The sequence below is a fragment of the Thalia democratica genome, chromosome 8, assembly GCF_965202585.1.
Source record: "Thalia democratica chromosome 8, ktThaDemo2.hap1.1, whole genome shotgun sequence".
Taxonomy (NCBI): domain Eukaryota; kingdom Metazoa; phylum Chordata; class Thaliacea; order Salpida; family Salpidae; genus Thalia; species Thalia democratica.
Window position 1 is genome coordinate 51877634 of NC_139172.1, and position 72089 is coordinate 51949722.

General features: G+C 23.9%; 1 protein-coding gene across 1 annotated transcript; it reads right to left on the reverse strand.

The window, feature by feature from the left end:
* Positions 1-12382: 12382 nt before the first annotated feature.
* LOC145841950 (transducin-like enhancer protein 3) lies at positions 12383-27279 on the reverse strand. The gene is made up of 18 exons (XM_082949262.1): positions 27221-27279; positions 26801-26904; positions 26556-26619; positions 26403-26447; positions 26230-26292; positions 25419-25484; positions 24873-25221; positions 24611-24672; positions 20755-20889; positions 19113-19204; positions 18936-19039; positions 18444-18693; positions 17987-18194; positions 16113-16304; positions 15878-16005; positions 15480-15668; positions 12865-13045; positions 12383-12517 (listed from the first exon to the last, which is right to left on the reverse strand). The coding sequence occupies exons 1-18, from the start codon at positions 27245-27247 to the stop codon at positions 12407-12409; spliced, it is 2370 nt and encodes a 789-aa protein (XP_082805388.1). The 5' UTR covers positions 27248-27279; the 3' UTR covers positions 12383-12406.
* Between the last annotated feature and the right edge of the window lie 44810 nt (positions 27280-72089).

Genomic DNA, 72089 nt, shown 5'->3' on the forward strand with positions numbered 1-72089 from the left:
ATAGCTACTTTAACATCAATTGCATGAGTTTAAAAACCTGAAAAAATTCAAAATTTTTATTTTACAATCAGTAAATAAAAGTTTTTGTAGTAAAGTATTTTAAAATCTTAAATAAATATACTAAATTTAACAAACCCAGTAAATGAAATTGACTTATTATAGTTTACACTACAGAAAAACGTACGTATAATTAAAATAAGTTGTCCTGTACAAGCAAAGTAGCTTGTTAAAAAAATTAAACCCATACGAGGAGTAACTTAGTTCACTACAACACTATAAAAGAATAGTTTTTGAAAAAACTTCTATATTTTTATCGTTACGTCACTTCTGCTTAAAACGTGCATAAATTAATCTTTAATACTGTGATAGTTAATTGACTTATCTATATTTCAAAAATGCTATAAATTCAATTCTAAATAATAAAGTACGGCTTCCGTGTTTTTACTGTTAAAAGAGTTGAACTAAAATTAATTAGTACGTTTATACACTTTTAAAATAAAATTTTGATATTTTAGTTTACTTTGTGAATATTAATTTGATTTAATGTAACTAAAACTGATTTTGACTATTTTTGATAAATGTAAAGCTTACGTCCCTCAAAAAACCGACTTAAAAACAAAAAAAAAATACAAAAAAAAGTTTTATTTAAGAGTACGTTACGTAAAGAACTAACAATAATAAATTTCGCCTAATAAAATAAATGCTTCAACTTTTTGATTACTAAAATAATTCAGTCAAATAACAGTTTGTTTCGATTGAACAAAGCAAACGAGTTAGTCAATTAAAACCAAATTCATAAAGTCATAAAGTTAGTCAAGTTAGTTTATAAAAAAATATATCTTTTTATTAAAAGCACTAAAATGTTTAAATAATTGCAACTTATTAACTTATATATTTTTTTTAATAGTAGTTTTACAGAAAATGGGTTAAAAGGCTTTCATTGGCATAATGTAATTTTTAATGAAACAAACATACAAAAAAAATCCGTTTGTATTTGAAGTAAATATTTTTTTTCAGATATATATAATTGAACAACATATATTTTTTAATGACAACTTTAGTGCTTTAGCGTCTAAAAAGACGAATGTGAAAATTTTAATATATAACTTAAAAAATTACATATTTTTATTTTTTTTTAGATGTAGAAAAAAAGTTTATCTTTTATAAATAAAAAAAAAACTTCGTATTTTTGTACTTACACATATTTATGGTTTTAACAACAAAAATTCAAACTAAATGGCAAACAAATATTGTTTAATTTTTTTATTTTTGTAGCTTTTTCTAAGCTTAATCTAGTGGTTTTAACTAATTAACTAGGTTTATTAATTTATTAAGCTAATTTACAAAATAGAAAACTTTAAAATATTTTTATTTTAAAACATGCTAAACTTAATCTTTTAAACCTTATAATTAAACGCATTAAAGATTAGTAATAATTAGTATAAATTAAATAAAAGAAACAACAATTAAAACTTTAAACTTTAATCTTATGATATGTAGATTTCGCTGTACAGTTAGTCAAATTCTCATTATGATTTATTACACATCAAGTTTTATAAACAAAGTAAATTAAATTGGTTTGTCAGAAAGTAGATTCTTTTATTAATACATCTACAAAATACTTATAATTGTTCTATACAAGCAAATTAACTTATTTAAAACTAAATTCGAATATTAAATTGTGCGAAATTATAATCATAATCAGCAACAACAACTTTTAAATTTAAATTAAAATAAACTCTCGTAAGTTTCATTATTACGTTATTGTTGCTATATAGTGCAATTATACAATTTCTTTAACATATTAGTGTTAATGTATAATATTTATTTTTAACTATATTTTGTAAGTGCAATATATTAAACTAATCTTAAAGAGAGTATTACTTTCGAGTAGTTATTAAATAATGCTTCTAGCAATATAAACTAGTTTTCTCAATATGTTTATAAAGTTTTTAAGTTTTATTTCACTATCTTATAAACATTGAGAAAATAATGTTTTGAATGAAATGTGTTTAATAAAGGCTATAAAATACTTAAAGTTGAAAACACAAATTATTTGATCTTTAAAAACATCGATACAGTAATCGAAAAAATAGTGTTTTTCAAAGCTTATATATATTTACTTTATTGTTTACTATTTATTTACTAAAAAAGATTGTGAGATAAAATACCTTTATAATACTGTAGTAATGTCATAATTTTTGATAGTGATAAATTTAATATTTAAAAACATAATCCTAAAAATTGTGTTTAGAATTTAAACAAAATTAACAAGACGTAAAAGAATCTTTTTATAAATCTTAAAAAAAAAAAAACTTTAGAAAGACTAATTTTCGGTTTTATAAATAAATAAAGTAACCTAACAAAAATTCAACGTTTTTAGTTTTTTGTTGCATTGATTAAAACTAGTTTATTAAACTTTAATAATTTATGCTAGTTCCTTAGCTAGTTGACTAATATACTAAGCTGTTTATATGAATTTTTCAATTTTTCAAAACTTATCGTTACCATATTTTTGAGTATATAAATATAAAAAAAAAACTAAGGTGCTTCTTAGAGTTATAATTTTGTATTGTTTACGATGAAACGTAATAAGAATTAAGCACATTCCAAAGTAAACAATTAATAAAAATTATAAGTTCTCATTCTACGAAACCTTAATACATGTATGTTACTATATAGCTTCTAGAAAAAAAAGCTAGTTTTTAAAACAAGCTTTGAAAAATATAAATATTAAAATTGTAATGCATAAAATAAGATCAAAGTATATGTTGTGTTTCAAAATGGTTAAAAATGGTAAATTTTGTAGGTGCTGTGGAGTGCGTATTGACGTAACAATAAAAACGTGCTATCTAAGACTATACTGTGTGAGTATAAGAACATGAACACTCAATTTTTAGTGTATTTTGTTTCCTCTAGGATTAGGCTTCCCTAAAGAGTAATAACTACAGTGTATTTGCAATTAAAATATACTACTATTTTTGAAAATACTATTACTATTTTTGCAAAAGTGCTGTATAACTATTTTCATTAAAAAAATTTAAAGATTGTGGTTTTAAATATAAAATACTTTAAGAAACTTAAAACAAAGTTGCTTCTAATACACAAATATATTGTTGTATATTCTTTGTTTTGTTTGATAATTATTTTCGTTAGCAATAACTTAAAGTTTATTTAGGTCAATTTAAAACGTTACTTGCAAATAGATAGTTATATAAAACTAATTAGCTACTTCTTAAAGCCGTTTCAGTATTTTTATTTAAGAGTTGAAAAAAATAACAAAAAGAGTTCGTACTTGTAAAGACTTTTGATACCTCTCTATCTTTAAAATTTTTTAGTCATTAGGACTTTTTGTTGTCACATTAACCTCCAAAGTGATGTGCTTTCAAAATTAAGAACTGGTAAGGTCAGTAACGCCACGTTTTTATATAAAAATTCACGCAAGAAAAATCACCTGTTTTATTTTCTGTTACATCACTACACAGCTCAAAGAATAATTTATAAAAATGACTATTTTAAATGTTATTTTTATAACAGTTTGTTATAAATATTTCTAGAAACAAATTTTTTTTTTTAACTTATAACTATTAAATACAGCAAACCTAAATCTTACTCAAATAATACAATAATTTTAAATTAACACTTGAAATTAATTAGTTAGTGGTGAAGTGAAAAATAAAGATTTAGGTTTATTTTAAGAATGTTTTATGAGAAAACTTCTCGGAGGGTGCCAAATCAATCTTTTTTAGATGGAGCCTTATGAAAAAAAAAACGGAAAACCCTGGTTTAGATTTTAATTGTAGCAATTATATATTTTTAGCTAACCCTCTGCAACATTTTTTATAGTTTAGTTGTTATTTTATATTCATTTAATATTTTAATAATACCATTAAAACTGAATAAACATAAAATCTAAAAGTACGGTGTCAAAAGACTTCTAAATAAAAATGCAAAACTTTTTAACTGACAAGTTTTTCATTTTGAGCATTATTAAATTTAATTTTTTTTTTACTCTAATTAAATGGGTTTGCATCAGGTTGTTTTCAAAAGACCTAAAATTTTTATTGAAATTCGAAAAAAACCGTTAAATATTTTAAGATCATTAATAATGTAAGGAGCTAAAACAATTTAAATTTATAAATTAAAAACTTTTTATAAAACTTTCTGTTGTAAATATTTTAAAATTTTAAACAAATATACTAAGTTTATTCAACCCAGTAAATGAAATTGACTTATACATTAAAATTTGAAACTTATGTATAACTAGAATTTGTTAATTTATACAAGCAAAATAGCTTGTTGAAAATAAAAAAGTAACTCACTACACGAAATAGTGTAGTATACAACAAGAGTATAAGTGTTATTTTAAGAATAAATTCATATGTTTTTATCGATACGCCACTATCGCTTTAAAACGTGCATATATTATTTCATCTATAAACCTGTGATACTTAATGCATTTTTCTATATTTTTTGAATGCTACAAATGTTGCATACGTCTTCCGTGTTTTTATTATTAGTTTTAAGAGTTAAATTTAAATTATTTAGTACGTTTATACGATTTTGAAATATAATTTCGCTACTTTAGTTTACTTTTAAAATATTTATTTCGCATTTTTATCTTAAATAAATAGTTTTCACTTTTAAATTAGATACTTTTATAACAACTTAAATATTTTTTTCTTGTTAGATATAATAAAAATATCTTTCATTTGAACTTCGTTTGGTTTTTTATCGAAAAGGCTTAACTCTCTAAAGATACTAATACAAGGTTATAACAGATATTTTTTTAACATTAAATTTTTTTTAAAGCAATTTATAAGTAAACGATAAAGTAAAGAAAAAAAATCCTTACTTTTAAGAAATTACTTAATGGTTTTATATCTTAAAAAAATTTAGCAAAGCTCAACCAGAATAACACTTACTACAAGCTACTCATGTAAAAAATCTCAAATGACTAATTTAATGATAAAAAGCTTTTAAAATTAATCCATTTCGATACTAGTATGAGTAAAAATAACTCTTTTATGTATAAAATAATTTCTTTAAATCTTTAAATAAACTTTTTTATTACGTTAACTTAGTCATTTATTTTTTAAATCATATTGCTGTTGAAGTATTAAGACTTGTATTATTCTTTATAAAAATTTTAATAAAACCAAAAATTTTATTACCTCGTAAATGACAAAAGTTGCGATTTTTGGTGTGAGATAATCTAAAACAAGCTTTTAAATATAAATACTACAAAAGTCTCTTTTGTACTAATAAATTTGATTCGTGCATCAAGTTGTAATTTCGGCACTAAAATATACTTTTTACTTTTTACTTTGGTTACATGCTTTGTTCATACTCAAAAACATTGTTTGATTTGGAGACAATGAATCTTCACAAGTTACCCACAAATTTCAATAAATAACTAATTTACTTTTAATTTTATACCATTAAAAAATGTTATTTTCAATAATACTTCCTGTCTAATAATTTGTATTTATGTAAAATTTTTAAACAACTAAGTTACAAATATATAATTTCTTTAGTGACTAAAAAACCATGAAAATGTTATAAACCATTATTACATATATGTTTTGCATGACCTTTTACCTTTAACATAGAACTAACAAAATTCTAGATCGATTCAATAACCTTAAATATTCCAAAACACTCAAGTCTTTCAAAAGTGAAGTTAAGAAAAATTATACGATTGTTATGCATAATATATTTTTATATAGTTTATGTTTCAGATATATTATATTTACTTAACACACCTTAATTTTGTATAAACAAATGCATACTTTTTTGACTCTAAACTAATGCATTAGGGATAAACCATTTTTCAGTTATAATGTTAATAAACTCTAGTAATTTAAGTTGGCTTATTCATTATATACTTATAAAATCGTACAAACCAAGTTTTTAAATATTTTTATATGATTTAAGCTGTTTAGCTCTACAAATTACAACGTCTTCAGATGAAGGTTACCTCTGGTTACGAAAAACCAAGAATTATATATTCTTAAAATTAAAGAAAATTAAATTGCATAATTTTCATTACGTCATTACTTCTCTCAAATGCATTCGATATCATAGAAAATAACATTTTCTATGATAGTTGCGAAAAAAACACGTTTAAGCTTAAATTATAACAAGTTTATAGCTGCTTTTCACAAATTTTTTTTTCTCGTTTTTAGTATAAATTACACTAAATAAAAACCTTGAAAGTTTAAGATGTAAAACGATAAAATTTCTTTTCTTGTTGTAAACTTCATGAAACCATTTTAATCAATTTTCATTGATGTCTAGTTTGCGTTTATAAGACTTTTTGTAAGAAATAGTTTAAACATTTGTTTTAAACATCTTTTATTCGGATTTGTTTATTATTTAATGCTTACACTGACTACCCTTTTCAAAAATAAAAACATTTCTCGTCTAACAATGTTTTTTTTAAGAGTGATCGATTTAACAACTACACTTTGAAACCTTAAGCTACTTGCTTAAAAATTTTTATAATTTACAATAAGTTGTTATTTAATTCAATAAGTGAATGTTCGTTAATCTAAAATAGGCTTATCACAATAGTAACTATATAGTCTTTGTATCAACTAAACCATGTTCGTTCGAGAATGTACAAAAAACTAATAATAATAACTAACAAAATGTGCTCTGCAATAATACTTATCAGTGCTTATTAAGTTCTGCTTAAATTTATTTGTTATCAATATGTTAAAATAGAAATAAACACATAATTAAAAAGTTAAGTTAAGCATTGAAAGTTAAATTTGTTTAATGTATTTTTATTGTTTCTAAAATAAACAAAAGACGTTAAAGTTAAACAAATTTAATGGTTAATTAGACTTGGCATGATAAACTGTCATGTTGATTGAAAAAGAGCAAAAAATAAATTTATCAGCTCATGTAGTTAGGTTCAAAAAAATTTATATAGCACGAATTAAAATGTAATCATTCTTTTTACTTTACAATTACTTTTTAAAATTTATCTTTTAGCTTATTATTGAAGGTAAAAGGCGGGTTTAAATAAACCTTAAAATAATTTGGATGCGATTTCGCGCTCAAAATTACTCAAATACAAAATAGTTTGAAAGTTTGTAGAAAAAATTGTGCAATAAGTCTGCAGTTTTGTTTGTTACGTCATTTTGCAGCTCGAGTGCAAAAAGAAAAGCAATTTTTATCACAAGCGGAAACTTGTTCAAAAGTCCGATTAGTTTTCGTTTTTAACGCACAATTTACTTTAAAGTTGTTTAAAGTTTATTTTAAGATATAATTAAGAAAAGTTTTCGACTGTTCTAAATTTTACTTAAAATAGGATAACTATTTAAGGAAATAAGTTAAATATAAAACCAATTAATGTAATTTCACACTTTCGATTTATTTGAAATATTATGTCATTACTTATCATAGTTACTTTATATTTATAATATTAATAAAGATATATTATACTGTAACAAATTTATGTGACTAAATACATGTTTAAATTTTTAGAAGCATAAAATTTAGGTGCTGTTCTAGTTTAAAACTGGAAAATTTAAAATGTTGTATATATTTTTATATTTGATACTAAAACTACGTCATATGTTTTTAAACTCGTAACTAATTATTAGTAAGCTAAGTAAAATACATATGAATTATTTTAATCCTTATTGTTTTTAGGCATCAAGTTTTAGATAAAACATAAAAGGGTGTCTTAAAGGAAAAAGTTTATTTTGAAAACTTTCAATTAAAAAAATATAAACTTTTAATTATTTCAATCAATAACTTAAAATTGAAGTAATTATAAACTATAAACGATCAAAAATAAAATATGAAGTTACTGACTGAAAACAATTAACATTTTAATATATTTCAGAAAGTAATAGTTTGCTTTGAATACATGAACCTTTATAGGGAATTAACAAAAATAGTTTTATTGAAAACGAATACAATTGTCATTTTCACGCATTATTACCTAATGAACTGTATTTTTATAATATATATTATTTATTACTAGTAATTTTTCGCTTCAAAGACCAGTGAACCTTGAATTCATATATGTGCACCTACAGCTTTTAACTATTAAAATAAAACTAAGAAAATTCTTAATCGACTTATAATTGTATATCTTTTCAAAACATTCAATACATAGCATTAAAACTCAAAAAATAAATCATTTTGTTGAAAAAATATATTTTCTACAACAGTTATGTAATGCTCGGATTTATTTACATTACACATCTGCTAAACATACTTTCTCTAAGTTTACGTATAAGAGACAGTGTACTTTTCCAGCTATATAAATATAAGTTGTGTAAATTGGATTAACTATTTAAATGAAAACAAAATTGGTTTAAATTAAAACTAAGTTCATTTATTTATAGCTTAGATGTTTTTTAAGCTGTATAGCTCTATAAATAAGAAAACACATTCTTCTGGTGTGCACAAAGTTCATTAAGACCAAAGTAGCAAATACTTAAAGGCTAAATAATAAGCAGTATATATTTTCTTAAGTTACTAAAGCTCTCAAATGTAGTTAAGTTTTTTCTTAAGTAAAACAAACTCTTGTTTAGTATTTACTAAAAATAACGGTAAAGCTTATTTAAGGATAATTAATGCAGTTGTTTCGATATGTTTTTCAATATAAATATTTATCGATACAACTTTGAATAGATTACCATATTTTTTATTTTCGTGTGAGCTAATTATCATTTGTATGACTGTTAGTAATTAAACAAAAAAAAATTTAAGTATTTTGCAAAACAGTAGTTATGATTTAAATTTTGTCCTTTTATTTAACACATATAATTTTTAACAAGAATTAGCTAGACATAATAGTTTAAGTAAACTTTTTTACATTGAATTTCTTATTTTTTTCGTGAAATAAAACATTATGCCTACAATATAATTTTAGACTCCCACAACTTTATATAAGTAGAAATATTTATAAAAACTGCTTGGTCTAGAATGATTTTGTTAAATATCTAATAATGTTACTGTAATAATAAATGCTTAAAGCTCAACATAACTTATTGTTATTCAACATACTACTTCTAAATATACCAAAATAAATAAAAACTGATCAGAACAACTACAAAATTTCATTCTATTAACTTTTAAAAACATTTTGCACTATTATAAACACCGCACATTTATAAGTTTAAAAACTAAAAAGTATTTTTTTTTTCTTAAATATCTTGAAAACTCAATTAATCTAGAACTTGTATTACCTTTTCTTTGGTTCATTTCAGTTTTAGTAAACCATTTAATATTTGTAATTTAAAAAATTTTCTAAAACTTTTAAAGTTAAATAGTATTCGTTAATCAAAAAATGATCCAACAAATTGTCAAATATAGATAAGTTAGGAAAAATAACTACTATAATAAGTTTTTATTATTTTGTTAATCTCTACTGGTATTGTTTTTCGAAATTGTTAAGGCTTAAAATAAACCTAGAACAAAAAACCCAATGCATTTTATTCTAAGTGTTTATAAAATAGTTGGGAAACTAATAAATACAAAGAAATATTAAAGTTATCTGTGAAATGTTATAATACGGCACAATGCAATCCAGGTTTTTTTTTTTAATTTTATCAACGTTAATGGTTCATTACAACTAATAAGTATATAAAAGATATTGCTTAAAAACAAAAAAAAACAATTAAATTTAAACAATATAATGTTTATTATCAACAAATTTAAGCAAAAAAAGCAACAATAAGTTAAAAAGTTATAATTTTAGGTTATAACAATTTTACAACTACTATATCTAGATGTAAGTTCATATTTCAAATATAGCTAACTTTTGCTTAAGTATGCCTTTTAAAAACAGCATATATATTTTTGGTATATGGTTTTCTAAATTTGTTCCCTTTATAAAAAGTTTGGGCGTTAAGAGGACAAATGATATTTAGGAATCAAAAAAGGGTACTAGCTTTTAAGCAATAAAGGTTTCGATTGTTTTTAAAATTTCTGCTAAGTGAGTGAATATGAAAAATGAATCATTTAAAAAATTTAAATAAACATTAAAACTATATTACAAAAACTTCCTATCTGACCAAAATATTTTATGACGTCATTAATGCCAAAAAATTAGGTTAATGGTGTGATATAAGCAAACAGTAATTTCCTCTTAAAAGAAAAGAAAAAAAGAAATTTCAAAGGCCCAAAAGTCTGTTTTCTTTTAATAATTTTAAATTGTCTTTGGAGATTGTAATGTTTGCTTTTAAATTATAACATTTTTCAATATATACTAAAATTATCAAACAAAGTCTTATTGTTACACAACTACGTTACTAACAGTTGAAATATACAATAAACTAAATTACAATATTGAACAACAAAAATTAAAACTGCATAACAAAAACTCTCTATCTCACCAAAAACGTTCAATACGTCATAAATCTTCAAAAGCTACAGTTTTAGGTGTTAAAAAGGAAACAAAATTTTCCTCTTAAAAGAAATCAAATTTTAAACCACAAACGTATGTTCTTACAACAAAAGCCTCACTTGCCCTTTAAAACTCAAAAGATTGGTTTTAAAAAGAAAATATAATGTTTTCAAAATATACATAGTATTGGTGTTTTTTATTTACATTGAGACAAAAGATGTTAACTTTTTTTTTTCCAACCGAATGCATCATTGTTCGTTAAACATCAAATAAATAAAATAATTAAAACAATTACTTTTTATACTTTCTCCTTACTAGCACTTAACAATATTTCTACCAATTATGACTTTTGTATGATTTTACCTCCCAAGTAGTAAGTTATATATATGTACGACTCAAATTACAGGTAACTACTTACTTCCGTAATAATTGAACCTTATTAGATACTATAGAAACAAACCACATTTGTTTAACCTTTAATTTAGAAACTGTAATATTTCATTAGAGCGGGGGTCGGCAGCCTTTTGCAGCTCGCGGGTAAACTTTTCTAGGAAAAATGCTCGAGGACCGCTTTTATTTATATAAACTTCTAGTAATCAGCATAATAATATTATTTAGGATTCTTATTGTAAATATTTATTACTTTTTCTGTCATATATTTTTAGCTGAAAGAGCTCGCGGGCCGCAGTTTGCCGACCTCTGAACTAGAATAAAAAGTATGCTAGTAAATTCTTTTTCAATATGTATAACATTAGGTTCAATAGTAATTAAAAGCAAAGTTTTTAAATCAATAAATTTGAAATGAAAACTAGTCAAACTATTTCACTTTAGTTTTAGATTGTTGTAAATTAGTTTTTATCAAAAGAAGATTATATTTTAGGTTTAGATTGCAACAATGTTGAATTTTTAATAAAATTGCTTACTAAAATATTTCTTACCTATCACTATTTTTATAGGTATAAATACTATAGCATAAAAAGTAATTTTTATATTTAACTTGATTTAATTAACGGATTGAAATACCTCTTAAATCTTATTTACTATTCTGCTTAATATGTTATCTAAGAAATAAAACTAAAAACTAGCCTTTATAATTAGGCCAAGTAAAGTAGATAGTTTCATTTTCTACATAGCTGATTAACCATAAGACTTAAAAGGTTGTTTCTGATCTTTATAAGAGTTTTATTTGATTAATTGCTTATTTTTACAGCTAAATAGGTTTTATTTTAAAACTACAATTTTTAACTAGACTTTTTTTACTGTAAGTAGCATACTATTCTATGTTTAAAATAGTTATTTGCATATTCTTATATTAAAACTAACAGAGTTGTAAATATAAAATTATAAACTTTAATTTAGTTTAACAACTTTGTAACTTTATTTTTCATAAAAACAATTAGCCAGTTTTACGATATAAAGTTTTATTTTAAATAAACATATGATTTATTATTGTAACAGCTTATATAATATATAAATCAAGTAAGTGTAGTAAAATACAAAAAAAAAATAAACGACTAAACTTAATACTAATTTCAATAAGATTTGCTACTAAAAAAATAATCAAAATGTTGTTGATCATATTATTAAAACACTAAATAAAAAATCTCAATTCATTTATATTTAAATGATTAAAAAAGAAAACTAGAAAAAAAACAGAAAATTAACTAGAGTTAAATAATTTTTATTTTTAAACTCCTACTTAAAAAAACTTAAGTAAGTAATTAATTATAGAATGTAGTTAATGTAATGTAAAACATCAAAAAAAAACTTAAAAATCATTTAAGTGGATGTTGGTATTAAAAGGTTTCATAACAAAAAATAAAATTCAAGTCAAAATTCAAAGTGTCGATAGCCTAACTGAAATGTCCTTTTTCTTAAGAAATATAATAAATCGTATAAATCAAGTAATTTGATAATCAACAGTTTTCTTCCAAACATGATTCCGAAAAAAAATCTTATAGATATTATCTAACTTCAAGCAACTCATCTTCAATATAAAATTAATAGGTCTCGAATTTTATGTTATTGTTTTCATTTGTAAGTACATTTATAAACAGTTGCTTTTTTATCTCCTGAACCAGTTGCTATGTATTTATCATCTTTTGAAATATCACAACACAACACTGATGAGCTTTCTTTTAACTGGTACAAAATAGAATAAATAACTACTTAAAGTGATATAATTAATCAATTTTTTTTTATTACAGTGAAATATAAAAGAATAATTTTAATAGTTTCTAAATTAATTACAAAATAAATTAAAAAACATACTTGTGATTAAGGTTCTTTAAGAGAAAATAAATAAAACAAACTAATTTGCAATTTATTATAACCATACAAAACAATGAAAATAATTAAAATGAGCTTTAATTTTTTTGCGACACATTTAATGTAACTTTTCATTTATTTACTGACAAAGTTCATGAAGTAGTTTTAAAAAAAACATTTGTTTATTAATAAAATTAAATAATAAATACAAATAAACGTACATTGAAAATATTTGCACCATAAGGACTTTTCCAACCATTAATCGTATTATCTTTTCCAGTTGATATAAACCAATCATTAAAATGTGAATATTTAAGTGAAAGTACGCAATTTTCATGATATTTTATTTGATACTTTTCATTATTATCTTCATTGTACACCTCTATACTGCTGTTTTCCATACTATAAATGATAATTAATATGTATATGTTTTTTTTTTTTAAATTTAAAGTAATTCAAGTTTAGAAATAATGAAAAAATTATAAAATATTAGTTCAAAGTAGTTTATATGAAGTTTTACATTATGTATGAAAAATATGTAACAAATAAAAGACCATGAAATATGTCAGTTGAAGGCTATTTAGAAAATAAAGACAACATTACAACTTTCAAAACTATATTTAAACAAAAGTCTAGTAAAACTTTGTTGTAAAGTATTTTGTTTGTAAAAATTTAGTACCCAACTGTAATTAAAACTAAATTGATTTAATAATTAAAAAAAGTTCGTTTTAGCACAGAACCATAATTCTCTATCTACATTAGTTTTAATTTAACTTTTTAAAAAGTTAAAGTATAAAAGTTGTATTATTCTACTTAAATGGTTCCAGTTACTAATAAAAGTTTGAAACAAAAATTGCAAAAGTGACTAAAAACTGTTATTGAAAAATTTTTGTTAAAATGCATCCTAACACTTTACTCGGTAATAAACAAAATCAAACTAGGTTTTTTCGAAAACCTTTAAAAAAAGAGATGAGAAGAATAAAAACATATGTGACTTTTAAATAGCTTTAAAGTTTATAGATAGAAGTCACGCGCGAAAAATCTACATGCAAGTTTTTAGTCACAATGCAGTGTAGAAACAAATATAAAATATATTTAAAATTATTACTAGTTTCTTTAGTCTAATTAAGATTCTTTTCAAGTAAACAAAATCTTTTTTTTTTCAAACAGCTATAAACTATTTTTTTGAACTTAAATTAAACAGTATTGAAAGCTTTTGTTATGGAAATATTTGTTTTTTTCATAGTTAAATTTAAATATATAACATCATTTTTCCTATTGTGAATAATGTAAAACTTAAGAAAAAAATAGTTTATGTATTTTAATATAATAAAGAAAGTATGTTTTAAATCAAAAAATATTGAGTTTTTTGTTACAAGTTAGCTGTAAAACATAAATCTTCAAAAAGAACTTGAAGTAAAGTTTCAATTTGCATTAAACGAGTTACAAATGTTTAAAAATGCTATTTATCAATGCTGTAAAACATAAATAACAAGGTAGTTAAACAGTAATGATAGATTATAATTATACTTATTATAAAAAAGTCAATAGTGTATTGTTACTAGTTCGTAATTTAAGAGTTATTAATAAAAGTAAAAAATTGCATAAAATCAAATTACTTAAAAGTTTGTAAAGATTTAAAAAAAAAAAAAAACGTTTTTATTTGAAAAAATTCAAACTTTTTGAAAAAAAATTGAGTTTTTAATAATGTACTAACATACTAAATTCTTGAAAACGTAATTAAAACGGGAACGGGTCAGAAAAGCACGGGTGACACTTTAGCACAGATTGAAACTTTAGCACAGAGTTAAAACTAAAACAAAAGTAAATTTAAAAACTTTATTAACTTGTTTTGTTATTTAGTTTTAGATATATAATAAAAAATAAACTTCATCGCAAGATCAACAACAACGACGGCATCTGAGACAATCCTACGACCGGTTTCGTCCTAGTTAGGACTCATCAGGCAGGAATAGTCGCGAGAAACCGCTGTTGTGATCTAGTCGTAGGATTATCTCGGATGCTGTTGTTGTTGATCTTGCGGTGAAGTTCATTGTTTATTATTGATGGCATAAAACATCTCAACTTTGTTTAAGTTGGCCAAAATAAATAATTAGTTTAAGAGGAAAATATTTTCATACTTTTACTTAAAATTTTTCGACAAAAAAGTATTTTAATAAAGCTAGCAATAAATACAAGCTCTAGGACTGTTAAAAGTTTTTTAAATGCTTTAAATTGTTTTAATTAGGCTAAACTCTAAGCGTAAAGTTTAAAAAAATTTGAGATATACAATTATTAAAAACTTTCTTATTTCATTTTAACCCCATAGTAAAAACTGTATTTATAATTTTTTTAAGACAGTATTTTTAGAAGTGTTAGAACTAATTTTCACAATTATTTGTTTGTTAAGTTAATAATTCTAGATAATAAAACATTATTTAAAAACAACTTTTTAAAATATTTGTAATAATTATGTGCAAAAATGTCACACCGTGCTAAAGTCAAGCCGTAAAAACGTGTCACTCCTTTCTAAAGTGACGCCGTGCTAAAGTAACACTTTGTGCTAAAGTGTCACTTTGTGCTAAAAAAATGCCGTGCTAAAGTGTCACCCCGTGCTAAAGTGACGCTGTGCTTTTCTGTTACCTACTCAATTAAAACATATGAAATCAAACCATAAAATACCTAACTTTATATTACATCAAGTAGTTTTGCAAATAATAAAAGTACACAAGTAATTTTTAAAAGCAACAAAACTTGTTTTATTTTATTTAACACATAATAACTATCGAAATTAAACAATCAAAACAATTTAACCAACTAAAACGAACAAACTTACCCAACAGCAACCCAGTTATTTTTAGGTGAATACCCCAATGAGAAAACCTGACTATTTAAATTGATGATGGAAGTTTGTTTGTTTTGACGAATATCCCAACATCTGACAGTGTTGTCCAATCCACCAGTGAATAATTTCATTTCACAAATGTCAATACAAGATGCTCCGTCTGTATGTCCTATGAATTGCCTGTTTGGAATACTTTTAATTAGATAAGTTTAATCAGTTTTTGTTTTTTTGAAACTGTTGGGCTAATAACAATAAAAATTTAATGTTTAAAAGTATTACTTAACAAAAAAAATTGTTGGTTTAAATAAGTTTTATAACACATAAAATATCCGTTGGGTACTAAATAGAAACTACATATCTGCTTTACAGCACATTAAAAAAAAACTAACTTTATTAATTTGTGATTATGAATGTCCCACATATTAATGTTACCATCTGAACAACAACTGAAACATATTTTGGAATCCTGAGAAACTGCCAGAGCGTAACAAGCCGCTGAAGGTGATTCCAAATTTGCCTGAAGTTTTAGAATATGCTTCGTAAACTTATTAAATTTTACTTTTTAACATTTATCTTTTATTTCCTCACTACATAATATATAATGTTCAAAAAATACTATCATACTTTTAGTTTAGGTGATCCCCCACAGTTGAGATCCCACACAGATATCAAAGACGATTCACCGCCAATTAAAAGGGATTTTCCCTCATTTATAACTTTGCAGCTTCTTATATAACTTTCGTCATCAAGACAATTAATATGCGTCACTGGTTTTGATATTTCATTGATAGATTCTTGTAGTGAAATATCCCATATCTGTGTAGAAAAAAACCTTAAGTATAAATCTAAATAATTAATGTTTTGATATTGCATTGCTAGAACTTAAACGAAAATAGCAAATAACAAAGTTCTTTATAAAAATTAGCGTTCAATTAAATGAAGAGCAAAATTATTGTTTCTAAGTTCACTTTTATTTATGTGAAAATTTTTTTATAAACATAACTCATCCAAATAACAAAATCAAAAAAAAATATTGTAATTGCAAACAATATCATTCTTTTATCAAAAATGTACAGTTAAAACATTTCAGTTTGAACATAACTTACTTTTTTTCCGGGTAAAAACATATGTTTGTGGTACATTAACCGCAGAAAATAGTAATTACTGTAGATAATCAGTAATTACCGAGACAAGCATTATAATTGATTAATAATGTATAGGCAAGGTTAGTTAATATGACAGGCGAATTATATGGCTGTTAAATAATTTTAATTGATAACCGAAAACATAAATTGCTTGTTTTTTATTTTTTTATTGTGTAGTTTAAATTAAGTTAATACAAGGTTTTGTTTAAACTAGTATTAAATGATTCTTTTGCTTACTTAGGTCACTATTAAAGTTACATGATAGTTTAATGTCAATATTTAAGCTATAGATAACTAAAACAACTAAAAAGAATAAAAAAACATTTTGAAATAAAATAAAAAAACATAAAAAATCAAAATGTACTATATTATTTAGATACTATCACCATTAGATAAATTTAGTTGTAGTGATTAAGATTTTGAAAAAAGATCTCAATAAGAAATTTCAAACAAAATATAGTTTTAACAGGTTCCAGATAAGTTGAAAGTATTGTTTTGGTTGAATCATTTCAGCATAATTTGGTATTGATAATTAAGCACAGTAGTTTAATGTGTTTGAGCTGCTGTCAAATAAATAATTTAAAAAGGCAAGTCAGCATACAAAGAAACATCTGGCCGTAGTAATGTATATACTACTAAATCTAATTTTAGTAGAAAGGCATGCCAGTAATATAATTGATTAATTATTAATTAAGATTAAATAAAGTTTTGTTATTACAAGCACTAAATCTTATAACAACTAACTGCTACAATTAGCTAACATTTTATTATATAGTGTTTAGGGTTAACCATAACATTTAATGTTTATTTATTTTATTTATTGTAGTTCATTAATCATACATAAAGTGGTTGATAATTTTTTTTTAATATTAAGACATATTATTTTAATTTATTTAGCTAAAAATATAAAATTCTACGGCTACACTTGAAGCAAACAAATATAAGAAAACCGTGAATTTTAGTTAAACATTAGTTAAAAGATTAAGGTCTAGGCTCATAACAAATACCAAATACTTATGTAATTCATTAAGAAATTGTAAATTATAAGATTACAAGTTTTACAAGATATAAGAGTTACAAATTTTCACATCGTGTGAAGCTAATTACTTACTTAACAAGTAGTTAGCTTATTAAAATACTTAGGTTGCTTATAACTATACATTTGATCGATTAAAACCTAACTACGGTGAAAACAAGTGAATTTATTTGTTTATAAACACTCTGTTGATTCTAATTATTACAGATAACTTATGTAATTACGTTTTATCGACGAAAACAAAACAATATTAAATTGTCTCAACAGTAGGTAGTTGGGACCCAACAGTAAAAAGTAGAACAGTTTTTTCAACTTACTTTAACGCAACCTTTACCACCAGTGTACACTAGATGTCTCTGTTGTTCATTTGAACCAATAGCAACAGCGCAAACAACTTGGTCATGCTTGAGTGAACACAACTCGTTTACTCTTTCAGGCATTTCATTCATATAATTCGATGGAATTCTCACTCGTTGAGGCGTTATAGAGTTTAATGATGAATAATGGTAACTAGAAGGTTGTGATCTGAGAAAACACTTAAATACTCTTAATATTTCTTAAAAAAGTAATGATAATTTTTATAAGTATTTTAAAATACAATAAAGGATTTATTAGCTTAGCAATTCCATGATTTAAGTCAGTAAAGTAAATAATGTTTATTTGTTATAAGAAACAGCTGGTCAATTTTTCAGGTTTAAAGTATAAGATAACAGTTAAAACAAAACATCAATTAGATAAAAAATAAAAAGTCAAAAAGGTTATTTAATTATATACCTCATATTAGGCATTAAATCATGATGTACAGTTGCTGACTGATTTTTATTCGAAGGTGGAGACGAATAATCGTAAGGGTTACGTAATTGTGACGTCATACTATGATCAACTTGTGACATCATTACAGTAGAAGTAGGTAATTGTGACGTAATAGCAGATTGTGACATTATTTTAGTTTTAGGAGAATATTCTCCTTTACAAATTTGAATTGGTTGTGGTCTTTGAACAACTGGTCTAGTACTAGCTGTTTCTAAAAAAAACTAATTGATAGACTTTCAATTTAAATACTTTGAATTTCTAGGTACTAACCGAGTCACTTAAATATTAAGTCTTACCAAATAATAAAAAAGTAAAACTACTTAGATATTTAGCAGTAGTAGCAGCAGTATTTTGTGAGTAATTAATTAAATTTGTTTCCTTAATCGGGATAAGCACATTTTCTACTCAATATTTTCATATTAAGATTTATATGTTAAGCTTTTTTATATAAACCTGCAGTTTTTTCTAATTTATTAATTGGAGATTCCGCAAACTTTTTGTTATCTTGTAAGTAACCGTTATTATTGATACCTCCATTACTAGGTTCTGTTTTTACCCTGTTGAAAACATATTGATATGACTAATCAATTTGTACTCATTTGAATAAAATTGACAATTTTTACAACTAACCTAAGTGTGCTGACAACATTAACAGAATTATTCAGATTAGAACTTGTTGTCACAATTCCATTGTTTACATGATGACCGTTTGCATGTTGGTACTGTTTAAATAATTGTTCGTAAAACAAAAAGACATATGAAACATTGTTTAGACTACTTCTTATTAGTTTTTCTTGAATGTAAAATCTCTTTAAATCTAATGTTTTTAGTTTTATTATAAATAGTAAGATAATACTGTTCTATCTAACTTGTACATTAGTTTTTAAAGTTTCCAAAACCGATTGTTTTTACTTAGATTAAAATTATTTTATTATTATAAAAAGCTAATATAAAGACACAATGTTTGTAGAATTAATAATTGACAGAAAAAAATGTTGTTATGCACAGATTAAGTAAAAGCTTTAAAAGCACAAGTACTTTAAGAGCTAAAAGAACTTTCATTATGTTTTCAATATATTGAATAACTCAATGTATATTAAACATTTTAGTTTAAAAATGTATAAACAAAACAATAAAGTAAACCAAAAAGAAAAATATTAAAAAAGTATAAAATTTATTGAAACCTTTATAAAACCTAGTAAACAAGATGTACTTTCTAATAAATAATATGTTTTCAATTCGTAATGCATTTGCCGTGAAACTATAAAAAACTATCATTAATTTACTCTTTATACATAAACCAGTACAATAGAAGAAGCCATTAAAGAAGCTAACAATTCAAAATTTATTTCATTCTTGAATCAAAGGCTAAAAAACATTATACATTGTAGCAAGTCTATTTTACTATTCTTATGGCTTTCTAACCAAAACTACAATGTATTTTAAGTAATTTTAAACTTTAAAACATCTTTTAAACTCGTATATCTTTATTTGAAATGTCATTTTAATGGTTTTTAAAGTAAAAAATAATAACTTATAAACTTCATATAATATTTTTTACTTTTCTATCTCAACTTGTCTACATGACAATTTTTTAAACGTAAACACAAAAAAAGTTGTTTAACTGTTCGTGATCGATTTTATGCGGTTCTTTTATGTCAACATATGGTTGTGACGTCATAATTACTGAAAGCGGGATGATGAAAGAAAAATTACACGGAGAAAATTGTTATTGTAAAGCTTGTGAGTAATCTTTTCACACTTACTATTTGTTTTTTTTTTTTTTTCAAACTCTGATCAAAAAATACTTAAAAAAAATTAAAATCTTGATTGTTTTACTAAAAAGTTTTCTACTGTGTTAAATTATAAACAATGTTAAATCATTTTATAAAACACAGTATAAATTAGTAATCTTATTTTTTAACATAAATTTTTTGAAGCATTAACTTAAAGCTCATTATCATAAGTGTTAAACTTTTGTTTTTATACTTTTTGCTTTAGTTGAAATAAAAGTTCTGTAGCATTTGTACCAACTTAGTTTAAAATATATCTAAAATTTTAAAAATTGGGCTGTGAAAACTAGTAAATTAGTACATGTTTACTTTAAATATGATATAATAAAACATAAATAATATTTTAGTACAAAAACATTTGTAAAAAATGTAAAAAGAAATTTTAAGAAATTCTTTCAACCTTTAATATAATAAATAATTAAAGTACATAAATGTACATAACATTGGTTTAATTATTTATAATACTATACATAACATACTTCATTAGAATTTAGTTTCCTTTTTCTGCCATTTAATATTTGATTATGATGATGACTACTGTGATTTCCATTTAATTGTTTTATAGCATTTGTAAGTAATTCTTGATTTCTGCTCCCATTTTTTAGTGTTCCATTCTATAGAAAAAAAAAGATTTGTATTGTTTTATACTAAAAAAAAAGAACTTAAAATCTACCTTAAAATGCAAACATTATAGTTGAATTCAGACTAAAAATTTAATTTTAGTAAGAAAAACTTCTAATAATATGCATCTAACTTTTAAAAAAGTGTCAAATATACATTTGTTTGACTAAAAAATTTAAACATAAGTAACTCATTTTCAAAACAAAAGTTTGTTAATTAATTTCGTTTAGCGCATCTTCAGAATAATATTGCTAAAATTATTAATATTATAGTGTAATTTTAGTTATATACAATGAATTTAAAAAATCTAGCTAAAAATAGTTACGTCATAAATTGTAAAAGTCTATTTAAAAAGTTTAAATTAGAACTGAGTTGTACTAAGCTAATTCAACGTAATTTATAAGTCAAATTTGCTAAAACACAAACCTTTAAAATAGTAGAAGCTTTTTACCTGAAACGAAATTAAATAAAAAGCACATTACAAAATACGACAAAAACGACAACAGTAACAGTACCAAAATCACGCTACTTATAAATTATTTAGTTGTTAAAATCTTTTTGTTTGCAACTTTTCGGCTCGCGAGTTCTAATAAACAACAATTTTAGAACTGAGAGATGGTAGATGTTTCTAGCTCGGGACAGAATTTAAAACCTCCTATCGCAATAGTTCTTGACACAAACAGGGTTGTTGAGGAGGTGCTGATGAATAGAGGACTGTTCACCTTTAGGCTTCACGTCGTCGTTAAAAATAAACCTTTTTAGCTTTTTCGTGACATGCTGCTCTCGCTTGACGTGGAAACGTTGTGATGTTCGACCTACGTAGTCATTTCCGCAAAAAAATTTAAATATGTGTACTACATAACTCGGGACATGGGTAGGTGTGACATCTTTCACAATCCTTTATGTGGGCGGTTGTTGTTGTACACAACACGTAGCGAAACGCTGTAAAAGATGGATTTTATAGCTAATGAAGCCTGCTTAGCCAGTCTTATTGAGTTTTCACTCCGCCTTTCTTACATGGGTGAAAACTCAATAAGATAAGCTAAGCAAGCTTTATTAGCATTAAAAAATATACAAAAAGGATTATATATTTCTAAAATTTTAAAATTGAGTGAGTACATAAAGTTTTTTTGCACATATCACAAATTTTTAAAACTAATTTAGCTAGTATTCTGACATAATGAATTAAAATATAAGTTTGTCCTAAGCTTCAGTACAGTATCTAGGTTTATTTCCTTTAAAAAATTACATTCAATTTTTTTTTCACTCTTTTTATATTAGACTGAATATTTTTCTTTCTTGTGCGTCCTGTTTAAGTGGCTCAGGTTTCGATGCCTGAATCCAACATTGCACAATGAACAATATAATAGTACGATAAGAGATATCAAATGATTAATAAATGTAGTTTGCACATGCAACTTTGATAAACAGATATTGGTTGGTTTCAAAACTTAAAAGTACCATAGTAAGTGATGTTAAAAAATAGAAGCAGTAAAATAACTGTTGCCTGTTCTAAACTTTTAATTAAAATAAAAAAAAGTTTAGTACTAACAACCATATAACTTTCTAGAAATCTAAAACAACAAAAAAAAAGCTTTAAAAAATATATCAAAAATTAAAAATAATATCAGTTATTGTATAAAAACTTCTTATAGTGTTATTTGAAAAACTTGAAAGAGTTTCAAGTAACAGCAATTGAAAAAAGTTGGTTGATGAAACTAGATGTTATCAGAAAAACTGCAAAATGACAGCAGACATTAAACCGTTTTACGCAAAACCACAAGAACAAAATTGTTGCTATTTCTAAGAAAGTGTCAAATACTTGACGTTTTTTTTTTTTTGAAAGCAAACTTTGAACTATTGTGCATATATTTTCTAATGATTTATGTCTTTACGAATTTGTAAACCAAAAGTATATTTCAATTTCAAAGCTATATTACTTAGTGAAATTAAAACAAAAATTATTTCTGTTGGCCTATTTTATTAATTTTGTATAAAAAGCATCAGAAATTTTTTTTATTAAATTCATGTGTAAAAAAAAGCTAAAAGAAAACTTAAAACAACTAAAAAGAATTAAAAATACATTTGAAAATTTTAACAGCAACGTCGCTAAAACTTGAAAAAGTTTCAAGAAGCAACTATTTAAAAACGATTGTTCAAGAAATAACATGTTATCGGTAAAAACCACAAAAAAAGAGTGACATCAAATCGTCTTATGCAAAAGCTCAAAAAAATTCGACATCATGGAAGTCTAATATGTATTTTAGAGAAAGATCACAGTAAAACATTCTTGAGTAAAATTACTGTGAACTATCTCATTAATTTTTTATACGTGCTTTATTTTTGTTACAAACCAATTATCAGCACCTTTTTTTAATAAGAATTGATATTGTGCTAAGGATGAGGTCAACTATTGAATTCTACTGTAAAATAAAATCACTTTTAATAAATATGTTTTATCTTATTCAGAACGATTTTAGACTGATCTCAATTATATATTTTAGACCTGTTAAACAAATTTTAAAAACGCCTGTATGATTACATCTAGAGTTAAATTTTATTTTTAAAATCTTTAGTATCATTCTACAGTATTGTACTTCAATTTATAATCATTTAATTATTACTGTTTTACTTTGATATTTTAAACTTTTATAATAAAAGACAGTTTGTTTTTCATCTTTTTTAATAAAAGTTTTGCGCATTTTGTTCGTTCTAAAAACGTTTGATAAATTTGTTTTACATTTCTGTAATAACTATCATTTTTCTTAAAAATAAAGTAAATATATTATCAACAGAAAAAAATATTTAACTTTTTTTTTGACAACAGCTAAGTTGTATTTATGATTTTTAATTTATACATTATAAAAACTTAATTCTAAAAATTACGGTAGTTTATTTTGATAAAGTATAACTTTAAAAAATACTATCACATAAACAGACTAATACTGTTGTATACATCTATATAAAAGTGTAGTATTTAACGCACAAAATTGCAAATTAAATAGTTAGAAATATAAATTTTTGTCTTATCCGTTGTATATAAATGTTACGGAAAAGTTTTTGAATTCATAATTAGAAGCAACAAAATAAATAGTTTATTGATATATACTTGAATATTTCATTAAACTAAGTTTTGCGTGGACTGGACTAAGAATTAATTATTTTTTGAATAACTATTAAATTTTTCATTTGCAAAAACGCAATTCATTTAAGCAATGCAGTAGATTTAGTAAAAAGAAATCAAGTTCAAATACACTTAAGTAGTTCACAGGAGTTTGTTTACATTTTACCATGCCAAATTTAGCATGTACTTTCCAAATTGTAAATAACAAATTTCGGTATGTGAATGTTAAACCACAAAATTCCAGGGAAAATTGGCAACACATTTTTAAACCCTAATTTTATAAGAACACGAAAACAGTTTTTATAACATAATTATTTTTACATTTTTCTACTTGGTAGCAAACTTTTATATACAATGTTTATTTTATTTCAGCTTCAACTTTAATTTGATAGGTATTAAAATAAACTATATTAGTAGTAAAAACTTCAAAATAACATCCTAGCAAACCAAAATATAGGTTTTTACATTTAACAAATTACTTTGAAAATACACGTTCAATTTGCTTCAAACGTAAAAAAAATACAAAATGATATATACAACATTCACCGACTTTAAATTAAAAGCTCTAGAATTGAAAAGAAATAACGAACTTGTGTTTGATTTTGGTGATTTTCAAGTTTTTTGTGTACTGGCTGAAATGAACCATTTTGACCTAAGAAATAATTAAAGTCTTGTATGTAGTATTTTAACGTTACATTACAAGTAAAGTAGAAATATCTAGTTTAATTTAGTTTGTTTAAAAAATAAATAATTCTAATTGTCACACAGTGTTCATTGTATATTTTGCAAATAAAATAAACATCAATTTTAAAACAAACTTACTATTTTGACTAATTAACTTAAAAAACTTACCTTGTTGATTATTTGATGCTAATTCTTTCTTTATTGGTTGATAACCATTAGTTTGTAATTGAGGAATTTTGGGTTGAGGTAAAGCTTGTATCTGTGAACGAACATGACTACTTGGTAGTTGATTAGGGTTACCTAGCAACTGAGGATTACCTAGCATTTGAGAACTATTTATCAAATGTTGTGGATTACGAAGTAACTGCTGATGTTGTGACAAAGCAAGTTGGAGAGATTGTTGTGCTGAAGCTAAGTTTGGAATTCCTAAACTCTGAGGAAGTCCAGCTAAATTTTGTTGAAGATTTGGAATTCGGGGAACTCCTTGTAGTTGATGTTGTAAACTTGCTTGTTGGCCCTAAAGTTTATTATACTTTTAACTTAGTATGTTTATTAATGTAAAATAGATAAATAATCAGGCAAGTTACTGAATGATTTGATTTATAAAACTTTAACCGTATTCTTTATAAACCTAAATTATTTTCAACATTAACTAGAAATAAGAATTACTTAAACATTAATGGTTTAAAAATGGATTAACCAAAGTTAACTTACAGCTAATAGCTGAGTAACATCAAAGTTTTTAGCTTGTTCCAGAGCAATAGTAGCATGATGTTGTTGCTGTTAAATTATTTTTTACAAAGTATAATGAATACTATACACATTTTATTTTTTTTTTGGTAATTTAGTTATATATTAGTTTAAGATAGTATTATATACATTTGTTTTTCAATTTATGTTGACAAAAAAAATGTTTTAAAAATAGTTTCAGACAATATTTGTAATAAACGGAACTTTTTAAAATTTCAAACTGATCAAGTTACTGTTATATTTATTGAATTAAAAACAAATAAAAAGAATGTCAAATAATACTATAAAAATAATAAATAATAGTGAGTAAAAATTAAATTTTGAAAGTTGGAGCAGTATAAAATAATTTACTTTTAATCTTATAACCAGTTATTGCGTTTTATACTAAAAACTTTCAACTTCAAACAAGTAATAAACAAAAAAAAGTTATAAAAACTTGTATTCATCCAACTCAAATCAACTATTAATGTTGTTAAAAGAAATGTTGATATAAAAAATAAACTACGAGTTGGTGTTTAAAAACATTATTTCTAAATTGACCACAAACAAGCTTTAAATTATTAATTTAAATTAGATATAAATTTCACACCAACAAGTTTTTCGATAAATTGATTTTTAGGGCTTCGCACTAGACACAGTTTGTTGTTTTTAATTTAATACTGAATCATTAAATTACCATATGAACATTTTATCAAAAAGTATATCTAAAACAGTCAAACTTGTCAGTTAAGTAAAATATTTTTCTAAAGCAAAACGATGAAATTAAAGTACTTACCTCAGGGGGTAGAAAAGGTAGAAATCTATAAATTATTTCAATCATTCTTTTTATCATTTCACTCTGTTAGATAAAAAAATGATTGTGATTAGATTGTACACAGTTTTATTATTTTACGATTATAACTTCAAGTTTTTTCCATCATTGCTATAACAATTATTTTAATAACTTACATTTTTATGGACTTCAAGGTTCAGACCATATGACATTTCGTAAAACTGCAAAATATAGTTTATAAAATTAGTTTAATTATTCAATGTTACTTAAAATTTACTATAGCTATTTTATATAAAAACAAAAAACACTGGAAACTCTAATTTTCGCACCATGACATATTGCTTTTGAACTTCAGTTTTATCTGCTACAAGTTTTTCATATTCATTTTTCAATCTAACAAAAACAATTCATATCATAAAAAATCATAAAAACTTATTTTTTATGTTTATAAGGTAAATTTCATTTTAGAATGTCTTTATAAATTTTTAATTTTTTATCAGTCTTAGTATAATGTACTTAACAATATTGTACTTAATAGAGTAATAAAAAACAATTGTTTTAGAGTTTTACTAACGAATGTGATTGGTTATGAAGATTTGTAATTTCTAATTTTATTTTATCACAGTATTCAGAAACATTATTTTCATTTATAATCGGTTTACTAGGAGGGATGGAACTCTGTTTGAAATTTCTTATTTTAAATATAGTTCTAAAAGTGGGTACTGTATTCAAAAATTTTTTCAAACAGTTACTTTTTCAGTTTTGAAACAGTTAATTATGTATAACAAAGTAATATTTGTTTAAAATATTTTATTGTATAAACTAAATTTTATAATTACAAAGTTTAAGTGATACATTTTAATGTTTTTAGTACTTGATTAAATAGTAGAGATATATTTGTAACAAATTAAAATATAACAAATATCTAAAACGAAAGTATTCTTTTTAGAACTAGAAATACTTTGATAATAAAATATCACAAATATAAACTCACATTAGACCTGTTTGTTGGTGGAAACATTCTGTAACTGTTTTATAATGTAAACTATATCTAAAAAATAAATCGATTTAATATATAACATAACTAAATTAAAAACAACTATTTTCAATTAGTTGTGTGATTTCCACCAAAGTAAGCATATCTTAACCAGAATAGGTGAAAATATCAATAAATAATTTCATTTTTTATTTTTTTTAATGCTTCAAAGAGCCAACAGCTAGATGCTGACTTCAAAATATATTTCTTTTAATTAAACATAGCTAACGATATTTGTTCAATAGCCAGGAAGATTTGAAGTATACTTGTGTGCACACTCAACATAATACTGAATAAACATGTGTGCACACTTAATGGTGTACTCAACAAGTTTTGTCCGGTATTTCACTGAAAACTTAAATAGCTTTGTACATACTTATACATGTGCTTAGAAGTTTTGCTTTGTGATAAATTATTGGTTTTTTGCAATTTTATTTTAACTATGATATTTTTTAGAGGCCTTAACTAAAAGAATTATTGCTATAAAAAATTAATTTATTTTTGTAACAATTTTTTTTCTAATAACTACCTAAAATGTTTTATTTTAGTACTAATAACTATGAAAATCAAAGAGTTTAAAAACAAATGGTTTTTAAAATACAGAATTGTTTGTAAAACACAATGCAGGTAAAATTTGAAATAAAAGTTAGAACAAGTAAAGAACCTTACACACAAATAATAACAACTCCTTTAAAAAAAACAATAACGCAACAAAGAACAAACTATACAAAACAAATTGAACAATATGACGCTTTTATAATACTTACGTAAAAATTCAAACTGTAGTAATTTAAAAGAAAAAGAAAAATTTTAGATCTAGTTTTAACCATAGTAAATGTCAATTTACAACTTTGTTTTAGCAGAAATAATTTTCGTTATGTTTAAATACATTATAAATAGTTAGAAAGAGTACTTTTAAAGTTTTAAAAACAAGTTAAATAGTTCTAAAAATGGTTTATAAAAAATTCTGAAAATAAACAGGACAATAAATAAAAATGAAATAAGTTGAACAAGTTTAACTAAGTGCGTATATTCTTTTAATTGAACAAACACAACAAGTCTTTATAAATTTTTATCTTGGGCTAACTTATAAGTAAAAGTAAGTAGATAGATAAAAATGTTTTTAATTTGAGGTAAAAAAAAATTACTTTTTAACTAGTAGAGGTTATTTAAAAAAGCTATATCAAAATAAGTCACTCATCATATACTTTATCACACTGATGTATATCAAGTTAAGCTGGAAACTTAATATTTTATGAAAACAATTTAACTTAAAGATGAGAAAAATTTTGACAACTTCTAAGTTATTTTAAATGAAGCAGAACAGCTTAACAATCAGTTAAAAAAACAACAGTTTGATAAAAATCTAAGGGGCGACAAATCTTAAAAACCAAAACAACAAAATCGTGGCTGCTATCCAGTTTCATTATTACGTCAAAACAGTCTGAAATCGATTAATCAGAAGCAGGGGAAATTCAGCTTTTTTTTTTGTTGGTTGGCGGTTTTCATTTAAATTAATTTTTAGTCGAAACAGCCAAATTTTTAACATAAAAAACTCAAAAGAAATATATTGATACAGTTTTTTGTTTCAAAAAAGAAAAATTTAAAAAGTTTAAAGATCAGCGAAACACATACATACTTAACTAAAATAAAAACAGATTGACACAGCTTTTACTATCTATTCTTTTTAAACACAACAGAATAAAAAAATACTTGTAAATGTAAATTAAAAGACATTTAAATTAGGTTTAGTTATTTAGTTTTTTATTTGAAATGAAATATAACAAGGTTTTATACATGTTTAGTTTAACAAGATTTGCAGATGTTATGTTATGGTTAAACATATACCAACACTTAAAACTAATGTGTTTTTAATACATTTACTACCAAAACTTTCATAAACGTAAAAGAAAATCGTTCAAATATTTACACAAAAACAAATTTTCACAGCCTCCTATGATGTCATAACCATATGTTTACTCTCTGTGAATTTTTTTATATGAACTGAATGTTATAAAGCATGATTCAAAATAATTATGTAGTCTAGGCTTCTTTTTGTTGCTAATCTAGAGAGACTAGATCTTTAAATTATTGAACTTTCGAAGACTAAAAAAACAATTAAAGTAAGAAAGTTGGTTTAGAATAGAACTTATTAGTTTAATCACTATCTAAGAAAAAAAAATTTACAAGTATAGTTTATTCAATATTGTAAAACATGTTAGAAATTTAGTTTAATTCCTTTCTGATTTTTAGTAAGTTTAGCTTAAATATAACAATAAACAAAATTTAAAATTCTAAGTTTCTTTTTTTTTAAACTCAATCTTTAGTTAACTGTCAAAACTAATAATTAATTGAGCTAATGATATCCAAAACAAAAAATAAAAACACTATTGCTAGCAAAAATATAAAAAAAAAATTCTAGACAAAATTTCAAAAAAATACCATCACGCATAGCAAATTCCTTCTGAAATCAACCAACCGAAATAATTTGACAGAAGCAAGTAGTTAAAATGAGAGAGCAGAACAGTAAAAAAGTTTTTGTTAAAAATTGATCTTTATAGTCACCAAGTGTTGAAATATTAGTAATTCTTTTATTTCTATATAAGTATGCGGCTTAAAAGATTATTGTTTGATATTTCCGATTTGTATCGATCTAGGTTGACATGTAGATGAACTTTGTACACTACTTGAACATTTTAATCTTAAGATGATTGGTAATCAATTTTATCATAACGAATTTAGATTTTTTAAGTTTATAAAATTTTAACTTTTAAAGGTTTAACAGTTTTTTTAACACTACCAAACTATTAAAAGTTTAATTAACTTGATAACATTTTTACTTAACTCTTTAATATGAGTTATTTAAAACTTTGGTGTATTTTTATTTTTGAAAAATTCAAAGGTTAAACGTTGAAATACTACATTTTTTATATTCTGTCAAGTAATTAAGTCACATCGGTCTGTAATCGATAAATGAGCAGTAGGGAAACAAAAACTGTAGTAGCAGAAGGGTTTAGAATTCTGCTGTTCTTAATTGGTTTGGTTTTTGTAGTAAAAACAGTCAGAAGTTTTTCTGCTTGCATGTTTAAACATCAAATTGAAATTCAAAAATCACACAAATACTAAAGTATCAGTATGGACTACTGAGTCTATACGTTTAATGTAATCTACAAAAAAAAATCTTAAGAAAAATGTTTGTATTAATTGTTAATAAGTATCATATAGAAACAATTTAACTTTAGACAATAATAATTTGGCAACCTTGAATTCACTGTTAAGAAGAAAAAAAAAGATTAGTTTAAACAACATCAAAGCTAATTTAAAAATAAAATTGTTAACTCATTTAAATAAGGCGAGAAACACCTTGAAATCTTTCCAAATGACACGACGTGGTTAACTTGAATTTTCATTATTACGTAACAACAGTCTGTATTCGATAAATCAGCAGTAGGAAAACAATAATGCGGAATTTTAAAAAAGTTAAGTGAATGTATTTTATTTGCTAAATTCTTTATTTCGCGTAAAACAACAAATAAGATTTTTTGATTTGTCCTAAATATTTTAAAAGTTTAATAATTTTTAAATCAAAACAATAAAAACTTTCAGTTTGATTTTTTTACAAACGATATAAAACTTTGGAAACAATACAAAGTTATTTAAAATGATAAATTATAAATTTATAGAAAATTCTAAGATACATCAAATATAAAATAACATTTAATGTAGATGTTGAACTTAACTTAAAGTATTATACAGATATACATATAAATTATATATCAACTTATATAAGAAACTTATTACATCTAAAATACACGTAGTATTTTTATTGATATTTTTATACTATTAAGTCCATTAACAAAAAAAGTTAAGTTGCTAAAATGCTAGTATATGCTTAATATATAATTATATTAAATCTAGTAATCTGTTCTTAACTATTTTTGCTGAAATACTGAAACAAAACTTCAAATTAATTTTCTCTTATACAAACTAGATAAAAAAAAAACCTTTAAACGTAAATAACCTTTTAAACTATATCATTGCTTATGCAAAATCACAAATAAAAAAAATAATAAACAAGCAATTTTGTATTATTAAAATGATCTTTTTAGTATGAAGCTTTTATAAACTCCATAATTATCTAATTTAAATCAGTTTTTTAAACTGTTTGCATTAAAATTTAATGTTAATAAAAGCACTTTTTTAAATGCAATAAAAGAACACTGTCAATAAAAAAAATTAAAATTGAATAAATTTGATAAATACTGCAAAAAACAGCAATAAACTTAAACCAAAACGAAATAAAAGCAAACTACAATTTGAAACAGTTCTAAAAGCAACTAAGCGAAGTAATTTTCCCACAAGTAAGTTTTTAAAATGAGAGAAACATGTAGAATGAAAGACTTCCGTCATTAATTGCTCTTTATCACCACCAAGTGACAAATAAGCACGTGTCTGCTGAAACATGCAAAAGATTAAAAATTAGATAAAATTTTAATTAACGCGAATTAGATAAAAATTAACTATTTAACAACTATTGATCTACCCTACTTGAACTTTATAAAATGTTTAAAGAGTAAAACTGATAGACATCATAAAAAAAAAACTTTGAATAATTTTGCCAATCGTAAGTCGCATTATCACACTTATGTCAAATTCGAAACTTAATGTATTTTACAAACAGTTCAGCTTGAATCTATCTTGATGATATGGCAACCTTGAATTCACTCCGAGTGAGGCGGAAACAGATTAAGATAATTTAAAACAACAACGCAAATGGTTTAAATTAGGCGAGAAACAACTTAAAAGTCTGCCAAACAGCACTACGCGGTTATCTTATTATTACGTCACAACAGTCTGCAATCGATAACTCAGTGGGAGGGAAGGTACTATCGGAAACTTTAATGCTTTTAGTTTCATATATCTGTTCTAGATAGTTAAAATGTGTGACGTTTATCGATATTAAACTCATAAGTATTGATCATATCTTTGTTAACTAACACAGTAATACATTTGTTTCATTTGATTTAATCAAACTCTAGCTGACAAGGTGGAAAGGTTTTTTTCATTGGTAAAAAATTATGCTTTAAAAAACTAATTATAAATACAAGAAGAAATTATCAAACATACTCTAAACTATTTCAAGTCAAATTTCAAGCCTAATCTTTTACGCAAATAACTTAAATAGGAAGCAGATAAGTAAAATTGACACAAGTAAATTAATGCTAAATGAGGTGAAAACTGATTAAATGTCAGCTATAACAACAAAAGGCGTCTAGATTCGAAGTCAATTTTACGTCACAAAGACTACAATTGATAATTTAACGGTAAGCAAGATAAAAAAAAAATTATTAAGATTTTTAAAACTTTTATGGTAGATAAGGTAAAAGAAAAAGTATGTGTTTCTTAAGTTTTTTATTAGTTTTCTTACTGACTTTGTTTTGCAATCAGAACAGCGAAGATTATTTTCTCAATTGTTACAGTTTAAAATTTTTTTGAAAAGAGTCAATATAAAACATTGAAATCAATAAACTTTACTAGAAAATTAAGAACAAAATATTACAACAACACAAAACATTGTTTTTTATTGAAATGAATAAAAGTTTAAAATTTTTGTTGTAGGTGTAATCAAAACTAGAAATGAAGAACTTTTTTTTCATCTAAAAAATTGTAAGTACGTAAAGATAGAAATACATCTACCAGCTAAAGGAATAATATTAAAAACTGTCAATTATTAAGTCGCATTGTTACATTTATGTCAAACTCAAAACTTAATTTTTTATACAAACACTTCAAACTTATATCTATCTCGATGATATGGCAACCTTGAATTCACTAAAAGTTTGGCGGAAACAGATTAAATTCAGTTGAAACACAAATGGTTTAAATGAGGCGAGAAACAACTTGGAAGTCTGCCAAACAGCACTTCGCGGTTATCTTATTATTACGTCACAACAGTCTGTAATCGATAACTCAGTGGGAGGGAAGGTAAAATCGGAAACTTTAATGCTTTTAAATCTTATTGACTTATTGACGCTTAATTAGTTGTCGAAGTAGCTAAGTTATTAATTAAGTTAAACGATTTTTTTTCTTTTTTTCTTTTTGGCTCAAAATGTTAAATAGGTTCGCTGAACATGTATAAAAAAATAAGTAAATATTAGAACAAGATTTGAATTAGCTAACATTTTTAACAGCCGTTTATATTGTTATAATAAAAATTAAATGCCTAAAACTTATACTTCAAAAAATAAACATATTTACTACCTGTTTGTTTTCTAATGTATGCTTTAAAACTTTACATAAACCTCTAATCGTTAAATTAAACGATCTTGGCTAACATTGTCTTATGTTTAAATACATAGTATCTTTTCACACAACCATGTCAAACCAAAAACAAATATGCAAGATAGTCTTTCAAATATTTGCACAACAGGCATATTTAATCTTAAACTTTAGTATCCTTCTAAGTGGTCAGTACTAGATGTTTACACAAAAAACACTTTCAACTATAGAAGATATTTCACCTCTTTTTACGTATTAACCAAATATTAATAAGTAAAAAAATTTAATGTGCAAACTTCACTTTTATGATTTCATAACTATACGCTTACTTTGAAGTTTTATGAACTTTATCAAATATAATAAGAAAAATACATGCAAAAATGAGTAACAAACTCTATTAAAATATGTCTCCGTTTTAATTAAATCCTTAAATAATTAACTTTTCAAAATCTTTAAAAAAATCTAATTAACTGTAATTTAAATCTTTAAATCAGTTTGGTGTTGTAAAAACTATCAATATTTAGTTTCGAAATAAAAATAGTAACTTTTACTTTATTAAAAAAAAGAGCTCTTCTAAAGCAACTTAGAACATTTAAGAAATACCAAAAAAAACTGTTGTTTACTTAAAAACGATTTTAAACAAATTAAAGAAAATAAAATACAATTAATTTCGTAATGTAATAATAACCAAATACTGTAATAGCAAAACATTAAGAAAAACTAACAAAACTACTTGCTTTGAATAAAAAAAACAATAAAAACTGTGAATAAAATATAATAAAGCAGCATAACGCATAAACATTTTGTTTTATAAAATCAACCAACCGAAATTACTTGACAGAAGCAAGCTGTTAAAATAAGAGAGAAAAACGGTTAAAGAAAATTAAGAAAAAAACTACTCCCTACTACAACCAAGTGTTCACTTTTACTAATTCTCCAATTTTTTACATGTGTGCGACATAGGAGATTAAAGTTTAAAATTTCCGATTTGCTAGTGATTGATCTAGGTTGACATAGAGATGAACTTTTTGCACTAATACTTATGTGTTGATTAAATGAAAGTCTCAATGTGTTTTCTAGAACTTTAAACCAGAATTAGACAGATTCAAATATTGCATTTAAAAGTTTATGATACATGTTAAACTTAACAAAAATGTTTTAAATTACGAATAATAAACAATAATTAATAATTAAAGATTTTTAATGATCTTAGATGTAATATATATTATTGTAATTTTTACTATTCATGTAAAACTAAACATAACTACAGTTGTATATTGTTGTGGTCTAGTTCTAATATTTAAATTATCAATCCATTGATTTAAAGATAATAATCAACGATAATAATAATTAAACATACACATTTTTACTACTCATAATAATAATGTTTATAATAACTTTCAAATCGTTAACATTTGTTTCTCTAGTTGAGGGTTAAAAAAAATCAAAAACTAGGTACATTAGAAAAAATTTTATTTAAACAAACAAAAAAAAAAAACCATATATTATAAAATTCTTAACTTAAGAAAAATATCACATTTAGGTTTGTTATCATTAAGCAACATACCAAGCTTAATCTTTTATGCAAACAACCTAAAAAATTAAACTTATTGATGAAAAATTTCAGTTAATTTCTAATGAGGCAAAAGGTAGCTTTTAAACTTCTGCCAAATAACAACAATGTGGTTAAATTTAAATTTCATTATTACTTCAGAACAGCCTATAATTAATCAGTCAATAATAGGGATGTCAGAATTTAGGGAGGTTATATAAATCTCTCTGTAGTTTAAAAATATTTTGTTTTGATAGTCAAAACCGTCTTAAAACTATTATTTTATTCCACTTAAAAAAAATTTAAACCAAATATCATATTTCAAAGGAAAGAAGTACTAAATAAGAAATATGAAAAAAATAGTATGTTTATTAATTTAGTTTTTGAATTAAAGATAATTTTTATACACTACTGTTCATTTTAAAAGTATAAATTTGTGTTTTACTGTTTATATATTCAAAAAATTTATGATTAAAGTATACAAAACTATCTAAACTTTAAGATTTTAAAAATAAAACACTAATTACTTAAGATATTTAATTTTGCAGCAAAAATCTTAACTATTAAATAGGCATTACTGCATTTTATAAATATATCATCATGTAGTCTTTTAAATTGTACATGTTCTCAGTGCTTTTGTTTAACAAATACCAAACTCAACGAACTTAAGAGCTGTTTAAATATTTACACAACAAACAGAGGTTAGTGTGAAAATTTTACAGACTCTTAAAACGTTTTAAACAAATATTTATTCATTGAGCAAGTATTTAAAGTACAAAATGTTTGTTTACATACTACCACTCCTTGAAAGAGTTTTTTTGTTGTATCATGTTACATACATTATCAACTACATAATGCAGAAACTTAGAGTTATATAAACATTAATGCTGATACAAACTTGTTTCTTACCATAATTTGACGCTTAGTTTGTAAATAAAAATAAAACTATTTTTTATGGAGGAATGACTAGCATACTAGTCTAAAAAACTCAAAAAGTGCTCTTATGCTAAATAGAATTGTTTATATCAACTAAAGTAGGTCAATTTAAAGTTTATATAAAATATAAACCTTTATAAAAACTTCAGTTTTATAATGAACAATGTGAATTATTTGAAGATGATGAAAACAAATTTTTATTATGAAAAAGTATAACCTGCTAAATACTTATTTTTACTCGATTTAAGAAAGCATATTTGAAACCTGATATAAATAGAACTTTAGAAAAAAAATTACACCGGTATTCAAAAAACATAAGCGATATGCTTGTGAAAGCTGTTCTAAAGGAACCGAGCGAAATAAATTATATAAAGTTCAGTTTTTAAATTAGAGAAAAAATTAAAAAAAGTTTCGCGTCATTCGTTGATTTCTATCACCACCAAGTGATGAAATTACACGTGTTAACTAAAATACGATAAAGCGCGCGATTTATTAGTTGTTAAATTAATACTTATTAATATTATTGCTACACATTTGATCTACTTGAACTTTACACAATGTAAAAGCAATGTAATGTTATAAAATTTTGTAAATTTTTTTGTTTGGCTGAGTTTAGTTTTAAATTTAAAGAAAAATTACCTTTCATTTTAGAAATTTTGTATTTAAATAATAAAAAACCATTATTAAATAGTAAACTAATTGTATATTCTTAATCAGTTCTAGTTTATCACAATTGCTTTCAATAAAAAACTACCGTTGAAAAACAACAGTCTTAATATCAAGACAGAGTTAATAATAACTTTATGTAGTTTTAGTTGTTCTATTCTCCATAGATGATGAAGTTCATCGTAGTCTGTAAGATAAAGAGAAACTAGTTAAATTGAAAGTCAAATTAACTCCTTTTTTTGTGAAACTTCTGTACATTATTAACATATTATACTACAACAAACACTTAACAACAGATTCATCAGATAACTATTGCCGTATATTAATAAAAATACCTTAAACTCCTACTAAACTTACACCTCGAAGTAAAAAGTTATTAACAAACCTTATTGCTCATTAACAGATAAACTTAGTTGTCAAACAAACACTAAACTACAAAAAAAAAAAAAAAAACAATCCCGAATGAACTTCAAATAATATAGCCAAAGACTTAACATTTTTGGATACAGTTTCTGTCAAAACACCAAAACTAACTTTGCCAAGATATTTGGCACAGCCTAGCTCTAGAACTTAATTTAAACTTTTTTTTTTAATCATTAACTTTTTGTTTAAAACTTGAAGTTATTTGACTTCGATCTTTATTGTTGTGAATTTAGCCGTTTGAACTTATTGATAGTTTTTATATTGTATTCAACATAGACAACTTTTTATTAAATAACCAGTTACAAAACAAACGTTATTTAATTGTAAAAGTTATTTTTTGTTTGTTGTTATGTTTAAAGCACTATGACTTTATAATAGAACTAAACACAGTTTTTCAATTAATGTTTAAAACTTTCAGCTAATGCTAAACATTCTCTTACGATTTAAGTATTAAACTTATAATTGAACTAATTTTTATTCGCTATTACTCATTTGATGATTGTATTAATCTTTAAATTTTTCAACAAAGTAATTTTATCTTAAAACCTTTATTGTCGAACTAAAGTTTTATTTTAGGACTAGAAGTCCAAAGTTATTACATTTCATGTGTTAGTTTAACGGTAGCTAAACTACAATGATGTCTTACTTTAGGCTTAAACACAGTTATCAAAAGTAAAATTTATCACACTTACTAAAAACAACTTCAAGTCAAACGTCAAACATATTCTCTTACACAAACAACTCAAGTAGGAAGTTAAGTTTTTAAGATAACTAGCTAAATTCAGTTTAAATGATGCATGAAACGGCTTAAACGTCTTCCAAACAAAACACATGACAGCCTTTCAGAACCTTTATTACGTCACAGCAGCTTGTAATCGATAAGTTAGCGGTAGGGAAGGCAAACAGAGGAAAACTTGATTTTAACTTACAGTCGCTTGCAGTTTTTTGAATGAGTTTTTTGAGTAGTTGAAAGAAAAACGTTTAATGTTTTAATTTTATTTTTAAAACATATGATCGTAAGTTTATTATATTTATTAACCTTTTGTGTACTAACCAACACAAAAGTTTTTGAAGATTAGACTATAAGTATTCCAATAAGTATTTTTTTTATCATAATTTAAATTTAAAATACTTTTTATTCTTAAATTTCTGAAATATTTAGCACTTAGTTTAACCACATTAAGTTATCAGGATTTATGTTAGCGGCAGATTTATATCAAATATGTATTTCAAAAACAACATGTTATAACAGCTAAATAAACTATGTATCTACTAGAACAATTAGTTTCTCACAAATTGATTTCTATCAGATATGTGATGCATGGTTTGAGTATGGTGGTTCAAAATAGAAGCATTTTAAAGCCGGTTATTTAAAAATATTTATTGATTTATTGTAGACAAAAAATGTCGTAAACGCTAAAAATGTCAGTTGTCTGCAATACTGGAATTTTATAAATACATTTTACGTAAAATGAAGTTGTAATATTTTTATCTTTAATATAAATTAAAACTACTGTAGCTTTTATTGCGATTTTAAGAATTTAAACTATATTTTAAAACTAAAATCTTTGAAACTATCTCTCTCAAATAATCTTTGATTTTTAAAAGTTTTAACTGTAACATCTATAACATATAGTTTTTAGTTCAATAGTTTATTAGTAAAAAGTAAAAATACTAAAGTGATGTATTACAACAATGTAGCTTAGTGTAACAACATAAAATGGGTAGCTGTCAAATTCGCACTAAGGGACAAAATTGCACAAGGGCAACATATTGCACGAAAACACTATTTCATGATGGGACATTTTTGCACGACTTAATTTTTTCATTGATTTTAATTATTATTGATTTTTTTAGTACTATTTTTTTTTTACTACCACTGTTACCCCTAACCCTCATCCTCGGTCGGTTACTATTTTTTTTTATAATTATTATTTTTTTTTCCTTATAAGTTTTGTCAGTAATTTTTTGTTTTTATTTTCACTATCACTGTTACCCTTAACCCTTATCCTCGGTCAGTAACTTTTTTTTTATTTTTGGTTTTTGATTAATTTGTTTTTTATTTTATATTCTTTTATTTTTTTACTCTCGTACATAAAAGACCCTCTGTGCAAAACTGTAACTCGTGCAATTTTGTGCCCGCGAGCAATTTTGACCGTTCCCGCATAAAAGTAATGTTTAAACAAGTAACACGACAACAATATTAACTTTTTACATAGTTTAAGTGTATATTTTTACTTTTAAAACGTTTAAAAAGTTGTAAACAGCGAATTAGTAAAAATAACAGTTGAACAATAATGTAGCAGCCTAAAAATTTTGATAAGTTTATTTTTAGTTTAAAAACTAGTTTAAGTAATCATTAAATTAAAACTTTATCTTATTAAGTATTTTTGGAAATTGCAAGCATAATTTTAAACAAAGACTCTTAAAAAATTTATAGACTTATAAAAGTTATGGTTTTTTTCTTTTGTTATTCAAAATAGACTGCTTAATGTAAAAAAAAAAAATAACCTAACTTTTTAAGTTTCAAATAGGACTAACACAAATGTGTATTTTTTTTGTTATAAAAACTTTCTTAAACAATGTTATTGGAAAGTTTGTTTTGAAATTTTTTAACCCACGAAAAATCTGCAAATAGTATAAAAGAACACGAGCTTTAATACTCGTTGCAAAAAGTTTCATTGAATACGAGTGGTATGGAGGAAGAATAATTTTAAAAATTAACTAAATGAATTAATTTAGTCAAATGAATTGATTAAGTAAAAATAAAAAATGAGTGAATTGTGTTGTTACGTCACTGAGAAGCGTAGATGACTTAATTTTTTAAAAGGTGAAAATCTCAAATGTTTAGTTCTAACTTGTCAAATATAAAAAAAAATACTACTACAGTTGTTAAAATTAAACACTAAAGTGAAGCTTCACAAAAAATTACTAATATTTCTGATAAATTTTTTAAGACATATGTTTTAGTGCTTATTTTAATTTTTATTACTTCATAACTTTACTTATTGTATAAGTAAGCTATATATCGATTTAGCACCTTTTAAAAAAAATAATATTTATAAACAATCTAAGAATTCCAAAGAACATTTTTTATCATAGATTAGGTTTGCAAATAACCAAAGATTTGAAATAATTAAAATGAAGCAATAAATAATCACTACTAAAAAAGAAACAATATGATTGAAGTAGTTTAAAAGAAAAAAAATAATTTAACTGAGTAAAATTATTTTTTGCAATTTAATAAATTTTTTGTTCTAGGTTATTCAAATTTTATAGGAAACATAAAACAAGCTTAATTAAAAAAAAACACAATTGTTTTTGTGTTAATAAGTAGTTTTTATATAAACATGTAACTGTGATAACGAACTTAAACTCAGCATACAAAACAACAAATGGCGAAAGTTTATCACACACCATAATCATTTATACAAAATTTTATAATTAATTCTTTATTATACAATGTTTTGTTATTAGCAAAATGTTAGGGTTAAAAATATTTAGATAGACCGTAACCTATTTTTGCTTTTAATAAAACATTAAACCATAAAAATATGGTAATAAGTAATTACGAAGACAAGCATAAAAATCGGTTATTTAGGTTAAAGTTAGTTAAAAAGACAGGCGAATTATATGGCTTAAAGATAATCTTCGTATGAACCACTAATTTATAGGTAGGTTGTTAATACTTGCTAAACAAGTATACTAAAGTAGTATTAGAATATTTGTTGCTTTTATTGGTAGTACAAGTCTCGTTTTTATATTAGTAATTACATTTTCATACTACGAAGTAATCTATTAAACTAGTTAGAAGGTTTAATCTAAACGTTTCTAAAGTCTTATATTGCGATGTAATGGTTTTTGATTTTAGTTTTGCAAGCAGTGTTATAGCTTTAAAATAATTTAAAGTACTATTTTTGGAAACAAAAAAAATATAATTTTTTACAAGTTACTTTAAAATTTGAAAGTTAAGAAAACTTTAGTTACTAGAATTTCAAAACCACCTAGTTTAGAGCAAAGGTAATAATAAATATCTTTTAAATATTTTTCTCTTGTAATTGACATTATTTTCTAGGTTCTTCAAGTTTCATTGAAAAAATAAAAAATGTTCAATTTCAAAAACGCAGTTGTTTTATTTGGCAAAAAAGTGTTTTTGGAAAAACAAGTAACTGAGATAACGCACTTAAAATTGGCATACAAAACAACATGTAGTGCTTATAATTTATCAAACACTAAATCTAGTTATGGTCGAAAAGTAGTACAGGCGTTTTAATTAATTATTAATTAGTTCGGCGTCAATAGCGGTGTTTTACCGTAACAAATCCTTTTAGAAACTAATCGATAAGAATAGTAGATTTAGCCTTAAAACTTAAATTCAATAACAATATCTTTTTAAAATGATGGTATGCTTTTTTACTCAGTCCATCAATAATTTATTATGTTAACCACCCTAAACATTAGAATAGACTATTATGTTATATATTTGCTACAACTAGAATAACGGATTAAAGTACTTATTACGTTGTTCTTAGTTAGTTTGTACTAAATCAAAAATATTTTTTTCTTACTACACTTTTTACATAAGTTTGAGGTTTTGTAAAACTTCATTGTTTTAAAAGTAAAAATAATTTTTAAACAATCTAAGATTTCCAGAGAAGATTTTTTATCATAGATTAGATAAAAATTAAAAGGAGGCAATAAATTATTACTACGAGAAAGTAAAAAATATGGTTTAAGTAGTTTGTAAGAAATAAAAAAATATAGTTTTTATACATTGTAAAATTATTTTTTGCCATTCGATAAGTCTTTTTGTTCTAGGTTATTCAAGTTTTATAGGAAATATAAAACACACTTAATTTTTGAAAATCACAGTTGTTTTGGTGGTAATAAGTCGTTTTTATAGAAACATGTAACATAGATAACTAACTTATACTGAGCATACAAAACAACAAATGGCGAAAATTTATCATCCACCATAATTGTTTATACAAAATTTTATAACTAATTATTTATTATACAATGCTATGCTGTTAGCAAAACGTTAGTGTTAAAAGTATTTAGATTACCGTAACCTATTTTTGCTTTTAATAAAACATATGTTTTTGGTAATTTATAAACCACATTATATGATGATCAGTGATAACTGAGACAAGCATGATAATTAATTATTAATGCTTAGGCAAGGTTAATTGTTAAGACAGGCAAATCATAAAGACAATCTTAAAGATAATCTTTTTATGGACCACTAATGTTATAGGTATGATATTAATATTTTCTTCACCAAGTTTATCTTAGTAGTGTTATTGAATTGTTTACTTTTAATTGCTAGTACAAGTATTGTTTTTTATTATTTATTACTTTTTCATACTACAAATTCTTTTTAAAACTAGTTTAAACGTTTTAAAAGTCACTTACAGTGATGTGATAGTTTAACATTTAGTTTTACAGGTAATATTATAATTTTAAGAGAAATTATTTACTATTTTCGCCAACAAAAATAAAAACGTCTTACTACAATTTACATTGAAAAAAGGTTTAGAAAACTTTAATCGATTGAATCTTTTAAAAACACATAGTTTAGAGCAAAGGTTTTATGTTATTTAAATGTTAAAAAAAATTGTAATGCATAAACCAATTTTATTTATTACTTGACAGATAGTAAACAACAACGTGTTTATAACAATTTGAAATACAATTGTTAGTAATTTTTAGATGTATTTAAAACATTTTTCTCTGTAAATTGACTTTGTTTTCTAGATTATTCAAGTTTTATTGGAAATATGACACTAGTTAATTTTTCAAAAACACAGTTGTTTTTTTAACAAATTATATTCTTATTAACTATAAATATATTCTTGTTTACAGTCTTGTAATGTTTACTGGTTTTTGACTAGCAATTTTTGTTCTAGTTAAAACTTTTTTGTTTATTTAATGTTAGCTGAAAGTTAGCCGTTTATGAAACAGATAATAAACTATTCTATATTTTTTAATTTTCTATAAAGTTTTGAAGTTATAAGAATGTATAAAAAAACTTAATAGACATTCAAATTTAATGACATACACTAAACCAAAAGGTTTTATTACGTAATGATAATTACTAATTATTACGTAACTATAAAATTCTATTTATTGTGTAAGTCGGCTAAAAAAGTGAACCAATAGTAATACGATTTCCGAAGGTTAAATTAATACAAATCTGCCTTTTTGAAAATAAATCTGATTTTAGCTTTAAGTTTTATGCTTTTACTAAAATAGTTGTTACGATATTTTTAAAGTTTGAAACAAAATTTTTGCAGCTAACGCATACAGGGTATAAGCAAAAACAATTTGTTTCATCATTTTTGCATATAAATACCTAAAAAGTAGTATGTTGGTAATTATGTGTGATAAAAAGTAGTGAGTGACTTCCGTCAACAATGAATCTCTGTTTGTAATGAGTCTTAGAAACTAAAATATCTAAATTGATAAAGAATAGAAACTTTTTACATAGAAGTTTTTAATATATGACAGCAAAACTAAAAACATTTCTTTTCTACTTTTGTAATGTAAGTTTTGAGTAAGAGCTGTTTTTAAGAAACAATTTTAATATATAAGTATGAATAATCTTAAAAAAAACAGTGTTCGCACAATAACACTTATAAAATAGTAAATATAGTTTTTTGTGTCATGCAAAATTATACGTAACTAATAATACGTCATATAAGCGAAAATCATATAAATATGTTTATATGCATCTTATGTCGTACAAAGTTGAATATTTTTCAATTATCGTATAAGGGATAGTTTGATTGTTTAGTTAAGAGGCAAAAGTTAATGAAATTTCTAAAATTTATTTTTAAGCAGTCATATAAGAAATAAATAATAATTTAAATTTAACCGAATTTCATTATTTATGTTAGTATTAAGTTTTAGTTATTCAGCTCTAAATATTTTGTTTACAATAGTTGTAAATTTGAAGTCATTAAGAAAAGTTCGAGGTTAATAAATCGCTATTTAAACTTGAAACTTCCAGAAAGTTGAGGCAGACTTTATCGTTACTTCGCTACTTATCTAAAATGTTGCTGACTATTTCTTGAACCAAATAAATTAACTTACAAAATTTACCTGAAAACACGTTGAAGCTAACTCTATAGAATAAAAAAAAAATAATACATTTATAAAACAATGTTTTACACGATTTAAATTAAAGTTCACTATTAAATTAAGTATTGATCAACTGCACAATAATTTTCTAAAAAAAAGTTTATAAGCATAGTAATTTCTATAGTAAAAATATTAAAAAGAACTTGTGAAAAATGTAGAAAAAAAGTCTTAAAACTTATATATAAAACTTATTAAAACGCTATATTAATTGCGTGCTTTTTGAGTCTAAATTCTTATGAAGTTAATTCACTTTAAAAATTTTTCCTTATCGAGTTTTTCACCAACATCGTTGCGCATTTGCAATTACGCACCGAATCAGTATATTGAGTAATATCATATACTTTCCTAACTTGTCACTAATTGGGATTCAAAATTTCGTTTAACTTTTTGTATACTAGATAAACATAGTTGAAAAAAGGCAAATTGAGCAGAAAAAATAAACTATAAAGGATAAAGATATTACATTCTTTTTTTTACATTTTTCTTTTTTTGGGTGGCACGCATGCGCCAGTGTCCCTCACCACGCTACGCCCCTGCTACTTACTACAACAACTATTAAGCTCCTTTTTGTAAGCATTATTTACAGTATACAAGCTTTTCAGCTCTACAAAAAATGAGTTGTCTTTCGTTGTATTCAACACGACTTGGTAATTGTGTTAAAGAAGAACAGAAAGATAAGTTGTATCAAAGTTCACTTTTTATCAGCTATTTTTTTATTACGTCACAATTTCATTGAAATGCAGCTGAACTTTTAAAGTTTAATATTAATTTAAAATAACTGATTTTATTTTCATCAGAAGTAAATTTTATTTATTCTTAAAATTTTTAACTATGGTAAACAGTTTTTTGTTTATATCAGTGAAAAAATTAAAATAAATAATAGTTCTGAGGTCGTCATTAAAATCTATCTAAATCTATTAACATTTAGAAATTTTAAGTTAATCGTATGATATAGAGATTCTTGCAAACAAGTTCACTGAGAAATATAATAAAAAATTTTCACAGCACTCGTTCTTATTTAAACAAAAATATGTTTCTGTTGATTAACACACTTCAACGGAGTTATGCAAATCTAAAAGATACTGAAGCAAAAAGTTAAAAAAATATTAGTTAAAACTACTTGTTGGTCAGCACCATTGTTTATTATTTATTAGTAAAATTAGTAGCTAACACTAAAACTCAATCGTCAAAAGTAGCTTAGTTAAGCACTAGTTTTTAAGAAAAGGTCACTGTCATTAAACTTTATATTATTATTTTTAATTAATTTATAATCAGTAAACAATATCTAAATTTTTAAACTTTATAATAGTGTACTAACTAAAATCTTGAGAGATAAAGTACCATTTTAACATTAAAGTAGTGATAATTTTTTTTTCATGAAAGAAAAAGTTATTAAGTACTTAAAGCTTCAAAATATTTTTTAAACTAAACAAAGTAAACTAATTAAACAAACTAGTTTGTAACCAAAACACTTTAAAAACTAAATAATATACACTTATTGAACTGGAAATAAATTTATTTTCAAAAATTTACAAAAATGCGATAACATTGCTTTCGTAGACATATTGTGTATTTTTAATAACAGTAAACTGTGATATAAAACTCCTTACTTCAATTAAACTAACATTATCGTCAGTTCTATAAATATGAGAGAAAAATTTTTGTTATTAAGTTACATTTTTTCACTGTTTTAGACGTAAAGGGATTTTTAGCAAGTTTTTAGTATAAATCAAACTGCAGAAACATAAGTTTTAATTTTTTTATTATAAAATAAATTAAAATAACATACAAATTTTGTTCAGAGTTTTAAATTTTTCTTTGTTTTCATTTAAACTTTTACATTGTACTATATTAGTTTTAACTATTTTTTTTAACTAGTTATTAAATTACTAAGCTTTTTGCATAACGGTAAATGCGAAATTTTTCATATTTTCAAAAGTTTTCCATACCTTGTTGTTGAGTATATCTTAAATAAAAATAAAAAAAAACTAAAATGTTTCTCAGTGTTGTAAGTTATATTGTTTACGATGAAACTTTTTTCTGCTTACCGATAAAAACAAGCACACTAGAAACTAAACAATTAATAAAATTTACAAATTCTTGTTTTACATACGTTAATGCGTATTTGTTACTGTATAGTTTCTTTAAACCTCGCATGTATATTTCAAGCTTAATAAACTTGTCAACTTAAACTGGTTTATTTGGATATACAATTTTATAATAACGGGTGTAGAAAATACTTATCATTGACTTTTACAAGCAAGTAACTTGTCAAAATAAAGTACAAAAGTTCAGAACTTTAGTAATATAAATATCAATAAACCACAACAGACTTGAAGTTCTAGTTTTGAATAAAACTCCTATAAAACTTTTTATTACGTCACTGTTAATCTCAAGCAATGAAAATTGCTTCTATAATAAACCTTTATTTTTTGCATAATAAAACTGATATTAAAATTAAATAAAGATCTCTTTCGTATTTTAAATGAATATTTTTTACTTCTGAGCTAAATGCTTTTTTAAAGTAATTAAATTAATTTTTCCTAAGATGAAAAAAAAAATCAAACTTTTTTATTTAAAAAATATCAATGTGATGTGATTTAAAATTTGTTCAATAACTTTTTATTTTTAAGGCTCAACTCCCTTAAGATCAATAAAATGTTTAAATAAAAAACATTTTTTAATACTAAATTTGTTTAAAAGTAATGCGTTAAGTAAAGCACAAGTTAAAGGAAATTGTGCTCACTTCATATAAGTTACTTAATGTCTTTATAGCTCAATAAATTAAGCCGTTAAACAAACTTTTATGGTTTTTATCTAAATAACCTTAATTATAACTAAAGAAGATTTAACTTTAAAACTATCTTTTATATACTTAAAAAATTATACAATGTCATTGTAATTATGATACTATTCATAACTTATAAATTTATAATTTTTGAGTAAATATTCATACAAACTAATTTAAAACATTTTTAAATGGGCGTAAAATAATACTATTTTAATTTAACAATAATCAAATACAAATTTATACTACCTAGGTTAGTTTTTTTAACAATAAATATTTAATTTAGTAAAAAAAAAAAACTACTTATAAAATATGAAAAAAGGAAGGGTTTATACCAACCTCAAAATAAAACAAAAAGATAAAAAATACTGCCTTAAGTTATTAGTCATTGAAACAGCTTTGAATTTGTAAGTAAAAATATCGTGAGTTATAAGACAACTTTTTTTGTTTACATCGTTATGTAGCTTGAATGATTAAAATATAAAATAAATATCATATCATTAGATATTATTCACGATCATTGTAAGTTAATAAAAAACTAATGAAAAAAATTTTTTATTTGTTAAATATTATTTATGTTTTAATTTATTGTTTTATTTGTTTTTTTATTAGAAGTGATAATCGTGAAGTTATTATACAATCATTTGATGTTTATTTAGATAAATTAATCCTTTATTTGCTAATTTTTTTATTTGCTACATTTTAATTTTAGTAAACCACTTAATTTCGGTAATTTACAACATTTTCTAAAGATTTATTAATTTAATACTACTACATTAATAAAAATAATTCAACAAAATGTCAAACATAGATTATTTAAGAAAAGAAAATCTACTTTGATAAATTTTTATCTCTTTGTTAACCTATACTGGAATTGTTATATGAAAAAGTTAAGGCTTGAAACAAACCTACACAGAAAAACACGAATTGCGTTTTATTCTCAGTATTTATTTAATACTTAGACTTCTTAATTACACTAAAAATTGTGCAAGTTATCAGTAGAATGTTATAGTATAGGGGTGGGCAACGTACGGCCCGCGGGCCGGATCCGGCCCGCGGAGTGAAAACGACCGGCCCCCAAACCATTTTTAAGTTTAAATGGAATCCGGCCCGCGGACAAAATTGATCCGGCCCGCGAGTAGGTGATCCGGCCCGCTAGGCATTTTTAAGATTTATATGGAATCTGAAAAGCCAATGTAATAATTACAGAATTTTTGCAAAACCTCTTTTGAATTGTTTTCACAAAACAAAACTGTTAACAACTTTGACCCTGATAACAGTTTTAAAAATGGCTTTTTATTTTTGTGGTGAAAAAACACCATTTTGTTATGGTATGATATTTTGGTTTAAGTCAGTTAAAACAATCCTTTCTCAAATTACCCCATAAACATTTTTATGCTGTAACAACTCACTTGATGATACAACCTACTATATTCACCTTCATGAAAAATGGACGTGTAAAAAATTGCTGTCCAACGCAGATGTGCAGTGAGTTGATTTTATAAAAGTTAACTTTTTTTTTCACTTAGACATTGACAATTATTTTAAGTTAAAGTGGTTAACTTTACATTTTAGTAAAATATTCCAAGTTGAGATAACAGTTTGCACTCTTTTCTGCTATTTATTTTTAACTACGGACTTTTTAATTAATTAAATGATTAACTTTAGTTATAACCAAATTATAACAATATTTCAAAATAATATCTCATTAATTTCAAGTATGATTTGTTTGAAAATTTATTTGTTTATGTTTGTAGTAACAGTTTACAATCTAGTAAAATTTTGAATAATAGTTGTTAAATTCTAAAAGTAAAGTACAAAAAAGTTTCTTATCTATTAATTTTTTTTTTGAAATAATTTTTCATGTTTTGAGAAAGGTTGACTCACACTAAGACTACTAAATAACTCTGGCTAGTCTAAAATTCTATAAAAGCTCTGCCAACTTAGAATATTATTTATATTTTTATAAATGGCAGGCAAAATTTTATAGTTTGGTTATTATAACTTTCAATTTTATTCTCATTAAGTATTGTATTATTATTTTGATGTTATTAGGTATTTAAGATTGGTAAATGGTTAATTTTTCAAACTTGGATGACATCAAATTTTTATTTGACTTTTCTTTTAAACTCAGACTTATTTTTGTTCAACAAGTTAAATTTTTTCAAAAAGAGCAATCCTATTATAATTTAGAATAAATAAAAAATATTTTTCAAGATGTTTAATATTTATAGATATGTTTTATCTCCTTTAGATTGTAGTATCAGATTAGATATTTAATCTATAATATTAAAAGAACCTTGAACTTGAAAATTTTGGCAAAGTTAATTTTATTGCCAAGAATTTAGTACTTAAAAATAACAAGATAAAACCTTAACAATTTTTACATAAAATGATGAAATTTAGATAAAATAAAAAATGTTGTATATATTTTTTTATATTTTTTAATTTTTAAATATATTTAGTATCTTCATTAATTCTATACTATTAAGCACAATTTTTGACCTTAATTGTAATTTTTTACTAAAAACAAATAGCAAATGTTGTACTTTTAAAATTCAAAAAGTCCTCCATAACCTCAAGATATCTACACAATCAGGAAAGTTGGTGTACTCAGGATATCTTTTTTATAAATTTCAGGATTACTCACGATTATTTAAATTTCAAAAAAAAAACAAGATTTTCTCAGGACCTGTTTAGCTTTATCATTTTGAAAAAGGTTTAGTTTCAATATTTTCTTATATTATCTAAGTTTAACAGTTTTGTAAATAAGTTGATAAAAAAATTTAAATCAAACATATAATTTTGTTGTTCTTAGTAGATTTTTAGATAGATTTTATGTACCATTGAGCAAGCCAAAGTTTGTCAACTTCAAAAGATGACCATAAAACCAGTTGTTTTGTTCGAGACTTCATACATTTGCAGACAAACATTTTCGACCTTAAAAATCATTAAGGATTAGCTAATTTCATACCGAATCAGTATTCCAGTGCACTTGCAGATTTTTCTAAACCGTCATGCAATTTTTAAACAACTCTAATACATTATCAACCTTAAGTGTTTCATCTGCATCATTTAATTTTTTTTCTTTTTTTATGGTAAAACAGTTTATTATATAAAAATTATTTGTTCTTTCGACTCTTTTATACGTGCAAAAATATGTAATGAATCTTTATAAGTTTATTTAAATTAAAATGTAGTAGTTTAACACCGTAATGTAAGTAAACTTCTGAATAATATTATTAATGTAAACTCCAGCCAAGGATTGTCAAAATTAGATAGTTTCGAATAATTAAATTTTTTTTAATTTACAGCTTGAAATGTTAGGCTCGAGTAACTTTTAGTAATAAATTTTTGGTTTAATAAGATTAAGTAGTATTAGTTCGGTTCAGAGTTAAAATCAATATAGAATTAACATAAAATTTCATACTTAATTCAAAATTCTAAAATACTCGATCAATTAGCATCCAGCCGGAACCCAAATCTTTTTTGGAAATAGATTCTATTCGGATCCGGAACCTTGTCTAAAAATAGTATTTTGCCAGATCCGGATAATATTATTAAATAAGGATCCGGATCTATAAAAGGATCCAGCTGGATCCGGTAAATCACTTACTCTAAATGCTCCGGCCCGCTGAGGCTTTTTTTTTTTTGGATCCGGCCCGTCAATTATTTACGTTGCCCACCCCTATTATAGTACGTCACTTTGCAATCCAAGTTTTTTTAAATGTTGTCAGCGTTACTGGTTATTTGCAACTTTTAAATATATAAAATATATTGCTTAAAAGGTATAAAAAACATTTCACATTAAACATTATAGTGTGTTTTATCAACAAATGTAATAAGCAAAAAAAAAGCAATAAGGTAAAAAGTTAAAAGCTTAGATTATAACCAGATTACAACTACTTTCTCTAGATATACGTTCATATTTCAAATCTAGTAATGTTTTCCTTAGATATGCATTTTAAACACGACATATATATTTTTTGTGCTTGGTTTTTAAGCTGGTTCCGCTTTATAAAAAGTTTCGGCTTACAGGGGCCTAAAAAGTCTAAACTGTTTTTGAAAATTTCTGCGAGGTGAGTGACTATGGAAATGAATATAGGAAAGCTTGATTTAATTGGATACACGAAAAGGCTTCTATTTTTGTGCTTTCAGAAAAGTTTATATATTTAAACAACTTTGTTATTTCAAAAAAAAGCTAAATTTCTAATAGCATGTTTTAAACTATTCAAAACTTTAAGTGTCTATTTTTTACTTTGGTTTAACAATAGTTTGTAACCAACTTTAATCTTATAATAAAAACTGTACATTGTTTTATTTTGGTTTTCTTACCATAATTTTTTTAAAATTAAAACTACTTTTAATCTATCTATCGTTTTTTCAATTGTTGTTGGTGATAATCCATTTAATTATTTAAAATAACTTTACATCATTAAAGCAAACTTTGTAATGTTACTTAAAAAACTCAAAATTTTGTTTAAAATAATTAATATCTTAGTTTTAAAACTTATAATTTTAATTTTTTTTACAAAATTAGTATTGTAATACTTTTTTTTTCAATTTAAGTGTTACTATTGATTTTATAAACCACAAAAAGCAATATAACTTTAATAATATTGTATAAACTCCCTTTCTTAAATAGCTAGAAACATGAAAATAAGTTTCTTTCTAGTCTGCAAATTTGCTTTTAGTCATGAATTACTAATATTTATACTCATTTTTATTGAAGAATAAAAATTTAGATAAATTTTTAATTGCTAATCTTTCTTAAAAGGCTTATTCAAGTTTCTAAAATAAGTTATCATGAAACACCATAAGAAACGGTTTACTATCATTTCTAACTCGCTATCATTTCTAACCTGATCATTTCTAACCCGATCACTTCTAACCCGATCATTTCTAACCCGATCACTTCTAACCCAATCACTTCTAACTCGATCACTACTAACCCGATCACTTCTAACCCGATCATTTCTAACCCGATCACTTCTAACTCGATCACTTGTAACCCGATCACTTCTAACCCGATCACTTCTAACCCGATTATTTCTAACCCCATCACTTTTAACCCGATCATTTCTAACCCGATCATTTCTAACCTTATCACTTCTAACCCGATCACTTCTAACCTGATCATTTCTAACCCGATCAATTCTAACCCGATCACTTCTAACCCGCTATCATTTCTAACCCGATCACTTCTAACCCGATCATTTCTAACAAGATCATTTCTAACCCAATCACTTCTAACCCAATTAAACCCGATCATTTCTAACCCGATCATATCTAACCCGAAATTTATTTAGCCGATCTGTATTAATATATTAACTTATTTTTTTTTAAGATAAGGATTTGTTTTAAAAACAAATAAATCTCAACTAAATTGTATTTTTGTGAAGTTTAGTTTATTTTGTTTAAAATAAAACCTAATATTCGGATAGCTTTTGTTGAATTTAATTGTTGATATTAATTGGTTTATTTATTGTTTTGACAATAAGATTTAAAATTGGATTTTTAATTAAGTGTAGTTAATTAGATTTAAAAAGCATTAGGAAAAGTATAAGTCGTTTGTATTCTAAGGATTAAATATTAAGTTTTGATAGTCGTCAATATAACAAATATGATGAGTATCGCAGCGGTTAAAGTCTATTATGTACTTTCTTTTGAAATGATTCTATATGGTTAATATATATTCTAAAGTGTAGAAATCAGATTACCAATTTGCCTCCAAATTCAGGGAGAATTTATATGAAATACAACTTTTTAAAAATATTAACAACAGCGTTTATGAAAATTTAAATAATATGCTTAATAAAATTTAATAATTGTAATTATAATGCTGGTTTCATTTAAAGTTAATATCAATAAATTCTAAGTTCTTTAAACGAAAGTGTATACTGTTTAATACAAAGCCAAAAGTAGAGGTAAAAGGTTTTTTAAATATTCAGAACTTGTCATTTACTTGAACTTTGATTTAATTTCATTTCTTAAATCAACTGGTTAGTTGTATGTAAATATTAACTGTAATTAAGTTATAATTAATCATAATAAACTTAACTATGAAAGTTTAGTGTCGAAAACTTATTATTACACATTTTTCTTTTTCTTTTGAAATAAAATTTATGTAGGGCAAAATAAATTTACATTTTTCATAAAAATTTAAAAGTTTAAAAAAATTTAAAATTGCAAAAACACGATTATTCTCACGATAAATAGTAGATATTTCTATACTAATTTTCTTTATATCTACTGAAAATTGTTGTTTTACAGGTTTTCAAAAACACAAAAACTTTAGATTATTTAGCGATCATTGATATGAAATGTAAGTATAAATTATTAGAGTAAACTATATAACTTGAAAACTTATCACAAAATAACAAAACCATTTTGTATTGTGAAACCTACTATATAGGTTTAAATTTTTAATAAAGAAAAAACTCATCATATTTGTAGAAATTTAGAGCTGCAAAAAACCACCGAGAATAAGTTAATAGACTGCAAGCTGGCTTTACAGTAATGAATAAAAAATAAATATGTTTCGCGTAATAATCGCCTGGAAAAAAAATTGATTAAAAGAAACAAAGAACTTAATGGAGTTTTTATAAAATTCTGCTCCTAATTTTACTTAATTTAAGTATAATTAATTTATTATTCTACATATTTCAAAATGTTTTATTTTTAATACTTATTTTGTTTTTACTTTCGTTATTTCAACTGCTTATAATAAAGTAATTTTAAAGAAATGTTTGTCAATTAACGTACTAATTTAAGTCGCAATTAAAACATGAGCGAGATTTAATTACCCTCGAACTTGTTATACAAATAAACTTGTCTTTTTAAACTATTAGTGTTAAACAATTTTTTTTGCTCTAAAACTAAGTAGGAATTTATTAATGATGTGAAATCTAGACGGTCAATCGACATAACAACTTTTGCGGTTTAGTTATATGACATAACTGTTTTAAAAGCTAGTTTCTATTAAAAACCAGGCTTTTCCACTTAATATAACAAAAGTTTTCAACTTCTCCTAATGTTTGTTTGAACTACATTATCTTAATAGGCCTATGCAAATTGCATAACAATTTGAATAAGTTATTAAGATGAAACTTATTACTATCCTACTATAAAAGGTTAATACATTAGTAAGCAATGATAAAACATTTACGTCAGACTTTCAATATAGTTTTTAAACCGTAATAAAAAAGTGTTTTTATCTGAATATTACAATTGTAAGAGTTTACTTTTTAAAATTTGCTAATGTTAAAACTAATGTAGTCACGTTAATTTCAATAAGATCCAATAAAAATATAATTATCACTGCTTATTATAAAATCTTACAAAGAAGAGTTCAAAAAACTTTAAAGTAAACAATTTAGTAAATTGTATATGATTAACGAAAAACGTTTCTTAAAGTTTATTAAAAAAACAAAAAAAAAATAATAGAAAAAAACTAAAATTATGTGTAGGTAAAAAAATAAAAAAATGAGGTAAAAAAATATATCAAGATTATGTTAAGTTAATACTAAAATTAAAATTTATACTAAATTTACGTAACACATTAAAATCATCATGTTTTAAAGTACTAAAAGTTTAATTTTATTTATTATTATAATAACTTCATTAAGACTAGATTGTTTTGCATGAAATCCAGATAAAAAAATTAAAATGTAACATAAGTAAAATGGGTTAGAAACGATCGGGTTAGAAATGATCGGGTTAGAAGTGATCAGGTTAGAAATGATCGGGTTTAATTGGGTTAGAAATGATCTTGTTAAAAATGATCGGGTTAGAAGTGATCGGGTTAGAAATGATCGGGTTATAAATGATCGGGTTAGAAGTGATTGGGTTAGAAGTGATTGGGTTAGAAGTGATCAGTTTAGAAGTGATCGGGTTAGAAATGATCGGGTTAGAAATGATCGGGTTAGAAGTGATCGGGTTTAAAGTGATCGGGTTAGAAGTGATCGGGTTAGAAATGATAGCGGGTTAGAAATGATCGGGTTAGAAGTGATCGGGTTAAAAGTGATCGAGTTAGAAATGATCGGGTTAGAAATGATCGGGATAGAAGTGATCGGGTTAGAAATGATCGGGTGAGAAATGATAGCGGGTTAGAAATGATCGGCTCCCATAAGAAACATATTTTTAAATATTAATTTAAAAATTTAGTAAATACCAATAAAAAAATATATACTCAATATACTCATCTCATTACCACCGCAGAAAACGATGTAAACATACAATTAATTTAGTCTGAAAGAAAAAAAAAAACGAAGTATGCTAATCATTCATCCAACAACTCAGTTTTAACTTCAAAACAGAATACCTAAACATTTCTTTTTGTTACATCACTGCTGCTTTTGGGTTAAGTTGGTTGAGTAAGTTGTACAAAAGTTTTATTTTAAATTTTAACTATTTACTAACCTGTTTAATCATAATCTTTTTTAAGTTACTGTGTTTCAACACTAGTTAATACGAAATTAAATTATGCATATTTGTCAAACACAAAAAAAATCAACAAAACGAAAGAAAAAAAATAAAGATGTTGTATTTTTAACACAGTTTGAACTGTTGATATTAGTTTAATAAAACAATTTAAACATGATCCTTTATATAAGTAGAGAAGAGGTAAAACAGAACTTAAAATAAAATATATTATTTACATCTCATGGTCCTTTAAACTACCCAATAATAAAATTAAGTGATCGTCTTTTAAAAACTGGATTTATTTCAAAACTATAATTTTAATAAGGCGTTTGTAAATGATTTACTTGAAAAAGTACTTCAAGTAGTCGACCCATGAAAGTCAGAGAGTTCACAATCAAAAATTGTAAAATTGTAGAATTGTTTTATTAACAAACCACTAAATATATATAGTTTTGTTTAAAGTTTAGAACTGTATACAGGTTTTTGACTAGTTCTTTAGTTCTACTTAAAACTTTTCAAGTTACTGTTGTTAAAATTAAAGCCATTTATGTTAAACATTTATGGACATATAACAGGTTATAGTTTAAAGTACTATTGAAGTAAATAAGACAATAAAAAAGCATTCATTTTGAATTTCAGACACTAAACCAAAAAAATTTATTACGTAAAAAAATCAATTTCGACGAAAAAAGTTTATCTATAGTGATACAAGAATCGAAGTTTAAAAAATATAAAACTTGTTTTGTGACAATAGATTTATTTTGAGCATGCTTTTACTAAGAAAATAGTTACTATATTTTTGTAGTTTTAAAAACTAATAATAAATTTTTGCTACTAACGCATAAGCAACATCAACAAAAAAAATTTTTTGTCATCTTTACATATAATTACTTCTTAAGTAGTAAGTGAGAATTAGTTTGTTATAAAAGTAATTAATGGCTTCAATAATCAAAAAATTTTAAAACCATATGTTTATATGTTTTATATTTATAATTCTACTAAAAAAATAAATAAAAATTCATCAAAGAATAGTAAAGTCTTATTAAACATTCAAGTTTTTATTACATATAGTTTTTTTACTAAATTTTTTTTACGAACTTATTTTAATATCAAAATTAACGTGTAAATAGTAGTTTACTTTTCCAGTTTGTAATTCTATATAGACTAAAAAAGCTGCCTTTTTAAAAATAAGATTAAAAACAAAACTAATCTAAGTTTAAACCAAAACCATTAATTATATATTCTTATGAAATTTAAGCCGTTTAGCTTTCAAAAAATATCAAACTTAATGACCGTCGATTAGATTATCAAATCAGCAAAACAATTTATAATTGAAACTTTATGCTAAATTAGTTGCAGTATTTTCGTTACGTCACTATTTCTCTAAAAAGTCATAAAATATATCGTAATGTAAATAAGTTTCCGATAATTGTAATAAACTGAAGCTGAAGCTAGTTAAACTACAATTACTTTTCTTTTTGTTTTTTGCAACAAATACGTTTATAATTAATTTTAATTTTTTAAATACATCTACGGGGTACACCTGTTTCCCCGAACCCCAAATTTCCAAATGTATTTTTTTAAACATAAATATACAACAAAAATATAAGCTTCCTAGCTTTTACTACCGTCGCCTTTTTTAAGTTTTTCTGAAAACATACCCCATATGTAAATTAGATACGATCATGAATATTTAAATTCAAAGTATTAGCTGCTAATTTCTGTTCATGTAGCAATCAACACAAAAACACATTCTACGCGTCTTAAGACGATTTGAAGAAATTTTTTGAAGGTACTTTTTGGCTTTATTTACTTTTTTATCATTTTTCGTCTTATTTAAGTTTCTTTATGAGAAAATCAAAAAGTGCTTCCGTGAAACTTACTTTAATATGTTTCAAAACGAGAAGAATTTGTTTTTTGATAGTTTCTACATGTTCAAAAGTAATGCGTAAGCTAGAAATTTTGTAGTTAAAAAAATTTCCTCCCAGGCTCTCTGTGACGCAATCATGGAATTCGTGATAAAAGTTTTTTTTTATAGTACTTTAAATTGAACAAAATTATTGAAGCGCAGTTCGACTGTTTTTGTTTTTTTGGTTTTAGTCATTTAAAATGGCCTTTCTTAAAAAGTCGTTTTTTAAATAAAGTTTTAAATTTAAAAGAGCTAAAAGTCTAAAATATTTATCAAAAATATTTGATCAAACACAATTTTTTCGCTTATCTTTATGAAAGTTATTTTAATTTTTGTTAAAACAACAATAATACAAGTTATTTGAAGCTAGTGTTCTATCAAAACCTGTTTATTTTTGGTCATTTGATAAAACTTATCATTTATGCAGACTTTAACTTTATACTATATAAAAATACAATCGTACAAATATAAATGTTAAACTCAAAAAAATTTTTGCATAAACGTTGATGCGTTTTACATGCGCTCTAACACGCTTAGTAAGTCACAAACCAAAAGTGCTCTGATGAAATAAAATACTTTATTTATATTATGATATGTTTTTGTTTCCTTATAGCACCAATTGTGCCAAATAATCTTCCGTGAATTGCTTTTTATAGACTTTAAATTTAATACAATGCATTATTGTAAAACAACTACTTGATTTCACATAGACACATAATAACTTAACATTTGCGTTTAAATAATTTTTGTACTCTTTTTTAATTCTAAACTATTTTGTTCTTAAAATGTGTAATGAAATTATTATAAGAGTTAAAAGTTAAACAAGATTAAAAACTATTAAAACTTTTAATTTTGAACCCTACTTATTTACGCTTTTAATAACTCAACGGCGTTTTAAGAAAGTTTACAATAATAAGCTTTTTTTTTAATAAATATGTTTTTAATTCATAGTTCTTTTTATTAAACTTATTGATCAGTTTTAAGTTGATGCATTAGCGTGAAAAAAAATATTTACTAAAATTAAAAAAATATATATATAGTAAACAATAGTATTTAAATTCTTTTAAGGTATTTCATATTCGAATGATAATAGTTTTAGTAAAACGTGCATGGGTCATGTCTTGCATAAAAACAGTTTAGTTAAAAAAAAGCGTAAACAATTGAAAATAGGCATAATTAATTAAGTATAAGTTATTTTTTTTTATTGCTTCAGTAACCGTTAGAAAATTGAAGGTCTTTGGAATTTATACTGCCTTTAGTATGGCTTTTAAACAATTTTTGACAAGTATACAAATAAATATTTTTGTAAACAATAACTTTAACAAAAACTTGCATAAACTTCTTTTTTCATTCAAATTCTACAAGCATGTTCAAATCGTTCAGCAAAATAAATCGTTCATTCTCATGTGCTTAGTGACGTAGTAACAAAAATCAAAATTAAAAATTAATAAGACTTTTTCATAACTAAGTTGTTAATACATCGTTCTGCTCAATCAGTTCAGTAACTTATTAGTAGGATTATCCTTTCTTGTATTAATATAGTATAAACATAATTGATTCTATAAAAATATTTATAACTGAGTCATTTAAATATAAGCTGTTATAAACTAAAATATTTCTAATTCTTTATAGTTTTTGAATTTTTTTTTAAGTTATTCAAAAAACAACTAAAGTTCAATAATCATCAAATACTTAATATTTTATTACAGAAATAATACCTTCAAACGCAAAAACAGGAAAAACCTGCAATACTATAAGGTTTTATAAGTATATGTAAGTTATATGTTATTAACTTAAGCTTTATTAGTTGAAGTTAATAGTAAAGATAACACTAAAATCGGATTTAGATTTTTTTGTGCAAAGTGTAAAATAGCAATGCATAGTTTGCGTCTGAACAAAAGTATTAATATTCTTTATTTACGCTGAATGAAAATCTAAATTAGAACAGTTTTTCTTCTTTAATGCTTAAAATATATCACTTTTTTTAGGATGCAGTACAACTTACTTATTGTTTTATTTTTTTAACTCTCACTAGATCAATTTAACTTAAATAAAAAGCTTGCTGTTATATTTCTACTCAAAAGAGTTTAAACTAAAAATTTTCTTTAAAGCTATAATTTCTATTAGTTTTTGAATAAAGTTGAAAACATCAAAAACAACAAAACACCTTTTAACGGTTTTATAATTAACTTGAAAACACTAAAACTGCTACATACGTTTTAACATTAACGTTTGTAAACTTGCAATAAGGAAACTACATGCGCTACGAGTTTAGTTGTGACGTAATAAAAGAAGTTTTCAAGCTTTTTTTTTCGAGTTTTCACATTTACAATGCAACTTACTCGGTGGTTTCTGGAGCTTCTTAAATTTATTCATAAATGTTTCGAGTCTAGAATTAGACTAGCTAAAGTTATATAAACATTTTACTACTTTTCTTTATCTAAGTTGTAAAATCAAAGAACAAATAAAACTTGAAAGTTGAAGTAATTTAAACTTTTATACACGAAAAAACTTATTAAATGCAGTTGTGTAATAAAAACTTGAACTATAATTTGCAACCAGTACTATATAAATATTTTTTTGAATATCTGTTAATTTGAATACAATTATACTATACACAACTTCAAAAAAATAAATGTTTGATATCAAAAAAACTATCTCACTCTTAAATTTTTTTAATTAGGAGAAAAAATTTTGTTATGAAAAAATATTTTCATAGTTTTTTTTTTAACTATGAAAAAAATTTTTGCAATAACTCAATTATTATTATCAATTGTTATCTACTTGATTTAGTTTATGTTTTTTGAAGATTATATAAACCGTACAAGAAATACACTTGATTTATATATATTGCATGAAGAGTTAGATTATGTGAGTAAACTAACTGGTTTTGTACATTGAAAAACAGTTTATATTGATTTAAATAGTTAGTTTTCTAAAAATACTCTAAACAACTACTTTAATAATGCTCTATGAGGTTGTAAACAGTTTTATTGATGTATAAAATACACTTCAAAAAAAACTTTATACGGTAGTTTTTTTTTGTTTGCAATATAAAACTTTAGTTAATAATATATTCAAAAAGTACAGCATTATTATCAACCTAAGGAAATGTTATGTTAATAATGCATTTAATTTGAAATGTTTTATTTTTAAAAAATACTAAGATTAAAGCATTTTAGAAGAAGAAACGATTAAAATAAAAACTATATAGCACTTAAACACTTAATACTTTTGTTCTAAGATTATTCTCACAATATTAACAGTTGTTTTTACAGTTTTAATTTATATGTGTAATAGAAAATATGAAAAATAGTGTAATATAATTTGAATTTTTTTCGTGTTTATATTAAAACATAAACTATTGATTTTGCTTATTTTGACTAAAACTCAAATTTACTAAAAAAATTAACGATAAACGTTTTGATTACTAGCTTTTTGATACGAATACTTTTTTAGTTAGTTTATAATTATCAATGAACTTTACATCACATAGTACAATTAGAATATAACATTTTTTTACAATTAAAGCGGAGATGCGTTCTCGTTTGCCTTATGACCTAATAATGCAACTTGCAATACTAAAATTTAATGTTTACTTTGAATTAAAATTAATATTACAGTGATTGTTCATACTATTCACATTAATATTCTTTCTTGTATATTAATAATTAAATAAATCTTAACTATTTGAAAATAAAAAACACTCAGATCATTTTAAATAAAACTTGGTTTGATTTAAAATAGTTTAATTAAAATAAACAAGTTGACTTTGTTCCTATATAAACTGAAATGACTTAAAATGAAATAACTGAAGGTTCTTAATTTTTAAAATTTTCTAGTACATCTCAGTTCTTTAAGTTTATCCCTTTAAAATTTTTCTTATTTATTATATTTTAGATATATAGTAAATTAATTTATAAAATAAAACTGTTTTAATTATGCAAAGTTAACAGTTTTTATGTAAAAATAAACAGTTAGTTGAGTGGTAAAATTATTTGCCATAATATTAACTAACGTTTAGTTTGTAAAATAACTATACTTAACCTCATAGTGATTGTAAAAAAAAAAATAATTATGTTAATTTAGTTCTTTTCCTAAAAATAACTTAATTGAGTAACTTTTATTGAACCACTCAACGTAGGCTTTTAAATCTCACTAACAAAAAACGCCTGTATTTGGATATCAGTTTAAACCGCTTTAGAAAATGCTTGCCTACTTCTGATTTAACCATGTGAGAAAATAATTATAATAGATAAAACAAGTTACTGTAAATATTTAACTTAAAAATTTAGTTCTTTAGTGTAAAGTAGCAACTAAGAACTAAGGTTTTTTGTATACTACAGTTTTAAACTTTATAACATGTGTCTTATTTAATAATCTACAAGTTTGATCTTAAATAGACAAAAAATGTCAAACAGTTTTAGTTACCGAGTTTACACCTTGCTATGAATATTATATTTGTCAAAATGGGAAATATGAAAATAATAATGTTGTTAGTTTTTTTCTTATATTTTTTTGTAATACCTTAGTGTTGCAGTAAGCAAAGTAAGACGTCAAAAGAAGTCAGAATTATTAAAAGAAAAAAACATATTGATTTTAGAGAAACTAAGATTCCACAATTGGTAAGTTTTGATGCTTAAAACTAAATAGCCATTTAATTAAAGGTTAATTAGTTTAATCTTTTCAAGCGTGTTTGCTGCTTTAACTACCTTTCAAAATTAAAAACAAGAAAAAGTTTTGTAGATTAAATTATTATCTGATACTTATGTATGATTCTCATATATATTTATTTATATTTGATTATATATATATATACGTCGTATTTTATGCTAAATATGGTTAACTTGTAAGTAAATTTTTCTCTAGTTAAAAAAAGTTATACATTTTAGCGATCCCACATGATCTTTAAAATTTTTTTATTGAATTATAAAAATTTATGAGTAAGTTGTTGTTCTACGCAAATTAAAACATATTCCGCTGAAACAGTTTTCAAAAATTCAATTTTATGAGTAGTTTGTGTTATTTGTTTTATTTGTGTGTACTGTGTATTTTTTGATAGTTTTATTAAACTTTTATTTATTTGTTGAACAAATGTAATTTTTAGTTTGCTTTGTACGTAAGATATTAAAAGTAGCGTAATGTTTTGCATTAAAAATAGACATTATTTATTTTAGTTGGTAGTTTAATTAAAAACTGTCTAAAAACTTAAAAGGAAACTGAAAAAACCTATTCTTAAAAAAAAAAGTTTTTTTAATAAATAAAGTATCTGCTCAAAGTTTAGTCAAAACATAATGTAAGTATTTTTAATTAAACTTGATCGATCTATTAAATAATTTGAATTAAAAATTCTTAAAGAAATTTACTTTTTAAAAGCGTATTTAAGATATTTGAACGATAAAAAAGGACATTTGTAAAGAAATTTTCAAATCTATAAACAACATAACAAATTAAATTACCATGAACAAATACATGTTGAAATTAAATTTTAAATGCGTTCATTACAAACTTAATCCTCAGCTGTTTAACAAACTTATATTGTTTTTTTATAAAATACCTTAATAACAACTGGTTAAGAACTATTTTTAAACTCTCTCTTATACACTTAAAAATTTATGCAATGTCTTGGTAATTATAATAGTGGTCATACTTTAAACAATTATAACTTAATAATGAACATTCAAAAAAACTACTTTAAAACATTTAAAAAGGGCTGAAAACAGTACTATTTTAATTAGAAAACAATAAAAATCAATACTACCTAAGTAAATTGTTAAACTATAGTCATAACAAACTAGCTTAGAACGTAAAGGTTCATACAAACCTCAAAAAAATACAAAAAAGACAAAAAATTATACTGCATATATTATTCATCTCCAAAACAGCATTAAATTTGTAATTAGAAATATCGCGAGTTATCAGACAACTTTTTGATACGTCACTATGTAATTTGAATGATTAAAGTATATAATTATCATATCAATAGCTATTTTTGCGATTTTTATAAAATGATAATAAAAAATTCAAATAACTTATGTTATATATAAATTTTTATAGTTGTTTTTCAATTGTAAGTTTTAACCGTGAAAAAGTTTTATTTTAATTTATTATTAGAAATTTATATTATTAACTTTTTTTTTATTCAATCGTCAACAGAAATTTAAAATATCTTGAAGTTTTCTATTTTTACAAATCATACATTGTAATTTTTTATGAAACAAAATCTTATAAGTTTTATTAAAGGTTGCGTGATGAAAATTATACAACAAATTAAAAATTAACAGCTAAGAAAAATATTTGTGTGGTTTAAAATCGTTTTTGATAAACGGACGTCAGATTTTAAGTATAGTTTTTTTAATTGCAATATTAATTAAAGCTCAACTAGTTAAACTATTAAAATGAAATATATATATGTATATCAATTGTATAAAAAGCATATATGTATATACTTTAACTTAAAAAAAAAGTCTAAATACAAAATATTTTTTTTTCGATTAGCTGTGTTTTTACTGAATGCAGCTTGCGGTTGAATTGTTTTAGATTTCCTACTGTTAATTAGCCTCTGATAGCCAAACTCACCACTAAATTCCCATTTTTGAACTTATAATCCCTACAATTAGCCATTTACTAGCACGATTCTTAAACCTTTTAAATGCACAGTATATCAAAAACATTTTTGTAATATTTGAAATGTTTAAACAATATCGGTCTATAAATAAAAACAGTGGAACTTAATTTAACAGATAGAACAGAGTATAAAGACATTATAAAAAAAAAGTTAAAATTTGGTTATAAAGCTTAAACTTAAAGAAATTTATAAACATATCTAAAATTACTTTATTATTTAGGTTTGTTTATATGACAAAGATTTACTTTAGAGGTATTAAAAACTTTTATAAATTAGTTAAACGTTTAAGTGGACTTAAAAATTAATTATAAACCGATTAATCTTGAGTTCTTATAAGACACAAACTTTTAACAAACTAATAAGGGATTGATTATTTATTTATTTCTAACAATGGGCTGTCAATAAAATAAGTTTAATGATAAAAAGTTTGATTCCGTGTTCTTCTAGAAAAATAATACTTGGCTAAAAACTCATACTTTCAAGAAGAATAGCTGTTTTAAAGTATGTTTTAATGTTTTACAGGTTTTTTGTGTTTAAATGAATTATATAGTAATCTTTTTCTATTGAATATTGTGTCTAGTCAAGATTGTATCAATCTCGTATTAAATCTTTGTTGTGTAAAAGCAAAAAAAAAAAAAACAGAGCGTATGGAGATAAAATTTACAATAGTTTTTTTTTCGTGATAAACTTTATTTTCATAACGTCGTTTTGCTTTAAATAGTTCATCATCAAATTTTAAAAACTTATATAACTAGATTTAAACATAAGTTGCCTGAAGCCTTACTGAAAATTAAGATATTAGTTGTTTGTAAAGTAATGTATTTCAAACTAATTTCTTTTTAAAATTTAAGAAAAATGTGTTCAATTTTAGTACAAAACTTTTTGTTCTACAATCCTACCTACACTAGTTTTGATAAAAAAATTTAACTTAACACAAAATAACATTTTATACCTGTTTAGTAAGCTTCATACATTTAACATCCTATCTTGTTTTCATCAGAAAATTTAATCTTTAAACGTTCTTTAACTAAGTCTACTAAAACTTATTTAAAAATACTTTAGTAATTTATTTATAATAATTTAGTATCAAACTCTTATTAAAAGTAGTTGTATTTTAATAACTATGAAGAAAATATTCAGTTTAAATAAAATGAGCGTGTTTTTTTTCTATTTACACTATTTTTGATTATATTTTTTACAAATCATCAGATAAATACTTATTAGCACTTTAGTGAGATTCATTTACATAACAAAATAACTTAGGTTAAAAAAAAAGTTTTAATTTTCAATGTAGTATTATTTTTCTTAAATGTTATAAATTATAACAGAAAGTTATTAATGGAAAACCGCTCTTGTAACTATTTTTTTTTAAAGACTTTTACCTTAAAAAATTAAGCACACTAAGCTTCTAAAAGACATAGGAAGAATAAAAACATAGATAGTTTTTGAACAGCTTAGAAGGTTATAATAAATAAAAATAGTGCGCAAAAAATCTACAAGCATTGTTGTAGATGTCACTATGCAGCTTAAAAACCAATATAAAAAATATCTAAAACCATTAGTGATTTTTCTTTTTTTTTTTTTTGTACTTTTTAAACAATAAGTACCAAACATTTTTTTAATATTTTGTTTTTTTTATATTAAAACAACTACATAGTTATGTATTTAAACTGAAATTGAAAATTAATCACTGTGATTAAACAGTTTTATCATCAAAATATTTGCTGTGTTTTGAAAAACTCAAATATAATAAAGTTGCTTGTTTTGAACTTTATGAAAAAGGCTTATTTTTTAATGGTTTTTTATCTTTTTGCTAGTATATTACAATAAAATAACAAAATGTTACAACTTTTATATGTTTATTGTTATGGTTAAGTAAATATGATTATTACTATAAAAACAAATATTTTATGCAATTATACGATATACTGATTAGAATTTATTAAAAATTAGCTGTTAATCATAAAGTTTTAAATAAAACTTTAAACTCACATTTACCGTGTAACATATCAACTATAAATATTTAATATTGAAAACAGAATGCAACTTTAATAAAAACTAAAATATGCTACTTTTTTGAAAAGTTATTATCAAGTAAAATAAAACACCAAAATATAATTTACGATTAAATGTAGATGAATAACTGTTAAAGGTCTATATAAACCTTCAAAAAATTACCAAAGTTTGTATTAAATATAAACTATATATTTAAAAATTCCAACAAATTTATAAAACATCACGCATAAAAAATTATCAAAGTAAGATGTTACGTCACTACGCGGCTTAAATACTGATAAGAGAAAGTGAAAACTTACAACCATATAGTTAAAAAAAATTAAAACTCTAGCTTATTAAAATATTTCTGATACAAATACTACATGTTTATAAATTTAATCTACGTTTTTTTGTTAAAAGTTATTAAAATCATTTTACCACAGTTTAAATAACACAAGTTTCAGTATTTCGTTATTTAAAATTTAAAGTTCGCATAATTTTAATAAATTAATTTTTAATTCTGGCCTGTTTAGAATAGTTATTTGTAAATAAACCTGCTGTGTTGGTTACGCAGACCAAAACAATTACTAATCTGTAAAAATCTAAAATGAATTCATTCAAGTTAAACAACTAAGGAAAAATTAATTTTTACATTCTACGAAGTATCACTACATAAAACTAACTGTACTTTTTAAATCTCTATTATTTTATGATCCACTCAAAATTACAGGTTATTAGTAAACTTCTTTATTATTCAGGCTATACTGCTTGTTCAGCTAATATGTAAAAGAAAAACATGTTTATCAAAATGCATATCCATAAACCATAGTTATGAGTGTTCCTATTTTTCCTTTCTATCTTTTGTTCTATTGTAGAATATCAGTTATTCGAACAACTTTCAAAATTTTGTTAAACATTATTTCACTTTTTATTCCAAGGATTATTAAAAAAAGAACATTAATGAAATAATACTTCAATGAAAAAAATAAGTAAACAGTAAAACTAGGTTACAAAAACTCCCTACCTCACCAAAAGCTTTTATTACGTCATAGATGTCAAAAAATACAGTTTTTGGTGTTAGATGGCAATTAAATTTTACTCTGAAAAGAAATAAAAAGAAATGTCAAAGCCACAAAGTCTGTTTTCTTTAAGAAATTTTAATTTGTGCTTTGAGATTACAATGTATTCTTTTAAAAATAACAATTGCAAATATATACATAGAATATTAATCAATGTTATTTTTTCACAACTACGAGCAATGTTTTTTTTTTTTTTAAACAGTTAAAATTAATAATGGGTGCAAAAAGATTTTTTTCAAACAAAAAACTATTACAAAAAGATTTTTTCTAAATTTTCCTCAACTATTAATACGTTTAAAATTATAAATTGTAATTAGATAAAACATAAGTACTTTATAAGTACAGTAGACTACCGCTTAAGTACGCATATTAAACCCGACCAAAAAGTGCGTACTTAGCACAGGTAGTGCGTACTTTTTGACGACATAGTATAATATGAAATTTAGTTTTTTGTTTTCTTTCTTACAACTAGCCACGAAATAATTTAGTCAAATAAACAAGTCTTTTTATTTTAAATAATATTTAATACATAATTCTAATCTGCAAAATTTTTAATATATTTTAAAATGATTTATTTTTTTTATAAAAAGTTTCTACATAATTAATACATACATTTAATATAGAAAGTCAATGTCAGTCAATGATATAAAAAAGAATATTCAGCCATATTTTCCATATTTTGTTTTGTAAGAGGGAAACTACCAAACTACATTGTGTTTACCAAACATTTTCAAAACATCAGTGTGTGTACATTTAAATTAAATTATGACTTAACTATGTTGTATTTGTAGGATTTTTTTAACTTTGTCATCTAGATTTATTTATATTATAGCATTACGGCTCAAATATAATTATTCTTTTCACTTTTCTGCAACCACTACATAAGTGTTTAGTTTATTTACATTTAATAACAGGACTGTCACAATCTCAGGCCATTTAGACTACTCAGGATTACTCACCCTAGTTTAAAAGTTGTGAAAGTCTCAGGCTAACTCAGCAGGTTGGCCATTATGTCTTTCCGGATAAGTGCGTACTTAAGGCGGGGTGCGTACCAAAAAAAGTGCGTACTTAACGGGTATTCTACTGTAATTAGTTGCTTCAGTGATAAATAAATTTGCTGTTGTGGAAGTTTTATTTTTTATAAAACTAAAAGAATTGTACTTTAATAAAAGAACTGAAGAACTTATCAAATACGTATAAGTTTTTGGTCATGATTAAACCAACTTATTTTGTACATCTGGTGTTAGAAAGTAAAAAGTGTTTTTCAAAAATTAATTTAATTAAAAAAATAATAATATCAAAGTTAAGTAATTTATTATTTACCTAACTGTTTTATACAGAAAAAACAGTTAACCTTTTTATTGACCAACACCTCAGTAAATAATCAAACCATAAGTTTTTAATTTCTTATTTTACAAAGTTTACTAATTAAGAGTACATTGAATTTATGGCTTTTTAGCTTAAAAATTAGTTATCTGTTTAGACAACTGGGTTTTAACAAAAGAAATTAAGTGTTACGATTGCTCTTAAATGTTCTACTAAAATTTGTAAAGAAAAAATAATCAAAAAAACTCGAATATGTACGTTTTAAGTTTACTTGTGTAATTCATACATCAGTATAACAATTGTAAACTTGTATAAAAAGATGAAAAATTTCAAAATAATAAAAAATAAATTTTATGTTACAAACCTTTAACAAAACATATTTCTACAACAATGATGTTAAATAAAAAAGTTTTTCAGCGTTTTTTAGATAGATAAGTAAAAAATGTTAAGCAAGTTTTAACAATTTTACGTTTGAATTCAGTAAAAGCTGTTTAGCTTTAAAAATTGCTCGTATCCATAAACTAGGATTCGCAAACCAATTTATAAAAGAGCAAGATAATTATGAGCTTAAATTTAAAGAAAATTAAGCGGCATAGTTTGTGTTACGTCACTATAGCTTTCTGAGGTTTTTTCTGTAACCATGTGTTAAGCACACAATCACAGAAGTAATGTCATTTAAAAATATCGATTTTAAAACAAATGTATCGATAATTGTTAAATATCAGCAAATTAATAAACAATTTATTATTAAAATGGTTTATGGTGTGAAACAAGTAAAAATAGAAAACAAAATTTTAAACCAAAAAAGGCCTGTTCTTTACAACTCAACCATGACTTACTATTTAATGCAAAAGTAATTAGTTCAAGTACAAATCTTAATAATTGTGTTTTTGGAAATCTATCGAGAAAAAGCTCTCTTTTTATTATTATTTTTATCTCAACCGAATGCATTAGTATTAGTTTAAAATCAACAAATTTATTAAACACACCATTAATATGTTTGTATTTTATATTTAGTCATTAAAAACACTTAATTTTATTCAAATTTAAAGTAGAAATTTTGTAATGTTCTATCTTCCAAGTAGTAAAAAATATGTGCCACCTAAATTACAGTTAATTAATGACTTCCGTATTCAATCAACCGATAAACCATATCTTTGTTGCTATGGTATTTTCCCTTTAAGAAAAATACTACAGTGTTTCACAAAAGTAAAACATTGCTAGTTGAAATTTTTTAAATCTATATTACATAGGTTTAATGATGATTAAAAGCAAAGTTTTTTATCAATAACTTTAAATTAAAAACTAGTCAAGTTATTTTACTTTATTTTCAGATTCGTGTAAGTTAGTTTTCAGCAAAAAAAACCTTAGATGGCTACAGTTACAAATTTTTTATGAAATTACTAACAACGAAACATCTTACCAGTCATATTTAGAACAATTTTTAATAATACTTGATTAAAACGTTTAATCATTCATATAGAGTTTCATATTTTTTTCAGGTACTATAAATGAAATAATGTTTTTAGTTTATTGATAAGCTATTCATTAAAACTTTTTAAACTAGAAAACAAGAGGTTGTAAATGGTTATTAAGACTATACATTTTAAAATCAACTTACTTTAAAACAAAAGTAGTGATTCATACAAGCATACTAGCTAGAAATAAATAAATCAAAACCAAAAGTCTCATGTTGAATAACTTGCCATAAGCAACGATGAACTTCAAATTACAACTAAATAATTGATTTCTAAAACTTTTATAGTTACGTCATTTTTGAAATCAAAAGATTTTTTTTTTTTGAATGAATCTATAATTACTTAAAAATTCCTAAATTTTTTAACTTTAGAATAGTTTACAAACTAAAAACTTGTGAGATAAAATACTTTTATAATACTGTAGTAGCATTTTAGTTTTTCATAGTGTTAAAACAAATGATTAGAAAAAGAAATATGATCCGAAAAAATGTTTTTAGATCCAAACAAAGTAAACAAAGCGAAAAAGGATCTTTTATTAGTTTTTGTAGAAAAACAACTGTAAAAGACTAATTTTCGGTTTTATAAAAAAAAAACATTTAAAAGTTGTTCAATTTTTCGGATTTTCATTATAATAATATAAACTAATTTATTGAACTTAAGTAAATTAAACTATTTTGTTTTTGATAATTGACTAGTTTTCTAAGTTGTTTATAAAAAAAGCGATTGCGAAGTTTTTTAAATTTTCAAAATTTTTCATTACCTTATTTTTGAGCACAGTTTTAGCTAGTATTTATTTCGGCCATCATCAACAAAGTTGAGATGTTTTATGTCATCGAATATAAACAATGAACTTCACCGCACGATCAACAACAACATCATCCAAGACAATCCTACGAACGGTTTCGTCCTAATTAGGACTCATCAGGCAGGTATAGGCGCGAATCATTAGAAAGGACGAAACCGGTCGTATAATTGTCTCGGATGCTGTTGTTGTCGATCGTGCGGTGAAGTTCACTATTTATTATATATATACATACTTTTGACTATATCTTAAATAAAAAGACTAATTTGTCCTCCTGGTTAAAATTTTATATTGTCTACGATGAAAGTTCGGTCTGTTTATCGATTCGCTGATAACCCGCGATTGATTTTCTGCGTTTTCAAAATTAAACACATTCAAAACTATTCTTTTAATAAAAATTATAAGTCCTCATTCTACAAAAAGTTAATTCATACATGTAAAGCTTCTTAAAATCTTGCACTTTTACATCAAGTTTAACAAGTTTATTAACACAAACTGATTTATTTAAACTAAGAATTTAATACCCAAGAATGTACAAAACTCTGATCATTAGTTTTTACAAGCAAATAACTTGTTTAAAAACAAAGCAACATATTTTAAAACTTTAGTAATTATATTTATCAAACCACAATAGATTTAAGCTTCTAATTTTAATTAAAACTTCTGTGAAACTTTTTATTACGTCACTTTTAATATCATGCGATAAAACTAGTTCTAAAATAAATAAAATACCTGTGTTTTTTTGATAACCAAAACTACAACTTATAAGTTAATTTTTTTCAAATCAAACAAGTCTTTCAATAATCAAGTAAAAAAAACAGTTATCCAAAATATATCTTTATATTTGTTATACTTGAGATATTTTTATTTATTTAACACATCACAATTTTGTATAAACAACTTCCTACTTTATTGACTCTAAATTACTGCTCTAGGATTAAAACACTTGTCCAGTTATCATGTTTATAAATTTTAGTAATTTAAATTAAATTAATCATTAAATACTTATAAAAATTGCATAAACTAGGTTTGAAATTTTTGTTTAAAAAAGTACATATTAACCATATTTTTTTAAACTTTAGTAACCTCTCGCATATTTACGAACTCGTGACCTTACGCACTCTCGTTTAGTTACGCATTTTAACTGTTCAAAATATAGTTTTAATCGTTTGCTAACAAAAGATCCTAGTAAAGTAACTTCACTGGAATATAAATAAAAACAAATTATACAGTAATCTTCCTTTATTCTACCAACATATGTTTCTGTGTGTCAACGAATCAACACACTTCAACTGGGTTCTGTAAAAAAAATAATTACTGTAATGAGAGAATAGAAGCATAGAATAAAGTAGGTGTATATATGTTTTCATTAAAATAAGATATTTTCTACAGATAATAG

What these genes read in the sequence shown, in the direction of transcription:
- LOC145841950 (XM_082949262.1), bottom strand. Translation starts at nt 27,247, where the DNA reads ATGTTTCCACCAACAAACAGGTCTAAT. An exon ending in CACCAACAAACAGGTCTAAT is followed by an intron (nt 26,905 to 27,220) that starts GTGAGTTTATAT and finishes AATTTCAAACAG; the next exon opens with AGTTCCATCCCTCCTAGTAA. An exon ending in AGCATCAAATAATCAACAAG is followed by an intron (nt 24,673 to 24,872) that starts GTAAGTTTTTTA and finishes ATTATTTCTTAG; the next exon opens with GTCAAAATGGTTCATTTCAG.